The 71,942-nt window shown below is 39.0% G+C and overlaps 2 protein-coding genes across 2 annotated transcripts; one reads left to right on the top strand and one right to left on the bottom strand.

Moving 5' to 3' along the window:
* The first annotated feature begins 16,204 nt into the window (after positions 1-16,204).
* LOC135467118 (uncharacterized) lies at positions 16,205-38,189 on the top strand. Its single transcript, XM_064744879.1, is given in 10 exon segments — positions 16,205-16,268; positions 19,024-19,149; positions 21,146-21,804; positions 28,974-29,027; positions 29,412-29,553; positions 34,032-34,147; positions 34,437-34,509; positions 36,612-36,629; positions 36,632-37,053; positions 38,073-38,189. Coding segments are annotated over 10 exon segments (1,710 nt in total). The 3' UTR covers positions 38,109-38,189.
* An 8,861-nt stretch (positions 38,190-47,050) lies between these two features.
* Positions 47,051-69,684, bottom strand: LOC135467117 (atrial natriuretic peptide receptor 1-like). Its single transcript, XM_064744878.1, has 24 exons — positions 69,478-69,684; positions 67,447-67,556; positions 64,639-64,773; positions 63,454-63,678; positions 62,314-62,525; positions 61,367-61,471; positions 60,808-60,940; positions 60,144-60,280; positions 59,474-59,594; positions 58,689-58,773; positions 58,244-58,325; positions 57,349-57,597; positions 56,758-56,862; positions 55,884-55,955; positions 55,346-55,517; positions 54,814-54,978; positions 53,946-54,153; positions 52,935-53,075; positions 52,355-52,478; positions 50,620-50,688; positions 50,164-50,326; positions 49,569-49,679; positions 48,913-49,004; positions 47,051-48,454 (listed from the first exon to the last, which is right to left on the bottom strand). Exons 1-24 carry the CDS (start codon positions 69,612-69,614, stop codon positions 48,002-48,004), a joined length of 3,606 nt encoding a protein of 1,201 aa, XP_064600948.1. The 5' UTR covers positions 69,615-69,684; the 3' UTR covers positions 47,051-48,001.
* Positions 69,685-71,942: the final 2,258 nt, after the last annotated feature.

Below are 71,942 nucleotides of genomic sequence, written 5' to 3'. Positions count from 1 at the left end.
AGGAAACCGGATAGAGCTCGGGTGAAACCCACGATCATCTGCAGACTGCTAACAGATTCCCCCACGTACAAATGGAGATGAAGACCCTTAACTGAAAGAATGAATAAATGAATGAATGATTGATTGAATGATTGTTGTTTAACGGACAGTATTGCATCCATATTGTGGCGATTAGGCCCATTGAAATTACACTGAGTACGTGTTTGTTTTATGTGACATTCAGAGTTTCCTCAGTCAGAGAAAAAGATAGGATTTGCGGTATTTTTTGCGGTATTATTAACTGGCGAAGCCTAAGCCAGAACGGAGATGTGCTGTTGTGAACTGTCTGCTGATAGGAATCCCTGAAAAGAGGTTAACGGGAGAGACGTCTGCTCAGTGTATCCCCAAACCATTTCTTTTCAAACAAGGCCCCTTCAGAATTCTGACCTGGTGATATGGACATAGACCAATGAATTGATTTGTTTGGCCGACCGCGAAACGCCGGTAACAAAATTATTGGCCATGTCCATTGGAAATGAGAACTGTGAGAGCCTTTGTCGAAGCTGTCATCCTTCATAACGGTCACTGAAATTGTCGGCAAAACTTTGGGCATTGCCCTCGTTGTTCGCTGGGCAGATGGTGAGATGGTCGCTCGTTGGGTGACAATGGTGTTTTGGCGTTTGGGAGTGCAGTGTTGATGGCCGTGAATATAGATATTAAGTAATTCCCAGAACACAGCAGAGATCCCAATACAAAAGGAAACTTCAACGATGACTAGACTGATATTTACTATTCATCAGGGCCCTCTTGTGCAAAAACGACCGCAAGGGATTGTAGCTACCATGCCCACATATGCTTTTAACATGTGTCGCCATGGCAATTACAACAAACTTAGCCTACAATAAATGCGAACGGAAGCGGGATCAAGTGGTGAATCACTGACGAAAGGAAGGGGTATGATAACGTCACTGTTAAAGACGGCTAATTCTTGAAACGTTAACTATCGTTAATTTGAAAAACAAATTCTTTACGGGCGCTGATTGATGGGAATCCTTGTTAAACCATAAGAGGGCAACATCTGTTACATATTTAGAACACTGTATAATGTGAAAATAAAGCGTGGTTGTTTTAACTTTCTCTTATGACAAAAAGTCCCAAGAACAAATCAAAAAATTACCGTTCAAGACTTGGTTTCATTCTCAGTCCATATCGAATAAGATAATGCGTTTGAGTGAAATCTATACCATAAGCGTTTATGAAACCTTTTGCTCTTATTGGCAAATGGTCATGTCGCACCTTTACTTGCCTATATTACATATATCCACAGGCAAAATGGGTTTTAACACAAAGGAGTATCATAGTTAGATACATAGACTACATACAATCCGAGTAAACAAAGAAAAAGCAGAATACTACTCCGCTGTTATTATACACGGTCGATTAGACACTCTGCTGACGAATGGAAGAACGGTCAATCGATCGAAAGGCAATGGATACATGGATGAAGAAAGACTCCTGTCTAACAATCTCTTGTTAACTAATGTGGAATTATCTGGCATGTGGAAATGTAACATGGATCTCCTCGTCTCACTCCGCCGGATGGCCAATGTGGTGCGGATGGAACGGTTTCCTACCTTGGACGCATTTCTGAAACAAAAAGAAAAAGAAACCTTCTCTAAGTTTTTCCTCTAGGCGCAATGTAAACGGAATAATGTTCCTGGAGAAAATTCTGAGACTGCACTCAGCTGACTTTTTTTTTAACTGTGTGTGGTATTTTTAATACTGTAAATGTCTTATTTCTACTCGAGCATTAATCACGTTGGCAATATAACTAGGAGAACATTTGGGAATCTAGGGATCTGCTCGCCATTTGGGACTAGGCACAGAATATTGACCTTGCATCCGGGCATTAAGCCGGCACTAGAAACTACACTAGCCCACTACAGAGGTTCTTTGCAAAGTAAACGGCTAAGTCACTTGAGAATCGGTCTGATCCGATATGCGTAGAAAACAATTACGTCCTCGGGTGTTTATTCAACACCGTAGTGGTAATGGCCCTATCACGGTAATAGGTAGGGAAGCAGTCTCATAGGATTAACGATGTAATATGGAAAAAATACAATTAGATATTGGGAAGCCGCAAGAGACTGTTTAGATTGGGTTGGAGTATCGTGTATCAATGACAGGGAGTACCCATGCGGGAACCATCAGTGTTGTTGTCTTAGAGCGTATATGTATCAACTAAACAACTTCCTCTATACCAAGGGGCATACGCTCTGCACTCCTTCTGGGTTAACGCGGCAGTCTCGTGATCAGGGGATTAGAGTTCAAACCTCACTCAGTGCTAAGCAAAAAATAAAGCAGTATCTCTTCGTGTAGTACTGGTGTTAACCACATCGTGATCTGGATGGTTATATGTTTATATGTGGCGTTTTTGCCATCGTGATTTGTTACCGACACAGTAATATAAACACGTGATAGCCTAAATCCAAAGTAGATTGCAGGATTTAAAGTGGGATGAATTGTAAACAGTAAGCAAATATGCATGGCTATAATGTTCCCCAGACATATATGACCAAATGCAGAAGATGCATAAGCTTTTACTCTGACATTTTATCGTCTTTCATCCCCCAGTAAGGAAAAGGAATAAATGGATAACAAATATTAAAACGGCTCCACTGACAGAGTCAAGGTGGCGCCATAACTACAAATCTTACGATCTTCCCGAGTCCTTGAATGGGCAGATTTCTTACAGGAATTTAATTATCAAACAGTGAAGTTATGCGATGAACAAAAACAGGATGGCCTATGAACACACTCCCATGATGTAATCAACTCTTATTCTGCCAGTACTTTAAATCCCACAATGCATAGCACCAAGAGATTATGACGGACCCCAGCTGTGAAAATGTTCGTCATCGCTGAAATAGTTCTACTTTCCTTGTAAACGTGTTACGATCATTTTTCAATCCAGTAATTTACTGCTTTCACTGATGATATGACGTCACAGAAAATAAATCCATAACTGTCTACACGGAAATGAGAACAGGGTCGGAATATTATCTAAAACGTAAGCTCAGGCGTATTAGGGATTTTAGTGAAGGTTGCCGATCACCAGTGAAATTTACACTTAATGAGGACATTTCGAGATCAGAACTTATTTATTATTCTATGATTCTCAATTTATATATTCGCGACTGACCCACTGTTATAGACCATTTCTTTAGATTACATAGTACATATAACCTACTGGTTTATGTATTTAATTAGTGTTTACAGTCGCGGTTGGGTGTATGGGAAGGGGGAAACTGACCTGCTCCGAGAAAAACCACTGAATTTGTCAAGGTTATGGTTACCTGATTAACCTTAGATCCGGATTTGAACGCGCGATATTTTGGTCCAGGATTTGATTTTCACAGCGATCTAACGCTTTGTCCAACGTTCTGAGTCAGCTTGTCTTTCCACTGTAACCCACATTGTAATAAGAGTTTATTAAACATACATCTGCAAATTTAAAGGGATAAAACCCATAACCCGCGCTGATTTAGCTACATTACGACGTTATTTTCTTGTTCAGTTTCGGTGCAATAATAACACAAATGGCTATAAATTTGCCGTGTTGAGCACCACACTGCTTGCGCTCGTAACGAAACATTAATACAAAAACTATTTCATGTTGAGCTTATTTTTACACACCCCTCAACCCCTATCTTGGCCCTCAACATGGATAAAGGTACAGGATGAATGATGTAAGCCTACCATATCGATTTTTCTCATTGGAACCGAATAAAGTAAGGTCTAGCGAAATGGATGAGGCTTAAAATAGAATATTTTTGCATACATATATTTGTGCACCCTTGTTAATGATTACCACATGCAGTGCTCATCGTTAGTATCAACTTTCAGACTTATTATATTTATTTTTTTATTTGATTGGTGTTTTACGCCGTACTCAAGAATATTTCACTTATACAACAGCGGCCAGCATTATGGTGGGGGGAAACCGGGCAGGGCCCGGTGGGAATCCACGACCATCCGCAGGTTGCTGCCGTACGGCCGGAGAGGAAAGCCAGCATGAACTGGACCAGACTCATTGTAGTTCATTGGAACAAACGCCACTTTCACGACGGCGTTGTTAGACTGGCTTGTGAAGGAGACTTGAGAGAATACTGGCTACTTTTGGGTTAAGAAAGCGTGGTTTTTATTTTCGTTTGGCCAAGAGAGCCAGATGGGGCAATCAACAGCTTCTGTCCCTTTGATAAAGCATTATAATTAATTCAGCCAGTTTTATTTAGTTCATTTGAATCTTTATGACAAATGAAAATTTACGTTGACAGAATATGTGTGTTATATTTAACAGAATAATCCGCTGCAATAACAGAATATATTCCTGCGTCACTGGGATAATGTACTTTCTGTTAAATTGAACAATATTAATTTTTGGAGTGCACTTTCCTCTGTGATGTCGATGGGATACACGAGCCCTCTACAAAGGCAAGTAAATACTGCAACCCATGCAACAATAGTGCTATCTGGATATTTGAATGAAAATAACAGTCTTGGTTTTGTCGAGATCATTTGTAATGTATAAAGTAAAATGACTGTTGTAACTTAAAGTTAGAGGGTTGGTTGTTTAAAAGTGTATTAGCAACGAAGCCTTGTATTAGCTTTAATCCGATCTAAAGCTCAGTTGGTTCTGAACAATGTGGGTATAAATGTTTAAGGCTGGATTAAACTTTAATACATTTTTGAACGAGTGGCCTTGGTGACCCCCCTCCCCCCCCCCCCATTGGGATAGTGAACTGTGCAGATCATAGCACGTCTCAATTACCTTCAGCGATATATGGAAACCAATACATATAAATAAGTTAGCGTGACGAGTCATATCCCTTAAGTTGAGGGCCTACACACTACATGCGTATGACTCAATTATTAAAAATAGGCATTTATTTTTCATTCAAGCAAACAAAAATATACTGAATAAAACTCAAGAATTGTTAATATCCCATTCGCCATTCTTTATATTGTGAGACTAGGTGTTAGTTGCTCGCCAGTCAATGATAAAGTATTCTAGAAGATCAATTCATTCTCCTTCCAAATTAACGCTTATCTCAACAAATGCAGAATCGATTTTTGATTTGCTTAGACATTTAATACTCGGCACCATTTTTGCACGCTGTGAAGATTACCCGCATCAATTTCTCACTATTGCGATGTAAATGCAAATGTTCCTTACAGTTGTGTCTATTTATACTTGATGTGAACCCGGAGGTGCATGGATTTCCATGCTGTATCGAGCCTTGACAATAAAGATATGAACGTACACATTTTGAATAACATAAGAACCCATCGAAAAAGTTCAACGTCGCTAAGTGCAAGTCACATTTTATAGCATTAGCATTTGTCATGGATAAGTAGTTTAAATAAATTTCCTTTCAATCAATTTTTTTCAGCCCATAGACGAATTTAAATGTGTAAGATTTTGAAAAGTAGAGAAAGACCTCAAGGCAAGTGTTCTTTTTATAACACATTGCATTGAAAATCCATGATAATAACGAAAAAATTGCTTGGTCTCGGAAATACATGACGTGGATGTTTTATTTACTCTCTGTATTGTGCCAGAAAAAGAATCTAGAGGCAGCCATTTTGTTTGTCATCTGCGCAGACGAGAACAGCCTTTGTCACGTGGTGAGCCACGTCACAAGCCATCATGTAATTACGTCAGAAGTCAATACATTCCCCACGTGAAATTTTCATGTTTTCTATTTATACCCAGTCTTAGAAAAGATTTTATGATTCAAGCTCTCTTTAATTAGGGTAATTGCTGTTGTCTTTCCTTTTGCTCAATATAATACTGTTTTGTTTACATACAGGTTCGAACTCAAGCCCAAAGGTCATTACAGTGTAGATTACTGCTCTATATTTACTGCAATGTGCTGAAATAAACAAAATGGCCATGCATACATCTGGTGCCAATGTGGTGAAATATATTGGACTCAAGGGCGTTGTGCTACTCGTTTCTCGGTTGTCCAGGAAGACGTTGACTGTCTTGAAAAAGAACTGTGATACATGGGAAACAGCCGCAGAGTATTGTTGCACTTATAGGCAGTTGTATGGGGTCATTTGGTTGATGTATGGATGAAATCCGGCAATGTTTTTTTTTGTTGGCCCTCCTGCCGCTGCTCTAGGGTTGCTGTCAGAGCCCTGCGCCTGCGAGAGTCGATTCTGACCAAACTGTGTAGTCACTGGCCTTCTCTGCGAATTCGAGCCAACGTTAATTTATTTCCGAAGGGGAACACTAAGGGAAAAATCAATATGAACGTCTGGCGGCCACAAGCCTTTCCTATGAACGTCTGGCGGCCACAAGCCTTTCCTGAACAGCCCACAGTCCGGTCATATATAATCCTTATAACTACCAGCCGCTCGATTTGGGAAGATCCGCGTTTTGTTTTTATTCCCCGATTCCGAAAGTTTTCTTTCTGGCCTCGATCAATGTATCAGATAAATAGAAATAGAACCCATAACTCGTCTAGTTACACATAGACAGCATTGGGAGTGCGCTTTGGATATCTTGTATGACCTATTCCGATTTAAATGATGATTTAACCCAACCTGTTTTCGGTATATCATTGTCATCTATAATCTTATAAAACGATGCCATTTTATGCCTATGCAAGAGGCATGTTGATGCACTGTGTACATTGGTTTTCAATTTGGATGGTAAATTCATCGGATTCGTCGTGTTTGACATCTATAGTTTTGTTACTGTCACGGGGGCGGGGGGGGGGGGGGGGGTGGTGGGAGCATTGCGCAAATAATATATAAGTGAAGGTAATGTATTTACTATATATTAATATAGTTGCAATTATTAACCCGTGTTCATCGAAGTTATATCAAGAAACCTTGCACATTTTCAAATTAGACAATGGTCGTATTTATTAATTTGGTGTTCAAAAGCGTATTTAAGAATTTTTTCTTTCACATTTATAACGGCAGTCAGCATTAAGGTTGGAAGAAACCGCCCTTTGTCAGGTATCTGACAAAATCTTATAGCTAACTAGAGCTGGTTTCGAACCTGCGACCAGAGTGGCTTAGGGCGGATCAAGTGTGGCGAGAACAGTCAGTAAGCTCAACATGTTATGAGAAAGTTACGTCCGATCTAAAACTGTAAACCAACGTAGATGTACTAGCCGTGAAAGTCATATCGTTATGAAAGATTTATGTGTAAATCTGATGTAAACGTGATCTTAAGTCTCAGCACAATTACATAACGTGAATACACAGTGCATAAAATCCTGTAGTACGTGTACTTACGTTACGTTCTAGTGTTGATAACATTTAAATAACAGAAGAAACTTCATCATCATCATCAGAAAGTGTATGAGTCATCTCTTGTAACAACATACATTTATTTTTTTGACAGGTGTTTTAGGCCGTACTCAACTTTTTTTCACTTATACCACAGCGGTAACTTCATAAAATATAATATAGTGAAATACCACGGTACTTTATTATATAGCACTGCTTAAGTCTGTTTTTAGGAGAGGGGGACCTGCGTGTGATCAACCATCGCATTTAAGAGAAAAACAAACCAATTTTCGACTTTTCATTCAACAGGGGTAGTGTTGAAATATGATGGAAGCCCTTGTGACGATCGAAGGCTTTTACTTTTTTGTGCAGTTTGTGTCAGAATAATTGTATATCGACCACACCTTTGTAAACTGTAAGGCCCTTGCTATTTTGTGAAACTGTATTGTCTGGAACCAGAAAGAAAAAAAAAGAAAGCACGGCAATGATGTTGCAAGTGTTACACTACATATATTTTAATACAATATGTATGAGTAAAAGGGTTGCAGTTCTGTCGTTTATTTTGCAATACATCAACCATGAAGCAGCGAAGGCCATTTATTTTTGAGCAAAGCAAATATGTAACAACGGAAATACACGAGCTTCTCCTAGGACTTGTGTTAAGCAGTCCTTAAGTGTTAAGTTTTAAGTTTTAATTGTTCAGTGTTGAGTGGACGCCTTTCACAAATGACACGACTTTACTTTAGGACAAACGAGTAGTGGGCTCAAACCCCCTCGGACAAAAAATTTGTAGAGGCTTGTGAGGTCTTATTGTGACAATAAGTCTAAAAACAGTGCGAGCAATCCAACGTTCGTACAATGTGCTTGGCATATCTGAACTTCACATGCGAAGGAGTTTGCCAATAACTTGTCGGAGGTCGGTAGTTGGTGCTTCTGTTTCGTTCACCTGTGGCATAATTGAAAAAAAAACTATGGAGTTTAGCGTTAAACAACCACCATATAAACAAATAAATACTGTCCAAAATAATTGTTTATATGGAATCTTCAAACATTTGGAGGCTTGTATTTGGATCCTATTATACTGCTGCTCGATACAGCAGGAATGCCACAAAATATGAACGTAATAATAGTCATTGCCTCATCTGAATGATGAGGATCAGACTAAGTAACCAGACATGATTCCTCGTCTAGTCAAAACACACAGTAACACTACCGAATGTTGCTGTGTTTTTGTCTACTCCCTTGGTCATCCCATACGAGAATAGCAACATTCCAATTTGTACTGTATCTTACAATGCCTTCAGCAACAAGCAGAAGCTCTGCCCTGTTTCCTCCCACCATAATGTTGGCCGCCGTCGTATAAGTGAAACATCCTTGAAAACACCAATCAAAAAAAAAAAACAACAAAAAAAAACCAACAACCCCCCCCCCGCCCCCCCCCCCCCAAAAAAACTTTTACTTTAGTTAAAAAATAATAAGTGTATTTCACGTAAAGTTTAGCATTTTTCAAGTGACATATTTTGCTTCATTGTCACTGAATCTTCTACTGTGTAAGAACACTTAGGAATATTTATATGAGGTTTGATTAAGTTCTTATCAGGAAAACATAAGTGTTGGCACCAAATGTATCATTTTAAAGCCTATATGTGATTCTGAAAGTACATTTTTGTATACCAAACAATCAAAACAGACAAACTATTCACTCCTGGTGTCCGGTTTCATCTATGTAAAGGCGGCCATTTTTGTATAGCGAATTAAAAGGGATTCAATATACAGATGATTTGAACCAAACGTATTTTGAATTTTATTGATTTTAACAGTGTGATAAGAGTTAGTGAGAATAACGTGTTATTGTGTAATAAAAAAATGGAATATTATACATGTATATGTGTTGTCAACTATATATACTTCAAGCTTAACAAATTGTCATTCACATGGTGCTGAGGAGACTTTAGGTGTACTCAACTGAACACAATTTGTACATAAATGATATTGATAAGTACACAGACAAAACCTGGAGAGACACATTTTTGCCTGTTAATGTTAAATGAGTCTGATTTCGCATTCTTCTTCAATTTGTATAATTTTTGTGTGAATGTAATTATTAAACAAAATGTATGCGATATTTGCGCGTGTTAGAGAAAACATCAAGATGAAAGTGCATTAAAAGTACATAAGTCGACAAATACAAAATAAACAAATCTCTGCAACAGAGAACAATTGTCGATGAAACAACACTAGCTTTATATATGTAACGTATCGTGAACAGGGGATGTAATTTAGAGGAAATAACCCCATATCCAATGATCTATTCTCTATCGCCTTAGAAATTCTCTAGGCTGAGAGCAAGAAATACCAGGGTTGTGATCGACCATGGAATGAGTTGTGGGTGGAAAATCTGTGGTTCGGCCAGACTGCACACTGGCGTAACAGTTAATCGGCAATACTCCGTATTTTCTGATCGAACCTGAAGACAATATCGGTATGTACAGCGTGCAAAGGGCTTCTCGGCATTGGACACTCATCTCCTTCTCGCTAGAACTGTTTGCTGCAAGCGGGTGGTATACTAGTCTGAAAAGCCTGTTGAGACTTCCAAGCTTACACCATCGCTATGTATAAATAATTCTATACTTATATACTTTGGCTTCAGATCTGCGGAATGGACACAAGGCGCAGCACGCAAGACAGGCGGAGCAGACAACGGTCCCCAAACAGGGATCCTTCTCGCGGTCTTCCGTAATAGTTCTGACCTCGAGGTGAAAAGTGGGCGATGAGACGGCCTCTTCGACGTCCAGGAGGTTAGCGCTGGCAAAAGCCTGTGTGGGGGGATCATTTTTTCTAATACTGTGATTTAGCTATCAAACGTCTGTCCCTCCTCACCCCCAAAAGGATGTGATTGTTGTGCTTATTGAGTCAGTCAGCAATTCATCTGTTGCCATTTGGAAATCCATAGCAACAGATACTCCATTTCAAGCAGTTGGCATGAGGAAAGATACCATCATAAAAAGTACCCGGATACCACGACATATATAGATTGACTAACGCCGTTGTTCTATAAGGGTACAGTGAAATGAGAAAATTCGGGCGGTCGTATACGCCGGCTTAAAATAAGAATTGTGGTCATTCTGATTAGGGAGCCGTCAACGGACCAGCCAGCAAACATGGCGTCACTATTTGGGATTTTACCCGAGATGGAAGTGAGGGAGAAGCCAATCGAGGAGTTGTCTTGTGGAGCAAGGTAACTTATCTCTTCTTTTTCTTTTATTCTTTTTATTTACTTGTCTGTACGGTGTCTGTTTTTGTCGCAAGTCTGGTCGGGAAATGACTAAAATGTCCAAAGGCTAGGCTGTCGGAGCAGTTTAGCAATAGCCTGACGTGACTGATTGGCGAAGATAATCATTATCATTCTAGATGCCGCACTATGACCATTGTTACATCACGAACAGCACTGTCATACCATCTCTCCAGGGGCTGTACTATTTGGCAGAGGCACTGCCACCGAATTGGGTTTCTACATTAACCGCTCCGTGTGGATATTACGTGTCGGAACAATGGCGTCTGGCAAAACGACTGATCACGTTAGCTCCTGTCTGTCTGTTAACGAATACAAAAGAATCACTTTTTTCGACGAGAAGTGGTGAGCTCCCTCTTGGATATCTGTTGTAAACATTTGTTGGTATTCGGTACGTCATCGACCATTAGCTGGCCACGAGGAGTTCAGCTGGCACATACTCATGACTTTTTGCGGTGCCACCGCTGAGTGTGTATTCACACGGGGCCATGAATTATTTCTACGAGTTAAACACGGTGGTGACAGGCTGTAAATAAGTCATTGTCAGAAATCCCTCTGAGATGTCCTACGGGCATTGTGAGAGTGCGTTACTCTGGCCAGCTCTGACATATCAAACTCATCGCCTTGGGTTATATCCAACTGTTACCCGACTGCGATTAGGCATGGTTTAAAGCATTTGTCACTAAATGAGTCATAAATACCATACATTTTGGCTATTTTTAAGAACTCCAATGTATGGATAGCGGTCAGTTAATGTTCATATTATTCTGACAAGAATTAGGTTCTTAGACATTGTTTTCATTTTTATAATAAATATAACATTTACCTTTCCTGTGTTGATCGTAACAATTTTTGAGGGGAAACCCTTTTAGATTGCAGGGTTTGCCACTACTTGCAAAGTAATAAGAGAATGGATCAAGATTATTTTCAAACCATATATTTAACTATGAGACTTTGTATCGTGTTAGGATTAACATCAATCTAGTAGACATGAACATTTATCTTGATAAGGATAACCGAACATACTCTTACCTCTTCACCTCTGCAAATAATCTCAGTCTATGTACTTACCACTGTGATACTTCTCGTGTTGCTTTTCATGTAGTTTAAATTTGCTCTATTAACGAAACAATTTCTTTTACCATCCATCCATCCTTCCATCAATCCACCTTACCAACCATCCGTTGAACAACTCACCATGATGACAATCCGACCATCTATAGATACACCCAAACAAAACAATTTCTTTAACCACCCATCCATCCTTCCATCAATCCACCTTAACCATCCGTTGAACAACTCACCATGGCGACAATCCGACCATCTATAGATACACCCAAAACAAAACAATTTCTTTAACCACCCATCCATCCTTCCATCAATCCACCTTAACCATCCGTTGAACAACTCACCACTGTGACAATTCAATTATCTATAGATACACCCAAAACAAAACAATTTCTTTAACCACCCATCCATCCTTCCATCAATCCACCTTAACCATCCGTTGAACAACTCACCACTGTGACAATCCAGTTATCTATAGATACACCCAAAACAAAACAATTTCTTTAACCATCCATCCATCCTTCCATCAATCCACCTTACCAACCATCCGTTGAACAACTCACCATGGCGACAATCCGACCATCTATAGATACACCCAAAACAAATCAATTTCTTTAACCACCCATCCATCCTTCCATCAATCCATCTTACCAACCATCCGTTGAACAACTCACCACTGTGAGAGTCTAACTATCTGTAGATACGCCCAAAACAAAACAATTTCTTTAACCACCAATTCATCCTTCCAGCCATCACTCCAACTAACCACCCTTTCTACCACACTGACAATCCAGGAGCCATCCATTCAAACATCTATCAGTCCTTCCATCTATCCACTCAGCTAACCTTCCGTTGTCCAATCGACCAAAATGAGAAAACAACAATCTATTCATCCACCAAACGAACCCTCCGCTGGCCTATCCACCAATTTTGTGTTATGTATATAGCTTTTATACATAGCAACTTCTATAGCAATGTATGTCTTTTTCTTTAAGGCTGCATGGATGAATTTAGTAAGAGCTTTCAAAACCGTCACATTCTTAATCACATGACCATATTGGAAAAACAATTGCTTTTACCATACAATCTTCCTTCCATTCATCCACCCAACGAACCATCCGTTGACAGTTCAACAATCTACCCATTCACACAAAAGCTTTTACCGAGCGGTTAATCCTACATTCGCCCGCCGGCTCTCCCAATTATGTATCCAACCATTAACAAACCATCAAATACAAAAGTTGCTAATAATGTTTCTGTGTCGTCTTTGCCAGCCTACTTTCTGAGTGCACCTTTACCAACATGCAAATAACTAGGGATATTCCCTATTATACTGATAAAAAAAGATGGTATATTTCATTTCGTGTTAAAACTCGTAAAAAAAAACGACTGTTTAAATTTGGTGAATAACAATTAAAGTTAGCCTGTTGACGATGAGTCAGGACAACCGCCAAACACGCCAACATACCATAATGACATTCAAGCTTGTAAAGCTTCTGTACGTTTGACTGAACCTTGTCCGTATATCGTTTTCGTTACAAGTTTCTCAGTGAAAATGACTGCCTGACTATAGCTAAACAAACCAGCGGCAACATTTCATCGATATCATGGTGACAGTGATTTTAATAAACTGTTTATCTAATTAATGATATTAAATATAATGTTTTTACTTATACAGATTATCTGTTACTTTTTTTCGAACAGTATATTTCAACCATGTTACTAATCGTGTTTATCATGATTTGGCGAGCAGCTTTAGCTGCAGCCAGCCACTTTCGCACGGGGCCCTGCTCACAAATATGGCTTCCTCACGTTCACTTACTTTTGTTCTCGACCCCCTGTCAGCGAAGGCGAGAACGTGACATGTTCGTGGGTGGGGGATGTACAGCTCTGTTCAGAACAGTCTCAGAACTAATGACTGGTACAAAGACGGACAATCTTAGAATGGCAATCACGTTTGTATTGCCAAGTATCAGACAAACAGGACAAGTGGTTTGGCCGAAGTTTAAGCAAGGCACTGTTACTAGCTGACAGGTTTCAAGGGATTAACTGACCAAACGATTTCCAGAATGGTATTAAAGATCCAGTTTCGGATGCCAGGCATTTGGATATTATCTTAGGGTTCCCGTTTGCGAGAACAGTCCCTGATATGGACACTTGAGTCGAGGTATTTCGGTATACTGATGTTAACTGGCATTAGACCGAATTGCAGCAGTTACGTGAGGCCATTCGTCAACTAACATACTGTTGTCGCTACTCTGGTTTTCTAGTCAGCATACCAGGCCAAGAGAAAATACATCCCATACAGAAAAGTAGTGAATCGTGACCAAAACATGACCAGTGCATGACCATACTATGATCTTCGATCGAGTCGGCTTATTGTCAGTCATAAATACGGCCTCGTTCAGACCACAAAATCTTTACAAAACGACGTACAAAAACATTGCTTGCTTCACTACGTCGTTGCTGATCACTCTCCTTGTAGTGAGCTACATGGTTCACGATCTGTATCTATCAACAATAAAAGCATACAGCTTTGGACAGAGGCCAACACGAATGTAAACTTTTCAATTCTTCATGAAACCTGTGAAAGTTAACATTAAACATTACTGCGAAATATACAACCTAAAATTTCTAGTTCACAAGAAAACACTACAGGAAAAACAATATGACACTACACAGTGAAGTATCTACCAGGTTGTGGGTATGACGGTTTCTCCACTCCGCTCTTCTGCTTGTCTCCAGTATGAAACAGAAGAAATGACCATAATTATGCTAAAAACATAAAAAAGGTGAGTGATAGGACAGGTTTCGATAAAGTACTTTTGGCACCAGCAAAGAAAAAACGACTGTTTTGCCAATAAGGACGGTGAAAACACAGATTGCTAACTTTGTGTGCATTATTTATTTATTTATCTGATTGATGTTTTACGCCGTACTCATGAATATTTCATTTATACGACGGCGGCCAGCATTATGGTAGTAGGAAACCGGGCAGAGCCCAGGGGAAACCCACGACGATCCACAGGTTGCTGGAAGACCTTCTCATGTTTGGCCGGAGAGGAAGTCAACATGAGATGGACTTGAACTCACAGCGATCGAAAGGGTGGCGTGCTAACCCTCTCGGCTACAGAGGCCCCATTATGTGCATTATATTTTCAGTAAGGTTTCCATCGAACCACATGACACATAACAAGACTCAAATAAACAAACAGATTAATAATTAGATTGTCTGCTGTAGCAATGGGGTTATCAAAACGACCACTGCACTTGAGAGACATGATGGAGAGTTTCCACAAATATATTTATCAGCCAATCGTCTCGTTCCAATTTTTCTTTGTATGGCCCGGGGCTGTAATTGTTGCTCAAACCAATACTCACATTCGACAGACATCGTGATACATACATGTACATACAGACAGACCGGATATTGAGTGAGAATTGTTCCTAATAGTGTTAGTACGAATACACTAATCTAGTATTATGGCATCCGGCACTACTTACTGTCTGCGTTTCATGGACACATATTTAATTTATTATTGACTAATTGAGTTGTTTCATAATGAGTGTTAGACCTACTATACCGAAGCTAAAGCACAAAGCTAGGTGTCTCAGGGATGACCGGGACTGGGAATGGAGATATGAACTTTCCTAGTGTCTGGCTGAACTGACATCTAATAGACAGATCAATATGGCCCGGTCACATAATTCGAAATATTTCTTAGCCTCCCATGGAGAGTTTAATCCGGTCAACGTATGCAGAATTCTATTCAAAACTTATAATGCTATTGAACTCTCTGCATAGGACCATTCTTCATCTTCCAGTAAGAAATTAAATCTATATCGGGAAATTAAGGGATTATCGTCGGGGGAACAAAGAAATATTTTCGGCCTTTAAATTTATTTCTAATTTTTTTATTCAAAGATCACGCCGGGTAGCTCGACGACTGAACATTGATCAGTGAGGTCGCATGTTTTTGTGGTCGTTCTTTTATGTCTGAACCTTGAGTTGCTGCTCATCTAACCTGCAAAGTGCGTTTGAGATACCTGTGTCTATCAGGTCAGACAAGGTATCGTTCATACTCCTTACACAGCGCATGCGTGGCTCTCTTTATTCGCTTTACATCACTGTCACCACTAGCAAATGTTGTACAGAAATCTTGAACAGGGCCGAGGTCACCAGGGTCACTTAGGCAGGAAGTGATGTGATGAAACAGAAAAACTTTGTCTCAATCTTTTGTTTTTCAATTATACGTGCATTCTCTTAATCTGACGTATGTACAATATCACTTAACGCCTATAAGGAGTTCTTACCAACACCTGAAACACTTTTATTGATGAATTAACCAGTAGTGAGGCTATGCTTAAACAAGTTCACACCACGGGATCCAATGATCAAGCTTGTTTAGCGGTTGCGGTGATGTAAAGGAGTATGGGTATCTGTAGGAGTGTGCTGTTTTGACATCCGTGTTGGGGAGATTTTCCACACGTTTCTGGCACGAAAGTCAAACCGTTAAACATAGAGAGGTAGAAATGTAAATTTATAAGATATACTTCATGGATGAGAGAAATCCTGAGATAGAGAAATCCAGAACAGTTGGACAAGATTACCCTTTGTCCAGTAAAATGCAGAATAGAGCAATTTAAATGTAAAATTATTTAACTTATGACCTTGTTCTTTACGGGAAACAAGACAGCCATGTAAAATGTTGGCATTGCTGTCTCAAGGAAAGATTCGGGATCGATGGTGTTTTAGAGTGGCAAGATCCGCTGGATTTCGGCTTGCATTTCCCGGATTTCTCCTACCACACATTTGATAACTGTCAGCTGGATGCCATATTTCCAACACGAATTCTGCTATGCGGCAGCATGAGTGCTTATGGTGTAGTGGTTTACTTCGGTTACCTTGGTTTCCTTCAACCATAGAAATGGCAGCCGTCGTACAAGCAAAAATTCCTTCAATACGGCTTAAAATACTATTCATCTTGTCACATTTACAGTCGCTCCATTTACCCGTAACTGATGTTTTGAAAAGAATGTTGGTGAAAGGTATTTGCATCAGAGATCAGTTAAACCGGGCGTAATTTGCGGATGACGTTCTATAAAGACGTATATTTTTAACAATCAGTATCCAACGTAAATATGATGACAGGATGCCATCTACTTTAGTAGCAGCGCTTTCAGGACTGCAACCTTTATTATTAAGTCATTACATCTTTCGTGTATCTTACATCTTTCGTGTATCGTGTATCTTACATCTTTCGTGTATCTTACATCTTTCGTGTATCTTGCATTTTTCGTGTATCGTGTATCTTACATCTTTCGTGTATCTTACATCTTTCGTGTGTCTTAGATCCTCTTGTCCATATATTAAACATTTTTTGTGCGTGTTGATAAAAATTCTGTTCAACCATTTGGGTCGTTAAGCATGAAAAACAATTTCTGTCAACAGCTCGTGATAAACGTGAATACATATCTTTCATTTCCAGGAACAGTTTCAATGTATTTCCGCTTCATCTTTCTTGCTGTCCATGTATATACTTTCACGCCCCATAGCACCAAGGTATACGCAGAATTATGTCAAAAATGCAGTGATGTTAAATTGAAATAGGCGAGTTTCGAGTCGGAAAAAGGGAAACGATTTGATTTTATCAGACGTCATGCATTGGTCTGGATTTATTCAAAATGCTGTGTTGACATCATATTTGACAAAAAGAAAACACATGTTTAAGCCATGGCTATTAGACATATATGTATAAGATCCCATTCTGGAATTGGTATACCATCATGCAGTAAATCAAGAATAAATGCAAAGTTCACGATCCAGCATTAGAGCCACTACTTCACAAAGAAACATGCATGCTCATCTGAAATGTCCATATGCATTTGAGATAAAAGAACTAGTCATTTTACAAGTAGAGCTTCAAATATCAGTCAGTGTCTTTCTAGACTAATAAATTGTTATTGTCATTTCGTGTTGTCAAATTCTTGTTTGTTGTTGGAACTAATTTCATTGGTTATGTGTGACCATGTGACATATCACACTGTCGTAGCTGCAGTAGTTTTACAAACGTTTCACAGGCAACGGAGGGTGTCCGCGTCTAATACAGAGAAAGTTTGCTCTAGATGTGCTTTATTTGGAAATAAGAGACTTTGATGTTCCAGGACAAAAATACAGCCGAGGGGAACAAAAATGTGGGTCACATAGCGAAAGATTCAGAAATGTACCATAGGTATTTAGCATTTAGTAGTATTTGTCTATGCCTGTGACACAAGACATTTTCCATTCCTCGTTGTCTGGTTCAGTCTTAGTAAACATCTAAGTGGACAGTAAACATCTAAAAATTGGTCTCCATCTCGAATGGCAGTCCGTTTTATACGAAGATATAGGCCATTAAGAGCATTTCACATCTGCCTTTGGCAAGCAGCGGGTGAAACTGTACCTATTATCAGGTGGCTTTGAAGTTGTGCAGATAACAGAATACAAGTGGGCCTTTGGGAAAAATAAGTATGGGGCCTTCCCTCTCCTAGCGAAACCCCCTCCCCACCCCTGCCGCCCAACACAGAATCTCACGATAACATCAAAAAGATGAAATCTAGATATGAATAAGCTTATCTCTTACATATTTCCGTGAAAATCAGTTCCTGTCACATTGGCAGGCGCTGTAATCACAATCGGGTGTCTCATACGAGAGTGTCATACGAAGTGTGTCCCAGCATGTGCAGGCCTTATCTCGCAAAACTGACACAACTACAAACGAGATAACGCATGAGTTGGAAGGCGTGCTCTAAAAATTATAAAGGTTGTGGCTAGACAACCGTGAATATAGATTTTGTGATAAATGACACTGCTTGCAACAATTGTTAAAATTTTGTTTCAAAGAAAAGTGTACTTCAACTTAATGTTCACTGCAATGAATTGTAGTTAAATGAAGGAGAAAACCGTATTTACACGTTACCATATTTCGTATTGATCAAATGGCCAAATGAAAAAATTCATACTATGAGAAACTTCATTTTTTAACTTCCACTAAAATGATTGACAGTTTACAAGGTTTAGTTTTTTATTTGAAATCTATCAATAGGTGCGATTTGATGGAACGTCACTTCACAGCGGTATAACTACTTTTGTTTGGGCCTGAAAGTGTTTCATGGAAGCTAGCTTTTCTTTTATTTTTTCTTTTCTTTCCTTTTTAGCATCTGCAAAACGCCATTACCATAACTCCCTTATAAAAGGACGTGATATCAGATATCAAGATATATGAAAAAGGATTCTTAACCTTCTGCCCTCATTTGAAGTGTTTAAAAAAATTGAATTTTTTTATACACCTTTAACACATCGGGTTAATAATTGTCTTCCTTTATAATTCTTTCAGGTGCAGAAAAAAAGACGTTAAAATATCTACAGAGCCGACCGACTCTAGTCATTCTATGCACATTGGTTATCATAGAGTGCATGTGTGTGCTCACTGAACTCATGGTGGATCTACAGGCAATAAGATGTAAGTAAATCCAATTCCTGATGATGTTTTGTCTTTATTTGATTAGTATCTAAAGCCCCACTGAAGAATTTCACAATTTTACAAGCGCGGCCAGTCGATAGGATGCAGGGAACACAGAGTGCCCTAGAGCAAATCAGTGCCTTGTTGGTGGAGTAAATAACTCTTTCGCGAACTAAGGATATTCGTAGAGCTTATGTAGATAGATCACTGATATACAACGAAGGGATAAGAAGTCATAGGTAATGCATACTTTCGTCTTACACCTTCTTCTGCACTCAACAATGCCTGCCCTGGAAAAACTTTGGTATGAAAAGCTTTACATTTGATAAGCTGTCTAACTATACTCTATTCTGGCTGAAATTATTACGGCGTCCTGCTTTTGATGAATTCATTTTCCAAAACAACAGAGCCCAAGAACATTGGTCTGTTTTGTTGTAATTTGTCGATAATATAGCTTGGCCCTTGATTTATTGTTTTGACGCTTCTGCGATAGCTTCCGCTGTGAAATGGACACGCGATATTGTGATCAACAAATGATCTTCATGATACAAAGCTTACATACAAGAGAAAGAGAGAACCGAAAGACGTTGACTTGCGATGTTACCATTTGAAGATAATATATGGTGATCTCTTTGAAAAGTGTGATCCATACGAAATTTGCATACTGGAGAGAGCAAGAAACACGACTATAAATAATTTGCTACGTGCCTTTATTTCAAGCTTTTATAATCGACAACCACAAAACGTCAATAGGACATCCTCGGCTTTGATGGAAGCTGTAAATCAACCAAGGACATGCAAATAAACTAAAGATAAGTACTATAATATGACATCCAATATAATGTTCATATAATGGTTAAATTTACAACTGAGTAAGTGAAGGAGTAAATGTGTGTTTTTTTTATATCATGAAGATTGACCTCATTAGGACAATTGTCATTTAGAGATCATGACATATACTCTATGTTCATTGGAGTTAACACTGGATTGTTGTAGAAGCTGCTGTGCTCTGTCGGTTTGCTGCTTGTCTGCAATAATCCATAAAAACGGCACAAAACATTTCTCCGGTTGTTTATGCTTTACTCAGATGTGATGTAGGAGTATACAACTGGGGCATAATGATCCGATGTACATCGATCGATCCAGAGACTAAACATATAACAATTAACACAACTCTGGACCATGGATACCTCCTGCTCTATAGCTGACAGACGGTTTTTAGCCCTTCTCTTTACTATTAAACCCAGCAATAATGGACACCGTTTAAGACATCGGTGTCAGATTTCGAGATGTTTTTAGTTTTGAGTTGGATTATTTCACGACTTCTTCACGACTTTAGACCAGTCAATCATGATTGAGAAGATTCTGTACATCTGCAGAATACGGATTTGTCTGTTATAGTTTTGATCATGCATAATCGTCTCCTCGTCTTTTGAAATTTTACAATGAAATGAAATGTTTTTGTGAAAAAGTATGGACGTTCTATCAAGAACTCTAGTGTTATGCTTCACAAATGATTTTAATTACTTGGGGTTATAGGGTGTGGATATATCGTGCTGGCTAAAATCACCTTTTTGGAGATATGAACGTCACGTAAATCATGAACGTTAGCAATCAAAGCGCAAGTTAGACACACATTTTTGATTAACAAAGTCTTATATACTAGAATGCATATGCGATTTGAATGCTGATCAAACACGCCTATAACATTTTTTTTGCTTCTTTCCAGCATCATCGAAAACTGACGACAGGTTACATGACTTTTTCCTAATGTTTTACTTTATTTACAGGTTTTGTTCTTCGGTGGTTTGTATTGAACATTGGTCTGGAAATGTGTCTTGCTATCGTTAACGCGGAACACGCATTAATGTTCACAATTCGCACACGAATAAACCATTTGGTTCCAAAGAAGTCAGTAACTTGATGTGTGTTAATGGTTAAAGCCTTCAGACGACACTTGAAAAGAAAATACATTTTATTTTCTTTTATTTTCCAGTGAGATTTGAAAATGAAGAAACCGAATTAACTAAATTCATTCAGTTTCTCCAAGAGGCTTACCCGACACAGTTCAATACATCGGAAGATGTGTCGCTGGAAGAGGTGCTTCAAGACTTGCAGAAAGCTCACATTGTGTGGGGAGCTAAAAATAGCACACACGGCAAGTGCGCATGCGCACGCTGTTCACCGTCAGACGATACTGTACCGCGGAATTTTCAAACCGTTATTAAAGCCGGTGCGGAATCATTGCAAAGTGTAACACGGTCAACTGTGCCGGCTTCAAGTGACCGTCTTCGAACGAATGCCTTAGAAAACACAATGCAAGATGATATTTCAAGGACGTCCAACGTTTCTGGGAGTAAAACTGTCGAACAAAACAATATAAACTCCCAAGCTAATGACACGGATACGCCATTAGTGACACCAACAATGGAATCGGATTGCTGTGATTACTTGGCTCAAGACGATCGCGAAAAAATATTTGTGATAGAAATTCATAATAAAGGGGAAGACTTTTACTTGGTGGGTCACATGTATCCAGACAATGGAACGACCTCGTACGGTATGGACGTCAATTCGGAGTATCATAAATTACACATGGTGTCAAAGAGCTTACACTACGGCAGTATCGGGATCCTGTTTTTGATGGTCTGTGAGGTGAGCTGAATTCTATGTTTTTGTTATGAAGGTATTTATTCATTTATTTGGTTAGACGTTTAATTTGACAGGTATGGTTTCTAACCGACGTTATTATATCAGATTCCGCCATTGTTTTCGTTTGAATGTTGTATTACACCTGCAGCTGAACGAGTGTTTCCTAGATTACAAGTGGTGATGCCATATTTTTTATTGTTATAGTACACACCCAAGAAACAATTAAGTAGCATTTGCTTTTTCATGGCTTGATGTCTTCGTGACAATTTCAAGATGACTGCCATTCATACTTAGTTCGTGTCATCCTCCAACAAGTACAAAAGCCGAGTGTTTGAATGCTGGCCTTAAAATGCAGCATTCCCATCTTATACCCGGAATTGAGTCAGGCATGAATCTTTTATACGTGTGATCTTGGTATTTCATGCCTTTGTGCCTAGTACACAGAGTATATATGCTTACTGAGTATCCTCTGTCAATAACTCTACTGCACTGTAACTAGGTTGATGATGGTGTCTCGGCGTGGCGTTCCAGTGAGGTATCATTGTAAATATAGCCAAATAGATCAACCCGCTGCGTCGACAATATCGGGATACGAAGAAAAGAATGTTGAAATTTACAAAAAAAAGAAAAAAACCCGCGAAAAGAAAACATTGCAGTCGTCAGAGGTTCGGAAATATGTATTCATTTTACCAACTGAGAGTTGTGTACCGTATTCACTAAAAAACAAGGTTTTCGAGATGTTTGTTTTAAAAAATGAATGATTTTAAAATACTTTGTCCTGGTCTCACATTATGTATTCAGCATTTACTAATGTTCCTCATAGTAGTGTACTGTGCTTTAGCAACGTTTTATAACCGTTGAGAGATGACATTATAATTTATCGAGGTGGAAACAAAGATGAAGACAGTTGGCTACTGATACAGAATGTACCTGCCGCTGTGATAAGAATAAAGCGTACTGGCAGACCGGCAAATCATTAACTTCGTCAGCCATTTCCCCACCCCATCTCTGTGTTTTACATCCAAGTTATACGTCCAGACCGATTACTCCAACTTTCAAGTAACGGTAGGGTATCGAGTATTATCCGTTTCAATAACCCGTCACCTCGCCACGAGTTGGACTTCACAAGCTCGTCAACTTGATGCCTGTGTTCGACAGGTGGAAGTGAAGACGTAATTGAGCCTTCCTTAACTGACAATTGATGTCTGAAATAGTTTGTTAGTAATGATTCTGGTGGTGAGCGAACTATTCTGCCTGGGATACCACGAGATCATTTCAACGACACCTTCAACGTTTGACTTCGGTCTTTGACGATTGTTGTTGCAGACATTAGCCCATTATAAACCATGGTATTGGTTCGGTTCAAATTGCAGTCAACGAGAGTGCGCCAATTAAGATTTCTTAATGATCATGAGCATGTTATTCCTCCGGACTTTGATGATAACAGTGTACATTTCCCCCGTGTCATGGCGACTCGGGTGCAAGCTGGATTGGTCTTTGTTCTCGTGTAATGCGTGAGTAAACACGTTACCAGTTTTTCCCTAAAACGTCATTGTATCGTCAGAAGTGAATAATTGACGACTCAGCTTGGACCTGAATTACTTTAACGTAAGCGGTGTATTCAGTGACGATAACTTTATGAATCTGGCTAAGTAACTGACAAAAATTGTTATCTAAGATAACAAACCTGGTCGGTTGTATTTGAAGACATGAACAAATTGATTTGTTAATTATCAAAAAGAGTGTCTCACCAATGCGGTCGCTGTGAGTCCTAGTCCAGCTCATGCTGGCTTCCCCTACCTGGGAAGGTCTTTCAGCAACCTGCGGATGGTCGTGGGCTTACCCAGGGCTCTGCCCGGTTTCCACCCACCATAATGCTGGCCACCGTCGTATAAGTGAAATATTTTTGAGTACGACGTAAAACGACAATCAAATAAATAAATAAATAAATAAATAAATAAATAAATAAATTATGAAAAAATAGAACCTTTGACCACTTCGTCCGTAGAATCGTAATGTAATTATTGCACAAAAAGTTTTAATGACTAGAAAAAACTATTGTAACTGAACAAAAGTTTATACCAAAAAGTTTATTACGCTGAAGTTTATTACCATAATTTCATCCTTTTTGCTGTCGCTAGTTTCTCGAAAATTAAAAAAAACTACCCTGCCTTTGTTCTTAATGGGATTTTCACTGTGTAAAATTGTATATTATTATTAAAGACGTTCAGCATATTGTGATTTCCTTTTGCATTACGTTGGTTTCAGATGTAAAAGCGACATTTTAAGAATTTTAAGCACATTTTAAGTATAAAATACAAGGCGGTAATAAAGCTTAAAATGGTTGCAATAGACTGTTTCGGAACATGAAACAAAAAAGAATCATTCTTAATAAATGACGAGAGAAAGACAGAAAGAACAAGAAACAAAAGATAACACCACATATGTTTAGAATTAATCAAGTCATGGTGTAATAAAATACCTTTATTTCCCAGGTTTGATAACTACATCAGAATTTACTCTTACTTCAGGCATATCGTTTACCTGTGCTGTTTGTGCGTTGGAATGTAATATCCTATTTTTTATGAGACTAATAGGAATTCTTACTTTACCGTATCACCTACGTGTGAGTGAAAATCCATAATTGTCTTAATTACAGGTAATGATTTACATGGACTATCTCCTGTCAGACGATGAACTTCATTAACTTCAATGTTATTGATTTCTAAACAGCTGAACACACATCAAAGGTATCAGGTGATAAGCTATGCACGTCTATGTGCTACACATTAAAAGTCAACGTGTTCAGCCAGATAAGAAGACCACGATCATGTACAGTCTAGCTTCATTGCGCAATAGCGTTCTTCTAGTTTTAAGCAGAAAGTCTTAAAAGAGCATGCGTGGTTAATAAATTTGCCACTATTATGTAAAATGTAATGTTTTATATGTAAGCAGTGTGATTGAGGAATTTACAGCTGGTTGTGGTGACAACACTGACACTGCTATCTTCTACATATCATTACCAGATTGTTCTTACATCTCATGGATATAATTATGTATATTTGGAGACCGCAACAATTTGCAGATTCTATAATGAAGGAAGAAATGAACTGCTCCTCATAGTCATGGTTTTATCGCCCGTCTCGCGATTACGTCATATTACGATAGATCATCGGTGAAACTAACTAGAGAGCCTTAGAGCTGTTAGAGTGAGAGCCTATACCCATTTATCCCAGATGCTCCCATCCGCGGGAAATTTGCATGTGACACATGATTTTAACATTACGATATTTGAACATTTGTCATAGGCCGAGTTTCCCACCCTCTGTACAGGAGGATTTGATGCCATCATGGAAATAACCTTTGTATATTCGTGAAGACCAATTTATATACTGAATATAAATATACAATAGCAGGCCTAATAAAAACAAAGAACTAGCACGTGTGCGGAACCAGACAAAGCATGCGGGCACAAAGATATCTGATCGCTGCAAATGTTCAGGTTTGCCAATTTCTGCACCATTCCTGGATGAATGACGGCAGATAATCCCGTTACGCCATAGTTTCAAAGCAACAAAGTGAGGTTTAATTAGTCAGATGGTCTGATGAGAAGAATAGAGCGACATGAATTGACTCGTTATCGATCTCCTCTACAACATGCAAACTTTGATACGCTCTAATAATATCAAAACAGAATGACTACTCTGAGTAGACTAAGTTAACAACGAGAAATTGGATGCGACCAAGCATACAGCTGATTAAACGAATTCTCGACGACTAGTTATTGTATGCAAATCCCTCACTCCTAAGGGCGGCCTTACACTTCAGTATTGCTCCAAGTATAAGTCTCAGGGATTCGATGTTTTACTGATAAACATACGCACGTTACGTTTGGATTTTTACCACCGTTGCCTTCGCGTATATACATTTATAAGCATCACGGTTCAGCCTTTATTAATATCAAAGTTTAAACAATTATTTTATCTGCACATGGTGTCACTATAGTCTGTTTCTTTTAGCTAGTCATCTATATTCAGGTATCTGTAGAATCAGTCATACTTGCAACCAAAATTGCCTTTAGTCAGTGACATGTAAAAACACGAAGCTCTGCATGCACATGGACATGTTAAAAGTGCATATTCTTGCAAAGAAAATGCAGTTAGAATACTTTTTCCAGTGTATAATGATAAACTTCATAAGCTCGATTTCTACGGCAAGAACTATTGGCTCGACTGTCGTCATAGTTATTGAAAAGCCAGTGACATGATGGGTATTGGGCGGAGCTAAACAAGTTTTGACGCAGGGCGACACCAGTAATCTCAGCTACTATACTGTAAGCCCTATTCCTGGCGCTGCCCTATATGAAATTGCTTGCACGGTTTAATATAATATAACCTTAATAAATGAATTATATTTTATCCATTGTAGTATATGGTCTCACAGCTGTAGGGTTTTAGAGTTGGATGTCAGGAAATTCCGATATAAGAAACAATGAATCGTATTCGTGTAGACATTGTTGCTGCGTGGAGTTTGTTCTAACCGCATGTTGGTGCAGTCATTTCAAAACAAATTACTTTTCACACCCACTTTCACCCAAGGATTTCTTATTGTCAAAACTAAGTTTATGTATATTATGAATGAGAAAAAGTATCCTGACTACATCGTTTTTGTCATAATATGGACGAGCTTATGGTGTTGCGTGCCACAAACGAAAGACAATTTTAGCAGAGAGTGCTGCTGATTTTACGCGCAGCTGGATGTTAGCGACTGGTTAAAGGAAACAGACTATAGTCAAAACTCCAAGTTCATAAGATTTATGGACAAAAAATCCTTTTATTCAAGAGATTTGATCTTGTGACCTTTGGCTCATACTTTTCAATATCTTTATGATTTTTAATTTAGTGATAAACAGTAATTTATCCACTCTAGAATTCTGGGGCCTCTTGCACAAAGCAATTATAATTGAAGTTGACTGTAACTACCATGGCAACATATGTCTTTATCATGTGTCGCCATGGTAGTTACAGTCAACTTATCCTGCGATTGCTTTGTGCAAGCTGCCCCAGGTCCCTATAAGACATTTTATCAAAATGTTGAATAGAACTACAGTGACTAAAACCTATCTTAACGTGATATTCTAGTACAGAATTTCGGTACAAAATTGACTAATCTGTTATTTCTGACGCAATGTGTTTGTCGTTAATACTTTCTGTCCAACCGTGTATTTCCTGCCATCATCAACGCCTTAATAACGATCATCTAGAGATATCTATTCTCGAAATGAATTAATCCAGGCCGATATATCAGTCTCCCCGGGGAAGAGATGAATAGTTATACCTGTTCGTTTTCTGGAGATGTGTGAATCGGCGTTTGTATAACAGACTCCCAATAGGCCACAACGAGGCTATATTCTAGATAAGATTGTGTTCCTTGAATGCATGTTGTAACATGTTATCAAACTTGGCAATTATTAAACATCTATTTTATTCGTCTGTTCACTGTTTACTACATGTCCCTAACACTAATTGTCTGGTAGGTACACCAAAACATGTGGTATCCAGATTCATTTCCAAAACATCCGTTCAAATTAAGCAAGCATTTTATAATATGAGGTTGGTTAAATATATAACAGAATTAGTGAGTAGTTTTCAAGGATGTCAAATGTATACCGTCGATATTCTCCAATCCAATCTCAAGAACGAAATCCTAAAATACTTTCTGAGTCAAATAGAAATTAGATATGTCTACGCCAAGTTTGTAACAACGTGTGACAGCATTTTGAGGCATGCCGTAAGCGGATTATGAAACCCAAATTCTTAGCAACTCCGTGGCAGTATCTACCAATATAGCTCTACCATTATGAATGCTACTCTAGCCAACTTTGATTAAATGCTTACGATTCATTATAAACTCATGTGGTTGATCTTTGGACATGCGTTATATTTTTGTATTTAAGTACGCCTACATGCGATGAACTGAGCACTGTTATGGAACATTCCGTACAAATCTGTGCGTTTAAACAGACATTCGTATACCAGCCATCAACGAATAAGAAAGTTCCAGATTAATAATCGCAGGGACAATTCCCAAAACGACGTTAAACACAAATTATCAAAGAACTAAGAAAGTATATAAAGTATGAAAATGAGACGAAATCATACAAAAAGAATCGGTCAGCAGTTTTCAGTAATGTTGGAAAGACGCAATGTATGTTCTGGGCGAATGAGTAAAATCAGAATTCAAATCGTGTACCATGCTAGAATATCAGCTGTCGATAACAAAAATATGCATCTCAGTAGCGCTTTGAGTCTGTCTTTTATCAGATGCGGGTATGTAAAACGAAGACTTTACTGAAAGCTTCCCATGCAGAGCACCCAGCTCAATATGTCTCGTATCCTTTGAAAAAACAATAGGCAGTGCAGTTGTACCGGTTCTTATTGTTTCTTGGAAATGGATAGCGGGTAACAAATCAGTTATTATGATTATAGACTGAACTACATGCCCAAAGTCTAGTTCTCTGTCCGTGTGAATAACAGCTAAGCGATTGCTAGTTTTCACATCACATCTGGTCATTTTGATCTTCTCTGTTAATGGCATGCCGTGTTGTAACTGGAAATGCATATCTGTATCATTTGATGGTGCCACGGTTATAGTGACAGCTTTTGCGTTCTAGATTATGTTTGAGGACACTTTGTTTGAAGAGTACGCCAACAACTTCCTTCATTGAACCAAAAGCAAATTTAAAGTTTCCGTCATTCAGTCAGAACATCAAGTTCTACTAAATAGGTCGAGTCACACCTAAGTTGTAAACATCCTCGCCTGGCGTTCAGCAAGAAGAGGATAGTGCAACGACTGGTTGACCCGTATCAGTATAATCGCTTGGGCGGGACGGCTTACTTGCCTTCGGTAAGTCGTCTCAGTGAAGCAGCACTAGATAAAAGAGCGGTGGAAATCCGTCCTGCGACAAGGAGGTACATTACATACACCCTAAGGATGCCTTCGTCTTCATATGACTGAAAAATTGTTAAGTACGACATTAAACCACAAGCACTCACTCACTCACTCTATTAAATAGCGCCACGACGTAACTATATATTAGTCAGTCAACTGACCTTGTGAAATTTAATGTATAAAACAGCTCTCCTTAAAGTCCTTTTTTCTTCTTCTTTTAGACACTGGTTAAACAAATATGCATGGGGAAGGACTTTTGTAAACAGAAACTTGAGGTAAGTTCTTGACACTGTTGGGAAAATGATTAAACAAGTCAAACACTTTTAGAACCTTTAAGTTAAACTGTTGGGAGCATAATATGTTTAACGAGAAAACAGCTGTATGGCATTTTGAATTTTGTCGGAAAAAAAATCTCTGTAGCCAACTGAAATCAAAAGTATTTTTACTTACGTCAAAAATTGCTACGTGGAATTGGCCCCACATGTTTCAATTAGCCGTGTTGTCCATTTTCTATATCATAACTTAAAACCTAACTGGAAATATGGTGAAAATAGTAATTACTGACATGCAGTGGCAATGTTAAATCATTCTTTCTCCTAAGAGGTCTATCTATAATATCCCACACAATTTGAATCTCATTCTTTTTCTTTTGGTTTCAGGTTTTTGACGCCTTTATAGTGATATCTTCTTTTTGTTTGGACTTCGTGTTCCTGGGACAACCAGGCATGTACGAGGCCGGAAAAGATGCAGCTACTATTTTAGTTTTTTTCTTGCCTTGGCGTGTAATCAGAATTGTAAATAGTAAGTATGACTCTACATATTCGTCTGGTTTTTGTATGAGGCTCGATGAATTAGGTCAAATTCTGCCATTGCTTAGTTTGCTCTGCTCCGAAAACACCACCAGGATTGAGGGAGAGCGTGAATTTCTGGGCTATTATACTGAATGCTTAGGATTAACATGAAGCGGACGTAGAAAATCCTCATGGAGCATATTTTGGCGGTAAATAAATTCAATTTACATAAGTGGTTTTAAAAGAGTGCACTTTTAGTCTTCATATCAATCAATTCTCGGTCCAGAACGTTTTAGCAACTCTCCATTTGTACTAATCTAATCTACTGAGAGTGTATCACTTGCCACACCTACAGACTTTCTCTATCTGACAAACAGTGGCCCAATGGAATTGGTCAAATAGGGGACTATCAGGGAGCAAAGGAAACCGTGAATGGTGGTGATTACATTTGAATATCTAGGGTGGGAAATTCCACTAGCGTGCTATTGGCAAGTCGTATTTAACCCATAATTTCCTGTTATTATTCAGACATGGATTTACTCTTAGTGAAAGGTGTTTCTCAATCACTTCGACGTTTTCTGTACCTTGTTCGTAAGGCCTGATTCCGCCCGGCCAAACCCATTACCAGTGTTTGTCCATATCCTCGTACATATTCGTCCACGGACTCTTGCTCAGTGGTACATGTGTCGATCGGGACGTTAAAACTACATGTGTTAACACGTCCATCTAAAAACGATAATATTTTACAATTCATCCAAAACCATAAAATACTGTAAAATGGTCATACGTAGCCGTTGAAATACGCCCTCTTGTCAATTTACATCAGTTAGGGTTTTATTTTTAACTGTTCATGTAAATGCATAAATAGTAGCTAATTACATGTTCCCAAGCACCATGGCCTATACTCTGTTTTTAACCACCTAAGGATCACATTTTGTGATGAAATAATATGTTTTGTAGAAAAAGAGTTGTGCATGGTAAAAGTGGTGTCCAAACTTCAGGCCATTTAACTCAAATGATTTATACCGTAATTTAAATTGCACGAATGTATGAACGAATTAAATCCATAAACCCTATAGCTCTTTGGCTTCTTTGATTCCATGACTCTGCTATGTTTTGATTCACTCCTGTGAATGACACTCCTAGCGGAAAATATATTATTTTATTTGGAAAATTTGTTGAACACCATGGTATGGAAACCTGCTGCTGATAAATGATGGAGGCGGAGGGGGTGGGGGAGTGGGATGGGAGTAACATTTCGACGTAACAAGGTCAAAATGTTGACCTATGCTTAATATCTCGACTTTCTGCTCTCGAAGTTCAACTTTCTTATCTGAAAATTTCGACTTCCGCATCTGGAAATTTCGAGTTCCTTTTTGTATAACACGATAGACCAATACTCCTCTACATTTACTATCACAGGTAATGATAATGACTTGTGCTTGTGGAACTATTTGCTTTTTATTTCATCATGGGTTGTGCTGTCCAGATATCCTCATCTTTCTGGTGTATAAACACACAGTTATCTTATCAATGAGTTGGTCAACACCAGGGAATATTTAAAAATCTGTCACGAATTCCTTTGCACTCTATACATGATCAAATGTCTGGCGCAAGACATTAAAAGGCACACAGTTGGATGCACACGAATGCGTGCAAGTCTGTTGCAATTTCGCGAATAAAAAAATCTCCAATTTTGCCCAGGTGTTTTATTCAACCGGATACACATGTGTAGACCGACTACGCAATAAAAGTGAGATTATCTGTATCAGCTGCAATGTTTATACAAATTTTATACATCACACTTTTAAAATTAATATTAGCAAATTGCCAGCCACTTACTAGGTACCAGTAAGCCAGAGCTCTTTTTATCCGGTAAATCGATTTTTGTTGACATCCTCGTGGATATTTCTGAGGCATGCTGCAACTGTGATTTACAAGGACACGAAACAGCAGTACGTGCAACTGCATTCTGCCTTCACAAATTTTTTCAACATGCTAAGAAAACATGGCAGAAGTGCATCATATGCAAAGCTGCATCTTCTGGCTGCGACATTTCTTCTGCTTCTTCTTATATATCTGTTACAATCCAGGATTCGACGTCCCTGGAAAGAGACAAGCATGATTAAACTTAAGACGTTCCGTTGTCCTCATTGGGTGAGCACAACCCTCATTGACTCGTGTTCCCTTATACTCCCAGGCTGCATGGCTGCTCCGTTCCTGCTAGTGATGTGGCGATTTTGCTATATAGTTTTCTTGGCGAGGCCACAGCAACCGATCGATTGACATGCGCCAGTCCAGGTTGACCTGCAGTTGTTTGGAATTGGTAATATTTGAATAACAGATATCTGGTATAGATTTCATCCAGGGTATCCCTATTTCCCAATTGCAGCCATCCTGGCATAAATATGTCTTGATAATTTCCCAATATTGCTAGAATTCCATCATGCTTTATATTCATTTATCTTAGTACCCCCATCCCTTCTTTCCATATTTGCCAATCCGGATAACCAGGGAATCTTACCGCCACACTTCAGCACAAGCCGCTAACAAGCCTTCAAGGACATGTCCTTGTCGAAGTTCGTCACGACATTTAAAGCTTTTCAGAACTGATCATTATAGATATGGAAATCGTCTACTCAGTCCGGTCTTCTTTTGCTGTCAAAAAACACAACTGCTGGGACGAAGGCTATGGCAGAGGGTCAATAGTTCAATGTTGTCCGCTTAAAGTCCTTTTTTTTCATTTTATGCCCAAGGATGACATTCTTGCAATGAAATAATAAAAAAGGACTATCGGGCGTTGTTTACAGGCGAATCTTGATTATGCCATAACTTAAGTGTAAATTCCATCATAAATTAATGATTTCAAAGATAGATACATGCCATTTAACTACCCTTTCAAAAAGGGTTTCTAAATATTCCACCTGCTTTTTCACATCATGATCCTGAAACAATGTTTATGGGAAACGCTTCTTGCCTAAACGAGTCGTTCCAAGCTGTGTGAAAACACATAATTCTCTGAAGTTATGTCTGTGAAATACGCCTTTTCGTTACAACTCCTCTGTACAGTACAGTCGAGTAGGGAGTATTACATAAAATAAACAAAAGGCAACACCGCTTGGACCGACTTCATTTAGATGAATTTTGTTCCCCGTATTCCCTCACACTTAAAACCTCGTAGCCTCTTGCTTAGTAGTGGTTGCTTAGTAAAGCATAGGAATAACCGTCAACGCGTAGTGCCTTACCTCCCTTAAACGGTCATCTTTTACTCCCATGCGAGACATAATAATTCCAGCTAGTATTATTGCATTTTAACATGACAGGGCTTTAGCGTTAATCCTTATCCTTACGTCACTGAATATCTATATACCTATCCAACTGTCCAACACATTTTAACCACTGATCGTCATCAGCCATGACAGTTTATTTCTTTTATCTTCGCTCTCTTGTGTACCCCGTTGAGTGGTGACAAAATTAGGTGGAAATCAAGAGGGGTGTGTCGGTATGATAATTTGCTACTATTTAAGTATTTACATGAAGAGTTAGAAAAAAAAGCTAACTCAGGTATATTGACAAGAGGTCGTATTTCACCGGTTACGTGTGACCATTTGCCAGCTATCGCACTTATCGTCGCTGCTTTGGTTTTATTCTCTGTGCTTTAGACTTTAATTTCCTCTCCATCCGTAAGTGGGAAGGTCGGCAGAAACCTGCGAATGGTCGTGGGTTTCCCCCAGGCTGTGCCGGCTTTCCTCCCACCATAATGTTGGCCGCCGTCGTATAAGTTAAATATTCTTGAGTACGGTGTAAAACACCAATCAAGTAAATAAATAAATAAAAAAAAAAAAAAATAAATAATCAGACTTTAATTAGATTGTTTATATACTTTTTATTGTTAATATTTGTTGATAACAGTGGTTTTTGATTGGGAGTTTTGAAACATATGGATCATTCCATCAATATCACAACTGTGTTATACTATTTAAAATGTAGGGGATATTCAACTCTTGTTGGTTGGGCTGACTATTCTATGGCTGTGGATAGAAATACCGTTAGACTATTCATGAATGTCATGGTAATAATCAGAATGCGTTTAGCATGCCATTGGCTTATATCTGGTTAATTTTGATTACTTAATTCATTTATTTATTTTATTGGTGTTTTACGCAGTACTCGAGAAAATTTCACTAATGCAACGGCCGCCAGTATTATGGTGGAAGGAAACCGCACACGGGAAATCCACGTCTATACGCAGGTTGCGGTGTATTTTGAAAGTTACACTCAGTCAGTTCCCTTACATCTGAACGGTTTTATTACGACAAAAACTAAAACCGTACATTAATCCATTCATCATATGTTTTACCGTGATTAACAAACTGGTTTGTCTGATTAAATATATTGAATAGTACCAGGTGTGGCTCATTTATGTACAGTAACCCCAAATTTTCAATTAATGCATGTAAAGTTGTTCCTTTTTTATTTGCCTCTTAGGTTTTCTAATGACGATGAATCATAAACATCATATAGAGATGATGACGATTCAACGATCGAAGAAGAAAGCAGAGCAAAAGATTGTTAAACTGCAGTCTCTGTTAAATGAAATAAGGGTAAGTATAAGGAGTGAATGCACTTGTCCAGCTTATGTACGTACAACTGTTTGGAGACCGTCATGGCAATGAGGTAGGCGTCGGATTTTATTCCAGGAGTTTGTTTCCCATGCCAGTTATTGCGATACTCACCTTCTCCTGTTTTCTCTTCCATAAACTATACCTCCGCATTATGCGAAAAAAAAATTGAGTATACTGCGTTTATCACTAATTAAGTCAATAAATAAATTCGCATTACAAGAAAACTGAAACAGCTACTTGTGTTTCATGGAAGTAAATTGTTTCGCAGAGAGACGTGCAACTTCTGGTGGCATTGGCAAGGTCTAAGGGGGCGAATGAAGAGGAGATATCAGCGTGTATATGTAAGTGTTCCGGAGTGTTTCTAGAGCAGATGCTTGCGTTCTTATAGAGATAAGTTTAGGATTCTGCTGATGAAACAGGATTGTGGGCTTTGAGCAGAGGTCCTGTTCCAAAGTGGTTCGTACTACAGACTTTTCTTGTTTACTATGCCATTCGAGCAGGTCAAAAAAAAATCAAGTGATATATGGATGACTGTTTGGAAAGTTGCCCAAGAATGACGACTTCGTGGATTTTCCATGAAACATGGCCAGGAGAAAAGCAATGCCGTCCAACATCATTTGCGAAACACAGATCTAGGAAGTCGGTTGCTTGTGTGCGCATTTGGATAAATTTCGAGTCATATATACAGTCATTTTCTTGTAGTCTTTTAAAAAATATTTGTCAGAATAGGGTTGAAATTTTTGTCTATCGGTAGAGGATAATACAGGGCCCAAAATAAAGTGAAGAAGACGGTAATTTTTATGCTGTCATGCTTTCAAAACGAAAGTGAATGCATAAAATGATATGAACAGGGAGGCACGACTTCATGGCCAATGTTAAAACTGTCTATTTGCAATGTATTATTAATTGGACAGCATGCGTGTTTTTATGTTTAAAAAATCTCACACTATTCGCTAGGAATTATCGTTCAGTTATCCACGTTTTCAAAACCTCGACCATTACAGAAATCTTCAAAGCAACAGCATGGCTTAAAGAAAGATTATCTTTGCACTAGTTCGGTTAGCATATCTACCAGTAAGGCGTTACACACCCGTTAAGTGGGTTCAATTTCACTACGCTATGACCTTTGGTGTATGGGTTGATCATTGTTTAGCAGTGTGAACAAGAGCAAATATCGGTGTATTCGTCTTCTAAATCGACAGAGAACAGAACTTCCGATTAGTTTTTCTCTGGGCATGAAGTCATCATTTTCGGGTAAAGAACCCGGCTTGAGGTCCGAGCTCAGTCATGCACACACTTCTCCTTGGCTGTATTATCCAAGCTAACCAATCGATTTTGGGGGAATATGCTGCCAATGTGGTCGTTTCCACCACTACGCTGAACACTCCCTTAAACCTATCTGTATGGCAGACATAGCCACAGACCGATACGATAGGCATCGGGTTTTACCGAACATGTAATTGTGCGCCTTTGTTGAAGACCCAAAGATCGCTGCTCAGAATAAAACCTACAACCTTAAGGGCTTTCTGACTATACTATAGCCATTGTATTCGCAGAGAAACTTTCATTTGAGCGGTGGGCTAATATATACTTTAATTTCCAGAGGTTTGATGATAGGAACACGGCACAGCCGACAAGCCAATGGAATACAAACTGTTGTTTTCGACTCATTTCTGCTTGATTTATGATGCTCGAACAAACCTGACGCATTCATCAAGGCCAAGAAGTTTCGATTGACGTCACAATCTCAAGCCTCATGGCTCGGGTCCAAAGCTTCCAGCAATAAAGTTCCAATCTCTTCTTATTATCATAAAGTTTCTGGACGGAGGCAAGGGGCAAAGGGTACCCCGGTACTTTTCCACTCATGATCAACGAGGCTCACTCATCATTACGATGTCGCGAATGACTTTTTTACAGCGAGGAAATTTGGTTTAAATGTAATATGTTCCTTGTTACATAGCTATAATCTACAGAATACAGTATTCCTGCGCCAACAAGTATGGTAAATTACCCCTGACAATACTTGTACCAAACACTCTCAAGCAATCAAACAAACATATTAAAATGAAGAGCACAGGATAATTAAAGGTAGTAAAAGGCCTTGAGGGCAGACACATACATCCCCAAAATAGCTTAGGTACTTATATGTAGAACGTTAATGACCTTGCACTCTATTGTTTTAGCATGTACTTTTCTTTTTTCATTTTATCGCACAAAAACGCTTTCTTTCTATGGGTAGTGCAAAAGGACATACTGTTTCAATCATATACCTTCCCCGGGCTCTGCCCGTGTTTTTCCCACCATAATGCCACCATAAGAGAAATTATTAGAGCACGGTGTAAAACACCAATCAAGTAAATGTAGATTTCAGTCAATCATTTAGCGCTACTTGGAATTCCCTACTATAACCGTTGTAATGATTTTTTTTCATGTCCTTCCGTAGACGGCCAGGGGCGGGCGGGTCAACAATGTCTGCCATATCCTCCTTTGCCTCCCTGATGCTCATCAGCACCTTGGGAAAAGATCGAGGAGACGGTGACGATATCTATGGCAATATGATCTCTGACGCTCTTAAGGAGGACGATGATGAGGCCAACGAGCCGAAAGGCAAGAGGAGATCGGAGAAAAAGCACGTTAGACCGAGCATCTTCCGACAGCTGAGTTCCTTACAAGAGGAGTCGATCGCCAACGGCCACGTCACCGTAAACAAAACCCCGTCAACCATGTCGAATGGACATACAAGCGGAGAGCTCTACTCAGTGTGTAACGGTCATTTCTCGGCGGACAAGGACTCACCCGAGAACCTGGACCTGGAGCCCAATCATAACGGCATATCCTCAATAGGAAGTACTTCCCGGACGTCGCCTTGCTGCGAGAGTAAAGTGGTGAGGTCCTTTATGATTTGAATGAGTTACGCGATTTTAAGTCCGATCTATTGACAATACGGTGGTTTGCCATCCACTCCCTTTGAGGGGAAAGGAAATCATATTAGAAAAGATCAGCTGAAGCATAAATTCTCTTAGATGTACTTTTTTCAATGGAATTAAATGCCAAAAAGTGATTCTGTGAATCCATTATTCTCTGGTTTTGTGTGCAGATAAAAGATAACATGCGAGTGAACATTATTATTCTGTATGAGTAAGGACATGATCTAAGGGATACAAGAAAGCTATTCTGATATCAAATGTCCTGGAGCCCTGCTCCTCTGGTTTTGGGGCCTTGGTGCCAATAAAGAGTCGTGGTGCTCTCTCATCTAGTCGTACTTGAAGTTCCACCACTTACCTTCCTCAGTAGGGCAAATGTCGCGCATGGAAATAATCACCATCATATCTTTCTCCGTGCACTGGTAATGACCAAGGAGCCTCTCACCAATGCGGTCGCTGTGAGTTCAAGTCCAGCTCATGTGGGCTTCCTTTCGGCCGTACGTGGGAAGGTTTTCCAGCAACCTGCGGATGGTCGTGGGTTTCGATCGGGCTGTGCCCGGTTTCCTCCCACCATAATTCTGGCCGCCGTCGTATAAGTCAAATATTCTTGAGTACGGCGTAAAACACTAATCAAAAAATAAATATAAATAAATATATAAATTATCCGCGCTCTGCGGTTTTATCCGCCCATAATATACTTACCACTATCGTCAAATGAACACAAAAATGAGTATGACATAGCAACATCCAGCCAATCAACCAGTTTATCAAATGCTGCAATTATGGAGAAGAAAAAGCGATGTAACGTCATACTGTGCCTAACACTTAAAGCTTACCATACCGTATACATACTTAAACGCCTTTATAACCGCATTTATATGTAGTTGAAGAGGCCGGTGCTGTTTGTGATTGTTTCGGAAATAATCACCCTATATGAGATCGCTTTTACTTCCCTGACAAAACTGTATTTGATGTTGCAGGTCGTTGAATTAACATCACAGACGACCTACCTCTGACGAACGCGATAGCGTTGTACAGTGTGCTGAAGCAGTGGTGTGTGCAGTGGGATGTGTAGGCAATCGCAATCAAACCAGTTCCGTTTCCTGGCTTTAAGGTCATTAGTGAAGGGCACATGTGACAAGAGCCCTTGCTGTGGGGGTGGGGTGGGAGTTTTGGGGGGGGGGGTATATAAACTCACGAGCTAGAGGCCTTCACAGTCTGGGACAGCTTCCTTTGATATGCAAGTGGACAGTATAGTCGATGGCCTCCATATACATGAGCACATAGCTCTGATTTGGACAGCTACGATATATAGTGAAAATGATATGGAGGGTGGTGAAAGATCAGAAAGCGGGGAAAGGAAGGGAGACAACTGTGCTGGTTTGTAATCAGATGACGTAATTCACAAGTGGACAAGAGGCTCAAACAAAAAAAAAAGGTGTCGGTTTATTTGTGCTGGTAGATTAGAAACTGCCACTGAAGTATATGTGTAAAAATATACCGTCTCTAGATACGACTTTCACCGATAAGGTATGCAAAAGAAACGCGATATAGTGAGATCAAGTAGAGACTTGCAGAAAGGCGACGCATTTCGCTTTGCGTCTCACATAGAGCAAATAAAGCAATGTTAACTAACAAATGCCTTTTACATAGTCCCCGATGTTTACCCCCTCTTTTAAACGAAGGTCAAACGGGTATTCATTATACTGAGTTATTCGTACACCATGTTATTTGGTACCATCCATTATAATGTATACATTCGGTTGATCACATACGGCTCATACCTCTAGTCGCATATATTTTGCCTCAAAAGCGCAACGGCTCGCTGTTTTGATGATAGCTTTGTATAAAAATAAATGTGGTCTACATTTGGAACACACCCGGGGGTTTCTCATTCGGGGGTTGACGACCTTTTTGCGTATCGTGCCTAAATAGGCCTAGTTTGAAATTCACCATGTGAAGTAAATATTTAAAACACTTTAATGTTTTCTAACGGGATTTGCGTTCCAAAATAAATTGAAATGAATAATATAACAAATTACTGACGCACTACTCTTCAGCCTAAAAAAACAACAATCTATGATATTTCTGATCTAAACCTTCAGAGGATAGTAGACGGCCGTCCGGAAACCCCCGAAGAGTTCCGAATGTTAGGTCAATTATGCCCGTTTAAGGTGCATGTACGAACAAGGTGAATGTGACAAAGCGTTTGTTACTGATGACTTCGGAGTAATCGTCAGCTTAGATGTTGTCACGTGAGAAGTCATGTGGATGGCTTTACAGGGAATGCGTGTATGTGTTTTGTTGTTACTGTCATTACTGTTAATCAAACGACACAATTGGGGAGTGTTTTACCTGTACGTATAATACTAGACCAGAGATGTGCTTCATCCATGGTACAAATCTCGTTATACATAATTAATAACTCCGTATAGAGACTTGCACGGTATAGCAGCTAAGGGAATAGACCATAGGGCTTCTGTGATATACTATATTGTTCATCAATTAGAACAACGCTTTATAACGTTTGTTTCAACATCATTAAACGGTGCAAAATAAAAATATTGTTCTTTTGAATACTGATTGCTAGGTTAAATATTCTGAATTTCAAACCCCACCAATGTGACTGTTTTTACTTAGCTTTACATATTTTGTACCACTTTTTTTAGCCACCTTATACAAGTCAAATTATATCCGTGATATCGTATTTTCCCCAGGTAATTAATCTGTTAATATATTTGTTGCAAATGTATTTGTTATTCCTTTTCCTATGTTTTTCATGTAATTTTTATAACCTGTTGTATTGTACGTACTTGACTTCCATCATCTTTTAGTAAAATAATGGAAGCACACTACGCTCTAAGGAGCTTAATCTCTGCACCCATCTTAAAAGACTTAGTTTTCTAACTGGTCTAGTGACAAAACGCCAGTCACCCCGAGGAGATATTTATCCACTCTTAGGTCCACTGTGGAGAACCTAGGCCACCAACGGTCACATGTTTCTGTTTCTTATTTCTCCTATCTTATCGTCCTTGTTGGTGCACTCTGGAAAACTAGTAGCTTCTGCATGAAGTCAATGAGTCTCCTTCACCAAAGCGGTAGTTTGGCAGAGCCCTGATGATTCGGCTAAGGCCTTCAGTCAGGTGTCTGGCGATTGACAACAGTTTCACTAGGTTCTGCCTGTTTCTTCATACCGTATTCACGACCGCCACAGCGTAGGTGAATTATCTTTTGTAGGGCATAAGATAGATCAATTGGATAAGCCATTAAATAAATTCTCAAAAGTTCTCTTTTGAATGTCCTTGGTAAAGATATACAAATCGCCAGGTTCTTCTTTATTTCATCAACACCAAATCAAGAGTTAGGTCATCAAACGAAATGTAAAAATTTCCGAACTGAAGATTCTTTAGTAGACCTTAGCCTAGCGTCTCAATCCTGTAAAATTTTTGAAAGTATCTATACTATTAACGAAAGTACGACAGTGAATACAGTGTTTTACAGATACCATAAAAATCTGCTGTCTATTCCTTAAATATGTACCGAGACAACGTGAAGAAAACGTCTGCTTCGTCAATAATTGTGATCTGCCAACGGCGTTTTTTACCGTTGAATATCCCGAGTAATTATACGTCTAACAGTATTTTGTAGCATGTGTGAAATGTTCGTTATGTAGTTCATATTCCTCTCTATGTCTATGTACCAGATGTAATAATGTCCTTTTGTTCTGACTGTCTTACTCTTTGTAAGACTGTCCACCGGGCAGATATAATGCAACCAAAGACATGTGAATACTTCATGTACATTTAGACATGTGTCCGTTATGTCCTACAGCCTACGTACGTGTATATATATCACTGACTGTAGTCATATTGTCTTATGTGTCCATTGTAAATAGTGCGTTCTTTCTACGAAAGTCTCTGCGTGTACAAAAATACATACGTGTACTTTAACACGTCGTTATATAGTTGTAAAGCGTTGTATAAAAATGTACAAATTTTATAATATGTTGAACATATTTTCTATCACACACACGTACACACTGCGTCGTTGTCATAAGCTTTGTCTAAATACGCGAGGCAACCATCGGGTTATATAATGTACCTTATACAGGATTCTGTGATAGCTATACATTCAGTTGCTGGTATTTTTTTTTTTGGCGAAAATTTCAACGGAGAACCCATTAACGGTTTATTACACCATCTCACGCCTTGTTGCACGCACGGGTAGAAAGCACAGATGTAATTTAGGGCTACACGTGCAAATAGCTGGTCGTGGTTGGCATAATATATCGTTTATATCGTTCATTAATAAGATGAAAGCCATAGAGAATGCACATTTGGTATTAGCAGCACACAGATTGCCTCGCGTTGCCGTAAGGTCTAGTGATCTGTATGAATGGGTTGCACAAATGCTCCTACTCATGGATAAACGCCTCTTTGAGATGCCTACAAACGCCTACCAATTATTGTCGGTTGAAGACTATGCATGATATAGCTATACTTCATTTAAGTTCAATCCCATGCAAAGGACACCGGTACTGGATCGCTTGTCCAGCTAGGTTTACTTATGCCATTCATTAGGCACAAACACTGCATTGGTTTACAAGGAAGCCGCCTGTACATACAGAGGTCTCATACATTTTTATGCACTGGATGTAGCTCTTGATATCCATTAGGATATCAACATCACGCGTCATCACATATCCTCTACGAAAAGTCATGCCGACAGAGTCTCTGGATGATTTAGCTTCCAGACCCGAAAAGTGAAATGTTCCATGCATGTTGCATGTACACCTCAAAGCCTAGAGATGTTCTAGGCGTAATAACGTTTTAGAAAGGCAAGAGCCTTTCCGATCCTCCGTACTGATGTTGGCACGGTTATCATGCATAAAGAACACAAAACTGACTTCCAAAGGAAAAATAATAATTTATTAGCAAGTACATAGCAAACACGTAATGCAGTCTGAAAAAAATCTAGAAGAGGTTGTGAAATAAATTCCACACAAATGAGAAAAACAAAATCTCCAGGACAATACCGTTTGAAGTTATTTCCATGTCATCACATTTTGTCACCAACTATAAATTTGAAGAGGCTGTTATATTCTGACCGGCTCAGTCCTGTAAACGTACAGTCATCCGCTAGGTGGATTGCTGTAGACGGCATTGGGTAATACAACATGCGAGATTCATTTTGCTACGTATTGGGATTTCTATATGAGCACAACGTTTTATAGACGTTATTCGCTAATGTTAGATCTCTCTGAGAGAATTTGTAAAACCAGTGAGAATAATTAAAGAAAATCGATCCATAAACCGTGTTTTTGTTGTTGTTGTTTTGTTTGAAGTTTAGTTTACGGCACGCATAATGGCAGTATTGATAAAATTAGTCAATCATGCTTCTGTATCTATATATTTCATAAATTATTGTTTGACACTATACTGAAGAGTCAATTACACGACTGTGGCCAGCTTTGTAGGAGGAGAAAACTACAGTGCATGGCTGAGTTAAACCATAGACATTTGGCAGATCACTGATGAGTTTCCACACATGTGACGTAGATACCTTTAAGTCATAGTGGAGGACGAAGTGTGGTCTGGTACGAACAAACAGCTCCATGAAGACTGTCGACAGCTTAATACTGTCGTCAAGGTGCCATGTAATAATGGGAGCGAATGGGAGAGTCCACAATTTCCATGTACAACTTAGGCATGTTCACACACATGGATAACAGATTAAGAACGTATACACAGCAGGGTTGTTTTGGATGTCTGAGTGAAATTCATGGCCATACTGGCTTCCTCTCCGACCGTAAGTGAAAAGCTCTGCAGCAACCTGCGGATGGCCATAGGTTTCTGGGGTCTGCCCGTCGTCGTATAAGTGAAATATTCTTGAATAATCAAACAAATAAATAAACAAATAAAATAAACTGATATCTTTAGTAACATTACGATTGTTAATCCAAGTTGAAAATTGCTACCATGCAAGACTGTGTTACTTCCAGTACTATTTTGAGTCAACTGCATTATTACATGAATGGTATTTTACGATTTAGTCGAAAACTTTATTAAACTTTCATGAGATATTGTATGACTTAAAACACCTATAAAACCGACTGCAGCCCCGGAAGTACAACTACACATCATCAGCTACATGTCACCAATACAAATATTGCACATACAACGAGATCAGTGTGCCGGTTGGCAAATGGTCATCCGGAACAGTCGAAATCTGGTATTTGCCTCAGTTAGGGTTTTCTTTTAACTGTTCATCTATAGGCCTGTACTCACCCATCTCTCCAAACATAAAACTGATTTTGATATGGGTATGCGTGGGGCATATCGAGTAGTATTCTAACCATAGTCTTCGTCAAGGACCATCATATTTGGAACAGTACGTAGGCTACTGTTTTTGCCAGTGTGTAGGCTACAGTACTGTTTTTGTCCTGTCGGTGAACACTATTAACCTGGGTCAATCGTCAATGATTCTTCGATTAAGGTAATCGACGCGAACCGTCGCATTTATATGACATTAATGCGGGGTATTAACGGCTGGAATAAACTGATCGAAGAATACAGTAGAAACAATGTTGAGTGATAATGGTCAAGCTGGTATGTGACAACACGATCAAGACCGGATCGATATTCCTTGCGTTAGATGTAATGGACACACGCTACATCCTTTATTATGTAGCTTATACTTCCGGTGCTGCATAAAAAAAGCTCACGAACGATCTAATGTTAGGTCACTAAATACTACATCCATTTGGCAAATGAGATTTGTCTTGCCTCTAATCATTCTCTCACTAGGTCAATAGCCGATTTGCGTCAGAACTTTTGTCCGATGTAAGCTCATTGGTTGTTAGGTGGTATTCTTCAGGCTTTGCTCTGTGACATTCTCCATGGTTTCTTCAGTGGGATTCTCCATGGTTTGTTCAGGGATATTCTGTATGGTTTTGTCCAGTGATATGCACTGTAACCGTGATTTTGTCCAGCCGTATACTCCGTGGTATTGTTAAGTGGTATACACCATGGTTTTTTTGTCCAGTGATATTCTCCATGGTTTTGTCTGATAGTATTTTCCATGTTATCCAGTGGTATTCGTTATGGCTGTCTGAAGTGATATTCTAAATAGTCTTGTCCGATCCACAAGATATGGCACGAAGAAAAAGAAACACACAGCATATATTTTAATGTTAAAATCTTTTAAAAATCATATCTCACATACATTGCTGGCATTGGAAAGTTACTTTATTTCTCTGAGTACAGTAAAATGTAAATTTCTTCTTGGAAAAACGGTGTCTGGGTTTGTCCAGATAAGGCTAGTGTTATCAGTATTTAAGCAGTACATAATGATCAGACTACTCGGCTGGCTCTGTAGTCATCCTGGAACGAACGGATTAGGCTGTGCAATTGAAAGAGTAATTAATCAGAGGCTGAACAAAGATTGTCCTTAACTGATCTTGGTTAATCCAGAGGGAACCACTAGAAAGTCGAGCTCCGGGAATGTAGGTCACGGTTTGGAGAGAACATTTGCTATGCCAGTGGTCAATTCAACACCTTTGCTCCCTGTTATTTGCAACGCTTTAATAACTTTATATATATGAACATTGACTTGATACTTGCGAATCACTTTAATTTCGAGTATCTTGGGGGATAGTACCACGAACGTCACATCCATACTGATAACTATAACTTCCGGTTCGTGGCACCAGAGTTGGGCTAACCAGGGTCTTAAAATAAAACACTTCAGAAGGTACAAGTATCAAAAATCCGGATCTTTAACATATTACTGGTTTTTCTTCAGTTAACAGTAACTTGAATCGAAACAGCAATGTGTATTCCTACACAAAAGCTTGAACCTATACCGCTGGAAGCTCTAATCTGTTATACACGTGTTTCACTTGTAGACAAAAGTATATCGAAGGACAATATAACGAATTTAGGTTAGGTATAGTTAACGCTGATAGGAAACAATCTACCAATATGCAAATAGAAAGGCATGAAGTACACGTAGAACCACCTCCGTCATGTTGTTTCAGAATATCTGGTCAGCCAAATGTAGTATGAAATTCGGATATTAGTCATAACAATTATTCAGCTTGATAGCAACAGACGTTTATGTGTATACAGGCATTCACATTTTCATCACGTATAAAGAGCACTCTGCCTGACTGGTTCTGATACGTCTTCAGTATACACTTTCTCTCATTATAATTACTTAATCACACGTATCATTATTGTAGATCACGCAGGTATGTTTTTATTCAGGCAGATAGCCTACTCATATTCACACTCATAGGGTGAGGGGTGTAACGGTTTATTGTAGCTGTTGCATTGTGACATCCTCCAAAGGGGTTTCAAGCGGAAGGAATATTCACAGCCATAAGTTCTGTGAAAGTTGATTCCTGCCAAGTGAGGATTTTTCCACAGAGAGCATATCTATATCGATTTTAAAGGGAAGGGTCCAGCCTATGGAAATAGCTTTGTGTAACCTCATTGATTCCTTGCTCAATGAAGTTATCGCTATGCGTTCAATGGCAGAGTAGACATGCCCACTAGATGGATTCCATACGAGCATAATTGACCCGGGGGATTAACGGACAAGAGTTAACAAAAATAAAGTAATCCCACCCGTGAGGCGACAATCTGCAGCTTTAGCACACTGCCTCGGGCGGCTAGAAGCAAATCTTTGTCAATCGTCTTCCAATCGACAACGGCCCTTCCCTGTTCGGTATGATCAAGGACTTAGCGAATCCCAAATCTACTTTATTCGTATTGACTCCTTTTACCCATCTTCTCTTTTCACCCCTGGGGCAATAGTTGCTATTGTGGTGTGGTGGGCTGACGAAACAAGCACACCTGTGCTCTTGTTAACAAGGCTTAAGATCTAAGAGAAATACATTTCTTGTGTTAGTATTTACACGCACTGTTCGGTGTAATATTTCACGTTCAAGTGACGAATAAACCACACGCCATATATGCACGCGTAACTTGATCTCCACAGCATAATCTCTTGATTGATATAGTGGTAGACTGAACTGGGCACGGTTTTTGCTTTAACACTGGATAGTAACTACCATTGTAACGTTTATGTAACATGCCTTTCCGAAATAGTTACAGTGACATTTAGCTTAAGGCAACGTTTGGGAAGCAGTGCCGAGACCATTATGATTGTATTACTCTCTTTCAGACACACTGTGCCATGGTTTAAATTGGATATTTTCTTGTGTGCTGATAAATCTTGATCTTTAGAGAATTATTTCTTTAATGACACAGCCGTATAGTGAAATGAGCATGGCTCTACCAGACTAAGATTTTTGCTAACTGTATTGTAACTTTCATGGTAACTTATATTTAACATGTCTTATAGTCAACTTAACTTATGGCAGCTTTAGCGAAGCAGTGTTGGTGTTCACGTATAACTCTCTTTTGGGTACAATGTATCATGTTTCTGTTCGATATTCTCTTGTATTCAACTCAGCTTTTGGCAGCTGAGGTGTTACTTTAATATTATTCTGTTTTAGGTACACAAAAGTGTAGAATTATTCGTTTTGTCTTTTTATTTCTTACTATATTCTCTTTGTTTTTACGTACTGAAAACATTTGAACTATCGGCAACCAGGACTATTACGACTATTTAAACTTAATATTTTCTAAAAAGTTAAAATCATTAAGTTTCCAGCTTGGTATACTAAAGTGATACATATTTATCGTAGATGAAAAACGTAGGAATACATATAAAATATGATATAAGTAATCCGATTATGTATTACAGATAGTTTAATAAATTATTATCTTTATCAATTCACAGAGTGTACAGCTACAGCGTTCAAGAAACTGCACGCACAAGCATATACTGAGAAATATATACTAAATACATCTTACTAAATACTGATGCATTCTCTATGATACCTGCACGCTGCGTCAACAGGCATATGGAGTGCAGATCAATTGTCCACACTACACAAATGAAATATACTCGAATACTCTTAATAGGTCACATAAATTAAGAAGTGAAAAAAAGAAATACTCAATATCTGCAAAACTTTTTACACCGGTATTGCTTTACGTTTTACTTAAACAGAAATACTAATAACATATTTGAGTATTGAGTTACACAACAATTAAGTAAATAATTAAACTAATACCATAATGTGAAACTTACAAAGCCTCTTGTAGTCCTAAGTTTAAAGAAAAGGGTCACAAGAAAGGAAGTCATCATCACCGAAACTTTTAGATTTTTTAAAAAGTTTTGAAGTTTTTCTGCCTTTACCTTTAACTATTGATAAAATTGGTGTTCTTTAATCGTATGGGAAACAACACAATATTTCAGAAAAACCCCCATAAAGAAGTGGTACACAACATTGGATCAGCATGTTGCAAGCAAAGAAACAATCTTGTTCGTGCATGATAAGACAAACACCGGGCTGCCTGCAGTCACGGGTGCTAGAGAAGACCATTGAGCATCCAGCAAGTAACATTAGCAAAGTGAGAAATTAGGAAAGTGAGAGACGAACGATTTCCAAAAATGAATCACAGTAGGCCGTATTAGGGAGCAAGGTTGCGTTTCACCTAAAACATGTCACAAATTTTGGAATGTTAGTGTTTACAGTCACAGGGAGTATTTCATCGTACTTGATATCAGATCATACACAGGTTGTTAGCAGGCCTTCCATAGAAGGAGGGGAAGCCACATGAGCTGCGATCGTATTGGTAAATAGGCCCCGCCATCAATTTACCGTTTAAGAAATGAAAAGAAAGTGCACCTGTTCCATTTCCTTGTTCAGGGAGGATTAGTCGGCTTACAGGGTGAACTGTATGTGTTAACTCTGCCCAGCCCTGTTTCCTCTTGCCCAGTGACACATGAGAGGGTTGTCTGGCGAACAACGAATAGCCATTTGTCATGGTCGCTAAAGCTTTGTGCTGGAGATAACAATACCACGTTTACGGGAGTGGTCTGAGTCTAATACTTCAGCTTCCATTTGAATATCGTGAGACTGTGGATATGGGTTAACTGTGTTTATGGCGCTACCCAATTTAACGTCGAAATATCGTTCTGTGCTTTCCACCGGCGGCGGTTCTGCTGTTGACGTATAAGGATCATTAAGGTCTGCCAAGGGATTTCCTGAATTGCACCCGATACCCTTTGTGGTTGGCATTCCAGTGGGTGGGTCAAACGTCTTTGGTTTTGCTGAAGAAGCGAGTTTTGGCAACGGATAGTCCATGGCGTCACAACTGGTAACTGTCACGTGAGGCGGATCATTTTTCGCGTCACTGTTTATGACTGGCTCCGATGACATCGGGAGGTGGCCCTTGAACCCTTTTTTCCCTAACAACCAGTATGTCGTCATTTGGCCCTTACCCTGTAAAAACAAGACGTCAAAATGACGTTAGCATAATATGATGACGCACGGTTAATATATATAGGTCACTTTGTTCTGTAAAGAGGTAATACAACAGACCGGTAGGCAGGGGTTTCCCTTGGCTGCGCACATAAGTTATATTCATGCAAAACGGTTACAGTAAAACTACCTCTGTTCCGGAACAAAATTACGTATATACTTTTGCACACTTTACAGTAAATATCAATCTAAAAGGTTTTGGGTTCGAATCCTGCTGTTGCTGATACAGCCGAAGATTTAAATCAGGTAAGGTTTCTGAGAGAGACGCCAGGACAAAGGGAGAGGTTTACGCCGGGCTCCCCGTTTTCCTCGCCTGTACGACTGTTGTCCTGTAAGCGAACTTTTTTCTAGTATACCTTAAATTATCACATAAATGAGTTTCTAATAATTAAATATGTTTTTTTTTTTGGAAAACTGACCTTGATTTGAACCTGACCCCGCTGTTTTGTCCTATAATCTCCATATGCAGAAAGGGATGCGTGAAAGTTGGGGCTCAAGTGGATATGCATGGCTAAAGTATTAAAAGATGAGATATTGTATATTTGGAAAAAGATAAACATCACTAGGAGTTAAAACAGGCATCACTGTTCAACGATAGAAAACCGGTATTTTGATCTGAGCTGTGATGAAAAGTAGTTCCAACAGATTAAAAACTGACCAGTCACAATGAAACACAACTCTGGGGTTTAGGCAGGAAATTGTGTGTCCATTAACCAGGAGCAATCATATTGACCCGGTTCTTATCATAATAAAGTTGATGTAGAAGCGTAAAAATGGAAAGAAAGTACACAAAGATATATTCATCAGTCTGAAATAGCTACACTGCTTTGCTCATTACCGCTCCCCACTCTCTCTCTGAACAACCCCACGAACTGACGTTTGACAGATTGCCTTAGGAAATGTGAAACCGGCCAAGCATGTAGCCTTAACCAATGAGTTGATTCTAAAGGTTGTACAATCATTTTAATTTGAAGAATTTGATTTCCCACTTCACCCCAAAAACCATTTCTGTTATTGAACAGTAAGGAATTAGACTGTACAGTTAGAGTGAGTATGGCATATGCCTGTGACATACGGGCGCCCGTTGATTCCATTCTCGATGCTGTGTTCACAGTATCTCCAAACAGGCAGTACCGCGGCATGGTTTGACCAACAACTCCCGCTACCACAGACCCAGAGTGAATACCTGTTGGGAAAAACCGTTCAACAACACGTCAACAGAAACATACCATTTTATTCCTCACCGTTTCTTTGTTAATTTACTTTCCTTACCCTTTTCCATTGGCTTTTTACAGAATATTTCTGAAACCACTAAGGTGAAGGAATAATTGGTTTTCTGGTATTAAATGTTTCTTTCCTTTTAATAACGTGCATATATCAATAAGATTTTATTAATTTACAGGGATATTTGTAATTAACAGCAGTTAATTCTATGTCCACGAAGTCTTTTTCTTAGGGCAAATTGGTCTAAAAGTAATTTATATAGGTACAGTACCTAAGCGCCAAAGTATGTCCCAAAATGAAACATTGCAAATGTTTTACCCCCAATCTAATTGTTATGTTAACCTAAGGGATTGGCTTGTGGTCTACATCACCGTCATGTGGTGTTTGGAAAAGATGACTGAACTTTGGCATGTCATAGCAGGCTTATATGAGGAGATGTTTCATACCTATTCGTATTTGAAGTCTACGGTCTTTGTCATGGGGAATTCTGAAATCTACGACTTTGCTCAGAATGTCCAAAGACACATCGGCAATTTCCGTAATATGTTTATTTCCATTTGGAACTGGGAGTCCACTAACAATCATGTATGCGTCTCCAATTGTTTCCACCTAGAAGAAAAGAAAATATCTCGGTTAATCAATAATCTTATGTATTTTAGCCACGGTTAATATTTTACTAAACGTATATTTGAATGTCATTTAACATTTATGAAAGGTTAATTCAAATGGATTTTATTTTAATAAAGTTTTTAGTGACATTTTATTATCAGATGACTTTGTTCCAAACTCTTAGCATTTTTTCCATTATTATAATATTACATTTCAAATAAATTCCTAGCAAAATTATTAAAGACGTCAACTTATACGCATTTCTACAATTTCACTCAGGCTTTCATTCTTACCTTGTAAATATCATATCCACTGATGGTGTCGTCAAACAGGGTGTACAGAGCATTCAGAAAGTCAACGACCTATGGACACAAAGTCATTTCAAGTATAATACAAGACAGAAAGGTGCATGCACAGGTAGGAATCATTTTGCAGTGCATTGGTTTATATGCAGTCAGTGTATCATATGACAGAACTGGCCAGTGGATGACATGGGGATATGTAGTCATTGCTCAAGGCTTCTGTAATACCATAATTAGACAAAAATAAATATATTGACATAAGAATTTGAGTAGTTTTATGATGCAGTCGAAGTCAAACGCCATGTTAATAGGGTTAATAGGAGTTCGAACTTTCAACGGGGAGTGAGTGAGTGAGTGAGTGAGTGAGTGAGTGAGTGAGTGAGTGAGTGAGTGAGTGAGTGAGTGAGTGAGTGCTTGGGGTTTAACGTTGTACTTAACAATTTTTCAGTCATATGACGACGAAAGAATCCTTAGTCCATATAATGTGCCTCCTTGTTGCAGGGCGGATTTCTATCGCTTTTTTATGTAGTGCTGCTTCACTGAGACGCCTAAGGCAAATAAGGCGCCCCGCCCGAGCCATTATACTGATACGGGTCAACCAGTCGTTGCTCTATCCCCTTCATCTACCGCTCCCGAAGCGGACGCTTTCAACGCGAAAGTTAATGAAGTCATCACGTACCATGTAAACTACTGGAAATGGCAGGTAGCTACTTTTGATTACATTCACTACAACATGAATGTCTGGAAAACGTTTTACAAAAAGTTATTTAGCGAAGACGAACGCTGGAGAAAACCAAGGAGCTTAGCTAAAGAACTTCTTGTCCACTTGTGTGTCCAGTAAAGGGCGAGAGGGGAAAAGTGATAGATAAATTATTTTAACAAAAGCAGCATTTTTGAAGGTGACATGATATAGTAGGGCTGTTTTTACCTTCATGAAAAAAAAAGCGCTCTGCCGCGAAATTCCCCTATCATGGAGCATTCTTAGTATTAACAGTCTATGCGACAATAATCACTGCCGTTTGGTTTTCTCCAGATCACGTGTTTGAAAACTTTTGACTCTCAGATTTGTGGTTGACCTAGATTCAAGTCAGACAGGTTATATTTCACAACATCAATAATATGTCCAAGACTAAAGAAGAACGATGAGGTAAGAGTTGATCCACGTACATGTCTCCAAACCTGACGTCCAGTTCATACTCTGGTATGACAGATCTGTTCAAAGGTTTCAAGTACTTATACCAATATGGTTCAACACGAGGAAGTAAAGTGGATTATCATTGGTGTACCGGTTATGTCACAATTCTAAATGGAGTTCATCCACGTTATGTGTGTGACGGGTTCACTTGGAACACCATGCCATACTCAAGAGTATTTCTCTTACCGGTCGGAGGAAACCAGATAGAACGCGGGGGAAACCCACTATCATACGCAGGTTTTGGCTGATTTTCTCACATACCGTTAATGTGTGCTTTTTAAACTTTTCCCTGTCATATTACAAGATTACCTGCTGGACGCCATGTTACAGCTCTTACTGAAACAAATGACCTCTGTTGAGCGTTACGAGTGTAATGCGTATTGAAACAAATATTTCATTATTGGTACTTTATTTCAATATGGGTTGCAAGAACGCCAGATCATGCGAGGCAGTAGGCCTAGAAAGCTTTTGCGAGACTACAGTGGAAATCACGTTGGAATAGTCTTTTAAAGACGTATTGATAACTTTTACCTGCATCGGCGTGCTTTCACCTGCTAGCTTCGTAAACCCAACGATGTCAGAGAAGTAAATTGTTACTGCCTCGAAAAGTTCAGCTTCAACCGATTTCCCCAGTTTTAAATTTTCAGCAACCGATCTGAAAATAATAAAAAGAAACTTTTGGATGTATACTTCGGTTCATACCAGCTGTGTGAAGATGATTTGTCATGTTACTTTTTTGTCATGTTAATTTGGACGATTTGTAATACAAACTAAACTGTCAGATGTTTGTCCTTGTACTTGTAAATAAATACTTTTCCAGATAAAATTTTTACCTAGAAGAACATTGATGAAGGTCAATGTTTTGCTATTATTTTGTTATGGCCAAGCTAATTTTCCACCCATACGTGCTACATTATTTGTTATCTCATTTTTCTAGTGGCAAATGTAATGTAATGTTATGAAATCATTCATTAATATAAGGCTAAATCCACGTCCGATGTTCCACTTCGGAAGCAGATTTAAAACAACGGAATACAATGACCATTGTCAGAAACACAAAGGTAGGTTGGTAAACATAAATTCTCCAATAATCACATCACTTCCTGGTTACCTTGGTAGCATCCTGTACAGAAGGTCGTCTGTCTTTTTCTTTTCTTCCTCCAACTGTCCGGTCCTTTCATTCACCAGCTCTTCAAGATGATTTGAGTATTTCTCCATTAAGTTAATCATGTTATCCAAAACATTCGTCTTTCTAGTGAGATGAGTCCAAAGACATATGAGAAAAAAAAAAGAACAAAAAACACCACGGTCAATGTAAAATTCGCACTTTGTCCCAGTATTGATTTTTGTCCCAACAAAATTGTGGGCTTTGTGTTCAGTCAAGGACATAACAAACTAGCGCCTTCTTCAATAACATGTTTGTTAATGACTGACGACACTTCATGGAGCAACCGAACTGTAACGCACTGGAACTCAAGACCCTAGAAAGTTCACTTTCCAAAACCAAGAATGTTTTTTACATCTATATTTTTTTTACAGATAATTATACTTGCCATAAATCACGTTGAGCAATCATAAATAATACTTTCTTACTACGCGGAAATCCCCTATTGAGAATTAAGTCGACTATGGAAACTTAATTTTAATAATCGTGTGATAATAACACGACATAAAAAGGTCTGAATACAAAGCTGTTTGGTCGTCATTGAATAATATGGAAGTAATTATAGCGTTCGCCACAAGTGAAACGCAGTTTACCAGATTGGGACGAAGGGAAGGAAATGAGCAAATTTATCATATATCTTTAAAAAGACAATTGCCTTTTCTTTGAGCGGGGTAAGTATCTCAGGAAATATATAGGTGCTATTGTTGAACAAATAAGCAAGTGTCATATATTAGTCTGCCTCAAGATGTGTATTTGTGGACTACACAACATACCGAAAACTATACAAAAACTGTTGTTTGATCCTTCCAATGTCCTGATGCAAAATTACTGAACCAAACGCTAACATATATCATCAAATGTTGAAAGTGGTTACAGTTAGCTATGATTTCACATCCAGTCCGATTTGGTGGTGGTGTGTGCGAACGTTGGAGCAACCAAAAGTGAAGTTAGACTCACTTGTAGGGATTATATTTATTCATTTTCCTGATGACCGCTTTCATGGTGAGCCTGTCAGCAGGTTCTTCTGACCAGCACATTCTGATGACCTCTACGACCACACGGGAGTTTCCCTGACCGTTGTTGTTGTCATTAAGTTCAATGTCATCACTTATATGTGGTCGAAACGGGACTCCAAATTCGGGCTGCATAAGCTTCTTCACAATTTCTATAAAATATTGGGAAAAAGTATGCTTCTTGAAACGTGTGAGACCTGTCTAAGATAGATTGTGACTTAATGCTTAAATATATGAAGCGTAAATCCCTTAGAGAGTTTTAATCACCAATATGGTGAAGATAAATTGACACCAATCGTATAAGTGACAAAAATCAAATAATTAAATAAACCAATAAATAAAAAAATAAATCAAATCACAGTGCGATGAAAATAGGGTAGCCTTAGAATGTACTGGCACTCTATATTTCTTAAAAGCAGGGCAAGTGAACAGGAGTGGGGATTAGAAAGGCCCAGTTCAGGCAGAATGTACCTTAGTACCTTAGCGTAAAACTGCAGTGCACAATGACAGGAAATGGCACTTGCGGAACTAACGCTAACCATAACATTAACCCTAACCTTGCATTTGTAGTTGAGAGGCTTTGCACAAACCTTAGTATTGGAAATATCTAACTTCATCCCAGAAGGCAGATGGAATTCTAATATCTGACATGAAGGTCAACTGACAACCAGGCCTAATTGCTTACTTGCGTGTAGTACCGTGTTTCAGAGGTCATTTGTACTATCTGACATTATACGTCTCATATCTTATCGGTCACGGACACCAAAATGCCACAAGTGAGAGGATGAGGGGAGGTTATATACCAGCAGTACCTTTAGGTGACAAGTGAGATTCTTCTGCAAACGGGTCGTTCCTGCAAATGAGTTCCTTGGCGATGATGGCAAAGCTGTAAATGTCCGCTTCTTGAGTGCGTTGCACAATCTTAGACTTCGAGCAGTACAAGGCCCGTAACACTTCTGGTGCTGTCCAGTAATGAGCTGGCGAGAAAAGTATCATACGTAAAATGATTCTATAGCACACCAACATGATTTATTCACAGTCTGCATGTAACAGTCAGACTAATTAGCTAACAATAAGACTGCAAAAACGTAACAATAAACCTGAGCATACTCAATAAAAATAGCAATAGTGATTCGACACCACCGCTGTAGAGGCATTGACATTCAAATGATGTCTATATGGGGTTTCATCGCCGCTAGTTAGTAAAAAAAAAGGAACATTCACGCGTGAAAAGTGGTTGGTTTGTACAACACGAAATCTATACTGAATTCATCTTTCGGTTATATTTTACGAAAATGCATGCTGGGAAATATTTGTGAAAGTCACTGTAACTTCATTACTCACCCGCGTACCGCGCGTGCTCCCCACACCTTTCAGGATCCTGCTCCTCGCCCTTTTTGAAGGTGGTAAGACCGAAATCAGTCAATTTGCATGTCCATCTGCTATCAATCACGCAGTTTGAGCTCTTCAAATTTCCATGGATTACCAGGGGACTTTTATGGATGTATTCTAATCCCTACAAAACAGGTAGTGTAATAGATTTCTTAAGTGTAACAACACAAGGCCATCACGCACGACACATGAGTGTTTCGAAACTCGTTTTGTTTTCATGCTTTTTTCCTTGAAAACCAATGATTCGCTGATTTCGTATAATGCGACACTGAAATGAGTTTTTCGCGGAAAGATTCATTTTAGCCCAGGATCCATTCATCGCAAAGTTATTTTTTTCAGTCCGTTTTCCGGACGTACTATTCCCAAGAGACAGTTCCTGATTTAACATACTCTTTAGCTTTACAAGTATTGAAGAATCAGTTTGCCAGCATTGCTGCCTGCGGAACCTGTCACGTTAGGTTACGTGACTATCAAGGATCCCTGGACATACCTTGCAAATATCAGCAGCTATGGATAACTTGAACATCAGATCCAGCTTAATATCCTCATTCTGTATGACATCCTGTAAATTTCAAGAGACACTACTGATGAAAACGCAAAACTAAAAATAAATGCCTCTCTGGTGATCTTGCGTAGTCGCTGCGTATGCATTCAAGCCGAAGACGCATGTCTCTCAATCTCTAGGACATATAACATACATCGAACATTTCCCAGTCGGCTATGCAGTGGAGCGACATTTTTCAACCCAATATTCCAACCAAAAGACGACAACGGCTCGATTACTAGCTACCTGTATTTTCCAACGGATATTAGTTCAACAAACGCCTGAGGCTGATATATATGTGGCGATTTGCTGCCTGGTTCTGAGGTCGATACGGCAATAGAGTGTGTGAGGTATGTCTAGAATCAGTAATCCCTAATCATGATGCTACTGTTACTTGAATTACATACATATTATTTTTTTTTTTTTTTTTTTTTTGATTGGTGTTTTACGCCGTACTCAAGAATATTTCACTTATACGACGGCGGCCAGCATTATGGTGGGTGGAAACCGGGCACAGCCCGGGGGAAACCCACGACCATCCGCAGGTTGCTGGCAGACCACATACATATTAAGATGGAAACCTATGTGTCAAGTAATTATTGTAAACTAGTCTAATGTTCAGGTGTTAAAGGTAAGCGAGTCAAGGCTCACGTTGTTTTCCATCACACCTGTAGGTAACGTTAGATTCCGTCTTGGATAACATGGAAATATTTGTAAGTGGGTTCCGTATGCTTGTACATGTAAGGCAGCCGTATTGAGAACGAATTTACGGCATATACGCTCTGTCGTTCAGTCACAAATAAAGGGAGGTAAGTTTCACCTGTAAACTGCCTTTTTTGCAATATTCCCACAAACAACAGATGAACGGTGATTCTACACAAGCTCCGACAAATGTGGTCAGATTTCCATGTTTCATCTCCAGCATCTGAAATGTACAGTAAATGATGTGTTCATGGGTGATAATACACGGTAATGTGGATGTATTAGGCTTAAATTATCGCGATATTATTATCACCGCGATGAGGATGAGACAAGCGTACCTTGCAAATATTTTTGTTACTCGTTGCACGCATGCCGTCCTGAACCCAAGTGCCTGTAACCGATGCATGAATATAAAGAATGAAAAATGCGTCTAAAAAAGCCAAATTCTCCGCCATAATTTCTCACTTAAACAACAGGAGCTAGGCAAGTGGCTGAAGGAAACCATAGCGCCTGGAGTAAACTACGCCCATTTGTCAAGTACTTGACAAACCTCCTGCGAGAGGTGGATTTGAACTTGAAACCTGATGATCTTCCCAATCGTATGTTGTGACGACAGCAATGATCTAACTGATTAAAGCAAGAGTTACATACCTCCTGCAAGGATGCACGAATACAACGTTTTAATTAAAGCATCTGCTACAGTACATACCTGTTTCATTTCCATCTGAAGCTGCCTATCCACCCGGATCTTCTGTTTATGTACTTTCTTGATGGCTACTAAGTTGCCTCTGAGATAAGCCACTGGGATGTACTGATGTACCGCACCCAGGCTGCCTAGCCCACAAACACTCTGCACGGACATTTCCACGATAGGGCTGAAGTGTTTCTCCGGGGACAGGTTGTGACTACTCATACTGATAACACTCCGCAGAGATCCCATCCGTGTAAACGAGGAGTCCTGGTCAAGATTAACGATTGGGTTATTGCCACATTATTTGGTAACTCACGATAAATCCTTAGTGTGTCAGTTTGATTATATGGTGTAAGTTCTGTTCTGACGGAATCTCTCTCTCTTAGAATGGTAAGTAACGGTTGTCTGTCAGCGGCAGTACCAAAAATATAAAACAAATCCTAACCTCTAACATTTTCGAGTTAACTTTAAATGCTAACATTTATAACAATGAAGAAAATTTCTCAAAATTAGGATGGTAACTGGTGAAATCTATGGAAGGTGATCATCGCCAGATATACACCTATCTCCCAACTGAATTAACGATCTCCTAAACCAAATAATCATTTCGTAGACTGAAAATAAAGAGAAAAAAACACACACAAAAAACGCAAACAAATGACATATGTAATCCAAATAAACATCTGCCAAACCAAAGCCCACCTTCCGCTATGATTGGCTTTAGAGGCACTTATTCGGTTAGGGAGATGTCTGCAAGGTTTTGAAAACGGTTATTTGGTTTAGAAGATGATTATTTGGGTATTCAGCAACTTAATCAGTGACACCAAAAGTGTCTTATTTATTTATACTTTGATTTTGGTGTCTCTAGCTACGGAGAAATAAACAAACATGCAAACTAAAAGAATAAAAGTACCTGGCGAGTGTTACTCGTTCGGAGCTCTGAATAAGGAACCTTCCAGATCATGTTTCCCAGTTCTCTTTCGTATTTTATCCGCCTGTGATGAAGGACAGTATATAAGCATGATCACTCATTATGAAACTCATTATCTTGTGCACGTTCTTATTTCGCAAAGACATACGCCGTGTCCAGTAAAACGTGGAACATCAAACTACAATTCAGGGGCCGTTATTTTATATTTTACCTCTTCAAATAACTTGAACTTTGACACACACTTCTGAATTATATTAACACACAGAAAAAACCTATTGCCTTGGCAAATTGCGCCAATAACAATTTAATAGATTGTTAAGCAGTCTTATAGAGGAAAGTTCCTTTTCGTAACTTGATTTTACTTAATTATTCAGGTGTGGTTTGGTAGAAATACATGCATGTAGTTTGCATTCATTAGATGACTGACCTCCAAATAACAAAACCTAGAACTGCAAATATGGCGAATGTTCCCCCGATGACCCCCGGAACGACCGTTTCAATAATGTGGTCACCTGTAATTCAGAACATATTGCTGGAGATTAAGAATTTGGATTTTATAAAAAAACTATTTCCAATTTAACTAAGTTTGCAAATGCAATATTTTTATTATTCACAGTTACAAGCTATGCATCACGATATGGGTACATTTATCAATGAAGTTTTTTGCGCTATATTGTAGTTGTAGCACCATAAAGGCAAACTGATATCGTGGTTTCACTCTGTATAGGACATGTGCCATAAATTGCCAGACAGAAATCCAAGGAGATTTAACAAACACGCAAACATAAACATTCACTTACTACAGTATCATATCCCTTACAGCGCATGCGTCGCTGTCTACCTTTCGCTCTACATCACTATTACCAGTAGACAAGCTGGACCATTGGAGCCTGTGAGATGCACGTAGGTTTACTTAGGCTTATTCTCTCCACGTGTGTCTTCCTGCGGAACTATTTAATCAGCAATCATTATCAAAATTGTTTCAGGTTTTGATTAGAATCATGTTGTACATACTCTAGTTAAAGACAATACATGTTTCTAAAGTATTGTTAGAGACAAAGGTTGTGACGGATTGTTTGTGTTTTCTGCCATCATTTCCTGCCTCATCACCGAGACCCCAGTGACCTCGGTTTGTTCAAGATTTCTGTACGAAAATTTACTAGTGATGGCAGTGACGCATGCGATGTAAGGAGTAGCAATGTAAGAACTCACTAGTCATGTGACACAACTCGTCCTCAAAACCACATACGGGTATATCAGATGGAACATGTTTGTTGTCCTTGCTATAGACGGTACCGTCACCCCATAAAATCTCTCCGCGGATATTGGGTTCCTAGTGAATGGAGATTCATGAATTGAACAGATTTATTTATATATCTGATTGGTAGTTTATGCCGCGCTTAATACTATTTCACTTACAGGCGGTGGTCAGCATTATGGTGGGAGAAAAACGGACAGAGCCCAGGGAAACTCATGAACATCCACAGGTTGCTGCAGACCGAATTGACTAGAAATTATCAAAATTTAGCTGCAAAATTTAACAGATCACATATATATATATATATATATATATATATATATATATATATATATATATATATATATATATATATATATATATATATATATATATATATATATAATTAGAATCAAACCCTATCATAAAAATTCTATATGTCATCGTGTAGAGCATTTTGCAACTTACTTGTTGCTTAATCGAGATGGGTTCATGGGCTATCCGCTAGTTGGATGCAGACAATGAACATGTCTGGATGAAAGAAGGTTTGATTTGAAACCGCGATTTGATACTGCGATTACTCAAAAAAGCAGTGAATTTCCAGGAAAAATCATAAATCCGTATATAGGACTCGTCCAAACCTACCATTTCTGTCGTCCCATTCTTCACAACGTTGTCTATTGAGATTACCAAATTAAAATGGCCTTGTGAATTGAGGTCAAATATCCAAAATGTCGGCTGTCGATCAGCGGCAGGAGATAGAATGACTTGACCCGTTTTTCCTACAGGTGAATAACACACAAAAATCTTCTGAAAACGAGATTGGTAAGATCATGTGGGGCTTGTATATGGTGAGGGTCATGTTAATGAACGAATGAATCAATGCATGAATGAATGAATGAATATGGCTTAAAGCCACTTCTATCAAGTCTATCAAGTAGGAGCAAGAAAGTAATTTGACTTATATCTTATTAGACTGAAATGCAATGATTTATTTATTTAATTTGATTGATGTTTTTACGCCGTACTCAAGGATATTTCACTTATACGTGGGCGGCCAGCATTATGGTGGGAGGAAACCGGACACAGCCCGGGGGAAACCCACCACCATCTGCAGGACGCCGACAGGCCTTCCCACGTAGGGCCGTAGAGGAGGCCCGCATGAGTTGATTTTGAACTCATAACGACCGCATTGGTGAGAGGCTCCTGGGTCATTACGCTGCGCTAGCCACGTACCTGAAAGTATATAAGCCCGCCATAAGGTGTTTGAAAGAAACAAATCTGCTGAGCACAATATAGTGATTCCTACCTTCAAAATAAGTTAGGTAGGCCAGTTCCTTTATACTTTCTCCCGATATTTTCCTCCCAATCTGGAGAGTTCGATTACAAACCAGCGCGAACAACATGACGGCGTCATATAGAAAGGGGGAGTACTCGTCCGGCTACAAATATTGGTACAACAAAACATGCAGGGTTTATGGCCAGCAAAGGCATCACTGGTTACATATGTTTAAGCTTAGGCTCCTTGTTTGCAACATGAAAACTCCCAAAACAGAGAAAAAAATAACAACCACCAATCATGATCACGTGGGGCTTTTTCCAAGCACGTTGTCACTTTTCAGAAAAGCATGGTAGTGTGAAAAATGCACACAGTTCCTTTGGAATAAATGTGATGGCGTGTAGTTATTTAACATAATACATATTTACATTATCGCAAACTTATAAATTCAGATATAAACACATTCTTCATGGACAAATTCTAATAAATATAATTGTTTTTGCAGACTTTATATCTTTCTTTCTTTGTAAAACTAAAATTATCAAATACATGGATAAGAATCAAAACAATTAAATGTATGCTCGCATACCTGGCAAGGGTCAGGAAGTAGCGTTCTCCAGGGCTCTTTTGATATTGCCTTGTACGTATCTTCTTTAAATACGGTGAAGTTACTTTCGCTTCCCCCAAGTACCATCTGCAAGAGACAATGGCTTTATCGTGAAAGATATACGATACTCACAATAAAAATGTAGATCTATCCCGTTATATTCAAAACATCCTGCCGTCATATCTAATGCTTTTACCATAATTAAACTTATGTCACATGACCTCAAAATGCATATAAAGTCAATAAATCACTCCATGGAAACCATTCTCCGAAAGCAGAAACTTTTCAGAAAATTTTCTTAAAACAAAAGAATGATCCTGTTAATTTTTAGTTAATCTGTTGGTTCTGAATATGTATAGATAAATTGTCCCGAGGGTCATCATTTTCGCCCGATAGATGAAAGTAGAATATGCGCCTTTTCGACAAATTGTATCATTTGAACGCGACTTATGAAATACACTTGTACTATTTCCATTCCGTTTTTAGAATTCGACCAGCAGAAATGACAAATCACATGGTGTGAAGGTGGAATTAAGGAGGCTATACAGAAGGTTTTCGGCAAAAATCCACATTCTCTAATGAAATCAAATTTTCTGCATTTGCCAAAAATAGCTCAGAGTATTGTCTTCCGGTAAATATCTGAATTCTACCATCTATTTATAGCGTTAACAGCATTAGAAGGTTTGAAAAGTTTTAGAAACTTAATGGTCGATTTTGAACGGCAACTCGTGCACAGATGAGACCGGTATTTTGTGAAACGTAATTGTTTGTGCTATGCTAACAGCCAAAATTCCATTTGTGTTGTTCGATTACCTTTTACCAAAAATCTCCGGTATACCCTATTTAAGTTGTGCTTAGTTGGTTGTATTAAATTGCAAGGTTGAATCCGGCTAATAGGACACAGCCAATTAAGCGTGAGGATTACTTACCAGGAGTAGATTGTGGAATCCCCGAAAGGCCTGCTCATCCTTGCCGTCCCATCTCCTCCAGACATGCTCACTCTGTAGCATTTGCAGATCGTCCTCGTTCTGGATCTTCTGCTGAGTGTACAGGAATTGGTATGTCCCGTCCGTCATGTCCATGTCGTCTGCGATGATCATGTATTTTCTGATTTCATTGATTGGAACTACCAATATCACAACTGTAAAAAGGCCAAAAGGTGCTGAACTGATTGCTGAGTTATCATAACTGAGTTAACAAGTAAATGTTAAGGCATGCGGGACATGAACATTTCTTATGAATAGGTATATGAGACTGAACATGACTGACACATGTCATGCCAAGGGCTGTTTTAACTGGCCGATCAACGTTGTGAATGAGAATAGTCTGACTGGCTTGGACTGTCAGCCAAAATGCTGCATCAGCAAATTGTAAAACTTAATATTTATTGCCGCCACCATATTGCATCAAGCGAACACGTTTGATGGGCGTGGTTATTATTCGGTCAATCTAATGCCGTCAATCAACAGGTCGTGGCATACTTCACAGAACGAAGTCTAGCTCATGTCAGGTACATACGTCGTCAATTTGTACACATCATAAATTACCAGCTCGGACATAAATAAAAGACTGAGTTATAAACCCAGCTGAGGATATAAAACTATAGCATGGGTACCAATCGGCAGCGTAGAATAATCCATTTTGGACATTTTGTATTAAAAGGAGCCATGTATAACAGCATTTCTGAAAGCAAGTAAAAAGCCGCATATAAAGAACACATAATTACTCTTGTGCCATCTAGTTTTGCTGTCATTTGATGATTTCACGGCGAGAAAATTTGGTAAGTAATGTTATTGAACTAAAATATTTTCTCTTGTTCCTGTCTTTCCTTACACGTGTGTTGAAGTGACAAACTGAAACAAGGGCCTGATCATCAGGCTTCAATATCAAGTGATTTCCAATTTAATGTGTGAAGTTCAAACCAAAATAGTAACTGAATATAAAGAAAATAGTCATGGTATATTTAACCCCATTATTCTGAATATACAACACTACTGTACAGACATTAAAACCACAGGTAAAAATGTTAAAAATTGTAATTAAAAAGATAAAAGAATCATACTACATACTTCTGGCCTCTCGTCTTATGGTGGTATACACCGATCGTATGTTCTTTTCTGTCTCCACTTGCTGAAGAATGGAGTAATGTCGGACAAGCTTTAGCCCAAGTTTGGAGAAATATTCGAAGACGGCTTCAATGGAATCGGCTACGTCCGCTTGTTGGGATTCATGGGTAGAGATCATAACGGCTCGAGTCCAATTGAACGGTTTAAACACCATCGTAAACATGCTTCCTGAAGAAAACAACGGTCAGTGAAAATATGTGTGGCTTGGTCAATCAGTTCTTGTCCTCTCCGGCCGTATGTGGGAAGGTCTGTCGGCAACCTGTGGATGGTGGTGGGTTTCCCCCGGGTTCTGCCCGCTTTCCTCCCACCATAATGCTGGCCGCCGTCGTATAAGTGAAATATTCTTGAGTACGGCGTAAAACACCAATCAAATAAATAAATAAGTAAATCAATCAGTCCTTGACCAACTAGGCAGAAGGTTCGAATTATGCCATTGCTGCAAGGTTTGGATAAAGAATCGACGCAGATTGACTGACAGTGGAGGTAGGATTTCCTTGGTTAAACCCTGCAGCCTTGGGCACACTTGAATAAATGAGAGATACCTAAAATTCAGCTGGACGTGGACATTCAGCTATCTCTCACATCAGCCAACCAGAGGCGATTCTGTATCTCTTTAAGCTACGACTTTAAAGGAACAGAAAGCACCAAAATGTCGTAGCTATCAATAGAAAGAGCATTAACATCTCCACCTAAAAATACCTTTATTAACTAACTTGTGTTAATTTGTATGTCTTACTGTGCTTCTCTGCACGAAACAAAAAAACAAACAAACAAAAAAAAAAAAAAAAAAACACCCCCCCCCCCCCACATCAAATCAAATAACTGTTCTAGGGCCAGAAGATGTCAGTGTGACGAAATTCGCAGTAGTGCATTGGTTGTATAATTATAGCTCATATAGACTTTCTATCCAACAGATGTATTGCACTTTTCTAACTGTATAGAACGTTTTTCCATGGAATCATGTATGGCACATTTTCCTCGAATCAAGGAGGCGCTTCAAAATTTCTGTAGCCCAAGGAAAATGAAAGTAGTCATCGTATGCACTAACCACTGCAAGAAGAATTAATGCTTAGCACTTGTAGTACATTGGTATACAAATATTCCCTTGCTACTTGAGATGAGTCTTACCCAGTGATGAGACTGGTGGCAACGTTCTGACGAGGGTAGAGAAGGACTCCTTATCGTCCAGTTCTTTGCTGTTTGAAGTCCAACTGAACACAGGAATGTTACGGTAAGCTGCCAGTTCAGCTACTGGTATCATTGCTGAAAATATAAAGATATAAGTATGGTTGAAATGGTTGAAAATGTAAAGCCAAAGTGTCGTTTGACGTTCAGCTGAACACAGGAACGTCCCGCTGAGGGACCAAGGGACAAAAACCAAGGCTATTTCACCATACAGGGAATATCTAACAGCAAACTGCGGATCGTCGTGGAGTTTCCCGTGTTCCGCCCGGACTCCTCCCACCATAATCCTAGCAGCCGTCGTATAAGTGAAATACTCTTGAGTTCGGTGTAAAACTTACAATATAATAAACAAATAAATAAATAAATTCAACAATACAGTGAGATCTACTTGCTACTCTATGTTATAAAAACATTTAGCTTACTAGGTCTACAACTATGCTCATCCGGTTGTTGCCATCGAATTTTAGCTACCGTATCTAGCTACCGTAGCTAAGTATTCAAGAACTTGCTACGAGCTATGATTTCCGAAAAAACGTAAGCGGACATTTAGGACCACTTATAATTGAATGGACACAACCGTTGTTTTCCATGAAGTAATGTCAAAATGCCAACATCTTTACGCTGCAATCAAGCCTTGTTGACAAACAAACGTTCACCAAGTAACATAATTTATTCATTTTTGATTGGTGTTTGGTGCATTGTTTTAATGTTATTGTAAGTTAAATGTGATGACAGCACAGCATTCTGAGCAATTCTAGACTAGTGACGCCTAATAAACTGCAGTTAACATCACTGTGCATTTTTGTACACATTTCTACTCTTTCTGCAATTTGCTTCTATTCAAGCGTCTACATGGACAGTAAAGAATAAACCCCCTAACTGAGGTAAAAACAAGATGCCGGATTCACCGGTTACAAGTGACCATTTGCAAGTGTGACACATTCATCTCTACTCCTGTGTTACTCTCTATACTGTAGTCTAGTGAAATCACTTGTCAACACTTGTGTAATGCATGCCAGCGCCGTGGATACACAAGACTTTACCTGGTGATGTCATTTGTCACCACTTGTGTAATGCATGCCAGCGCCGTGGATACACAAGACTTTACCTGGTGATGTCATTTGTCACCACTTGTGTAATGTATGCCAGCGCCGTGGATACACAAGACTTCACCTGGTGATGTAATTTGCCAACACTGGTATATTGCGCCTGAGTTTCGAACACACACAATTCTTCTCCTAGATACTAATCGTATTTGTCAACATTTGCGCATTGCATAAGAGCTTCGTGCGCACACAATTTACAATGACTTACAATGAGAGATGTTTGTGAACACGCTCCAATTCCCCAGGTAACGCAATTTGCCCACATTTACATAATGCTTCTGATCAACACATAGTGATTTTAATTGTTAGTTACATCATTTCTCAACATTTGAACATTGTACACGAGAGACTAAGCTTTGCGCTGTGAAACATTATGTATACTTTCCTCCAGTAGAGCAGAAACGGCAGCTCTTTGTGAATGACTTTAATTTATACAAATACAATAATACCATGCTATACGCTTTGTATAAGGTGTCACTAAAGATGACCCATCACATGCACGGCTGTCTTTTTAACAAGAGTAGAACCTTGTTCCACGGTTAGATGTATACAAATATTCCTTCAGGCAGCATATACTTTATCCATTAAATAACGGTAGACGTATGAGGACCATGTGCTTGCCAGCTTTGCCTGCCCTTTACGTGTAACTAAACCACGTCTTACATCTGCCCCAAAAGGAGCGGAAGGCACGGAATGCGGGTTTATTTTTATCGGGGAATGTCTAAGTACTCCCGCCTTCACTGCTCGCGTCGTTACAATCAACAGCACACTTGTATCCGTTTTGGCAGTCTTACTTTTGAAGATCATTTGTCTTTAACCAGTATCGCGTTCAGATTTGAACTCACACGTGAGAAAGTTCGTCAGTAACTCGCCAAAGCTCAGTGGTTTACTCTGGTCACTCCGGTAAAAACTTCATGAAAGTGAACAATTCTTGAATATGACGTTCAGTACATATCAAAGATATTAAGAAGTGTAAACCACAGTGTCGAATGAATGTGGTCCTTTATGATTTAATCTAATCTGCCAGTGGACTGACACACATTTAGACACGGATGTTTTAGCGCACTTTGCGAGGCAAAAACAGATAAATCGGTATTTTTTTTAGGTTATCCTACTCACTTACCACCTTAGTAAACTTGAAAAGTGACTGCGGATTTATAACTGCTATGACTTGATCCATCGATTGACATATACAAGTGAAAAAAAAAGTGTTTTGTACATAAACACAAAGCGTGGGTAAAAAAGTGGGCACCAACTTAAGGACAACCAAAATTTACATTAAAAACTTAGAAGTATTTTTGAAGAACTTCATACACTACAATAGAATACTTAAATTTTAATGAGGTAGTTTACGAATCACGTTGAAAATGTGGGTTAGCGAGTGACATTATACCGAGTTTTTTCCCTACTTTCAATATCACTGTATTATTGTGAAGTTCAAAAAATGTATACGTCTGACGCTTTAAATACCAATAAACCAGGAGTTTGGCATTCACAGGACGTTGTGATATAACTTTATGCCAAAAAAAAATAACAAGAGAAAAAATATATACATGTAAATATCATGTTTAAGTTTTTCAGTTGTCTTTCCAGTAACGTTTACATATCTTTGTAAATTAACTTTTCATTCACTTTAAGAACTTACCATTGGTGCATGGTGGCCCCAGAATGAAATCTACCTCCATGGAGTTTAATAAATCAACCAGTTTTCCAATACTCTGTTGACTACTGCAGTCAGAGTTTATCCACGTGATGCTGCAAAACGAAAACGAGATTTTTACGACAATGTTTAGGCCCTTACGAGGGAATGATAAGATAAGCTCAAACTCGCAATACTTGAGGCATCCAGCAAAATGTCCATGTTGGTTTGCGTTCAGGCCCCTCGTTAAGAAAATTCCCCTTGTCAAAACACAGGATATTCAAAATTTGGGCGAACGACAGAGCAACCGACAGACACAGACTTATAAAGCTGCATGTCGGAGATAAATAACATTAACCTTATGGCGCCGACCTAGAACTCAGGGCGCCACATGTACATGTGAACTTTGATGACGCTCTCACAGCGGATCATGTTACACTGTGTGGACTGAGATGTAACTTCTTACAATTCTTCAGAGTTAAGGTTTTAGCTGTATATCACAAGTTGCGAGAGCATGAAGTTGTATTTACGATAAGTTTTTGTTTTCCCATAAAAAGTTCATCGTTTTGAATGTCTCATGTCTTGTTGATGAGATTGCAAGCTACATGTGTTGTTGAGATTGCAACGTACATATTCATACTGGAGGCCTCCGTGGCTCAGTTGGTTAGCGCGCTAGCGCAGCGTAAAGACCCAGGAGACTCTCACCAATGCGTTTGCTGTGAGTTCAAGTCCTGTTCATGCTGGCTTCCGTTTCGGCCCTAGGTGGAAAGGTCTGTCAACAACCTGCGGATGGTCGTGGGTTTCCACCGGGCACCGCCCGTTTTCCTCCCACCATAATGCTGGCTGCCGTCGTATAAGTGAAATATTCTTGAGTATGGCGTAAAACACCAATCAAATAAATAAATAAATCATATTCAGACTTATCTTCTAAAATATATGACGGATATCCCTCTACCTGTAAAACCTTACAGGATATCTCAAGAGAATGGTATATATTTGGTAAAGTGCCTCTGCTTCACATATTTTACTGAAGTCACAAAATTGCCAACGATTTCTAAAAAAAAACGTAATCCTATAGAGCCAAAAGGAAAACCATGCCAGGTAGTTTAAAAATGTACAATATTTTGTTTTTGTTAGTAAATGTTACGCCGTACGTATACATTGTTCACCTTTAGAATGCCAGTAATTGAGACTCAGAATTGAAGATGATCCGTGATAGCGAGAAAAGGTCATGTGAAAATATATGTAAAACATAAGCTACGGTATCAAAATGTATTCGGGGCCTCTGTGATCGAACTGGTTAGCGTGCCAGCGCGACGCAATGACCCAGCAGCCTCTCACCAACGCGTCGCTATGAGCTCAAGTCCAGCTCATGCATGCTGCTTCCTCTCCGGCCGTACGTAAGAAGGTCTGCCAGCAACCTGCGGATGCAGGTAGGTTCCCCCCGAACTCGGTTTCCCCCGGTTTCATCCCACCATATATTTAGTTGCGCGCCTTCATAGTAAGTGATATATTCTTGAGTATGGCGTAAAACACCAATCAAATAAATAAATAAATACATAAATACATAAATAAATACATTTATATGTATTCACGTATTTGGTGGTATTAACGATGAAACAAACCGCCTTCCAGATGTATTTCACAAGCATTCTTATTTTCAACCTGGCAACCATACCAGCGAAAACTACATTCTGCCTTGGGCTGACCGACTTCGGCGGAAACATATTCATATACATACACGTATGTACACATGAATATCACTGCAATGCATATTATCCCCTATATGCCGTTATCTATGTGTGTTAGGTAGGTATGTGTACACATCAGGTGTAAACATTTTATCAGTCTGGACGCTGTATGGAGAGATCCTGTGATTTGACCATGGCTGTATAAAATGACTGACCCCCTTCTACTTACCCTTCGTCTGTGATATCTACATGTACTATATTATTATAAAATAATAATAATAGGTACATAATGTGGAAAATTTATACTTCACAGCCATTCAGGCCATGGAGATCATTTAGCACTTACTTGAATTCGTATCCTGGTAGTATGTCCATATCAATGACATCTTCCAATGCTAATGCTAATGCCCCGGCGCTGCTGGAGGCATTGAAGTACGAGTAGCGCTTTTCCGGAGCCATCCAGGCAATGTGTATCAATGCCATTTGGCACCCGGGAAGGCAGCAAAACAGTAGAGAAAGCACAGCAAGACTGATGAATCTGGTAGCCCATGGTTGGGTTTTAGTATTCCTGTGTGTCGACATGTCTTTCTATGGTGTCTTATTGTGAGTAGTCAACATTGCTTGGTCACGCCGGATATACATCATGGGATCACTTGATGTATATCATGGGGTCACGGCTGTAAAAGTCAAACATCCACTAGCATCTTGCATCACATTGCAATAGCTCATGTCGGTTCATACACTTTCTGTATAGTCGGATAAGTGAGGAGTTTGTTTCTGGAAAGTTTCCTCTTGGTCAGAAACTTCTGGTCACCTGGTTCGGGTCTTATCGCTGTAAGAATATGACTCTCTCCCCGACCCTCGACGACCTATGGGACCTATAGGTCACCCACTTCACAGTCCACTGGCTGTTAAAACCCCAATGCGTCCGTCCGTCGTGAGAAAGCGACGAGTGGTTAATCTCAGCATTTGTTATAAAATGAAAGAGAGTGTCGTAAAGCTGTACGACCGTTTACAGTTAATCAATTAGCCATCTGAGGATCAAGTGACGTGTGCGAGGTCGATAGCTCGTGTTATTTACGGTCCAACCGGGTTGGTCAAACAATGAGTTAGGCGGCGAGACAGTTCGTACGATCTCTGGGACATGTTACTGTGTGATAAGATACGTCGCACTTTATACTCAATACCACTCGATAAATCTAACCTCGATTATCACCTGAATCTTGATAAAGATTTCTGACAAGTCGCCATAGTATACCCTATATGACATACTTGGTATATATCAGTAAAAATATGTATGGATAAATTGCTCTCACTGCATGTGGGGCCTTCGTGATGTCACCATAAACAGTCGACGATACACGTATTCACTTCCGTTGTACACCACTTGTACTTCAGCAATGTGGTGTGTATATCTGCACGTCACCAGTGGAAAAGTTTGTCGGTTACTTGCCTAAGGTCGGTGTCTTACCCCAAGGTTTTCTTCATCAATAAAACTGATTACCATCGTAAAAGTGAAAAATTCTGGGGGTATGTCTCTAAATAAAAATCAAATAAATAAAAAATAAATGTATGAATAAACATAAGAATTGTCAAATTCATAATCTACGTAGATGTCAGCAAATTAGACGCAAAATATGCGAAATGTCAGAGCAAGATTCCGGCATTAAGGAACTCGTGTCGGCGCCGGAACAACAAGGGGATCAGTTTCGTTTATCTGTACACACAGCAAACTTTGTCTTTACATAGCAATATATCACTCTAGCAAATATGTGCCTCCCAGCCAGAGCTTAAGCAAACCCACCGTGACCCGTCATCAAGCGCTATGCAAACCCACGCGCACGACCAGAGAGCAAACTTCGCAGACAATCTACCTAAGACACTGACGTATGTATATATATATATATATATATATATATATATATATATATATATATATATATATATATACGGACATTTTCCGCGGTAAATATTTCCAGAACTTGAATGAATTGGATGTTATGGCTTACAAACCCGATATCGATCTGCGTTTACGTTAACTATCAGTGAGGAGAGATTAACTTATCAATCATCAGCATCTGAAATAACTCCCGTTTGTTAGAGACATCAGCATAACGTTCTATACAGCGTATAACGCAAACACTGCTGTAGAATGCGTACTGCAGTTTTACTGTCATTTTTAATCGCACGAGAATGGATATCATGCTACGGCTTGACTTGGGTGGTGTGTTCGAATCTAGCTCTCAAAGTTTCGGCCGCGGCTATCATTCAGAGGGTGTCCTAGGCCCGCGTTTGACGTAGGTACATGGTTCACTCCTGGCATTCCGTTTTCCTCTACCCATGAAACTAATTGCCGCAATTTCATCGTGAAATTCTTGATTTCGGCATTAAATATAATACATAATAAATTAATAAATAAATAAATAAAAGAGCTGATCTGGTCAGCTGACTAATGAGATCGCAGACATGAATCCATCCCTCGTTGTTTCGCCTGCAGTTTTATGTCATGAGTTTGTCAGGTAGCTGGCGAAGGGCGGTTGATTTTCCTGGAAATCCGATTAAAACCAATCATAAGGATAAGCTTGGCGCTAAAAAGCAATCTGGTAAATAAATAAATAAAGAAAAAAATATATGAGTGTAATAAAGAAATACAATTTATTGATATGTCTTACAAATGATGTGCCTATAATTTATATAGGTACTAACGCTGTAATTCAATCATGTTTTTGGTGGAGTTGTTGTTGTTGTATTGTTTGTCAACTTCCGAAAAGTATCTCCCGTTATGTATATCAGCTCGTTAAATTTTTGCCA

The sequence above is a fragment of the Liolophura sinensis genome, chromosome 6 (genome assembly GCF_032854445.1).
Source record: "Liolophura sinensis isolate JHLJ2023 chromosome 6, CUHK_Ljap_v2, whole genome shotgun sequence".
Classification (NCBI taxonomy): Eukaryota; Metazoa; Mollusca; class Polyplacophora; order Chitonida; family Chitonidae; genus Liolophura; species Liolophura sinensis.
This window is presented reverse-complemented; position numbering and strand designations above follow the sequence as displayed.

What these genes read in the sequence shown, in the direction of transcription:
- LOC135467117 (XM_064744878.1), bottom strand. Translation starts at nt 69,614, where the DNA reads ATGGCATTGATACACATTGCCTGGATGGCTCCGGAAAAGCGCTACTCG. An exon ending in GAACGAGTAACACTCGCCAG is followed by an intron (nt 57,598 to 58,243) that starts GTACTTTTATTC and finishes AATCTTGACCAG; the next exon opens with GACTCCTCGTTTACACGGAT. An exon ending in CTGTACAGGATGCTACCAAG is followed by an intron (nt 52,479 to 52,934) that starts GTAACCAGGAAG and finishes TATTATTTTCAG; the next exon opens with ATCGGTTGCTGAAAATTTAA.